This window comes from Cibotium barometz, chromosome 21 (genome assembly GCF_041138505.1).
Source record: "Cibotium barometz isolate CiBa-2024 chromosome 21, ASM4113850v1, whole genome shotgun sequence".
Lineage (NCBI taxonomy): Eukaryota > Viridiplantae > Streptophyta > Polypodiopsida > Cyatheales > Cibotiaceae > Cibotium > Cibotium barometz.
In genome coordinates this window covers 51174690-51246778 of record NC_141066.1, presented here as the reverse complement: position 1 = coordinate 51246778, position 72089 = coordinate 51174690, and the positions used below count along the sequence as shown (strand labels likewise).

The 72089-nt window shown below is 41.8% G+C and overlaps 1 pseudogene; it reads right to left on the bottom strand.

Moving 5' to 3' along the window:
* Positions 1-37810: 37810 nt before the first annotated feature.
* On the bottom strand, positions 37811-38748 carry LOC147627332 (putative HVA22-like protein g pseudogene; annotated as a pseudogene).
* Positions 38749-72089: the final 33341 nt, after the last annotated feature.

Below are 72089 nucleotides of genomic sequence, written 5' to 3'. Positions count from 1 at the left end.
CTCTTAGGCTTTTAAGGGTAGCTGAAAAGCTGGAAGGTAGCTACCAGGTAACTACCACGATTCCATATGTAACTTTTAGGATATTAAGGGTAGCTGACAGGCTTTGAAGGTAGCTACCAAGATTTCAAGGGTTAACACCAGTCTTCAAAGAGTAGCTATCAGCTATCAGCCTTTAAGGGTAGCTGACAGCCTTTCCAAGTAGCTACCAGGAATCTAAGTAGCTCCCAAGCAGCATAAGATAGCTACCTTGCTACCAGAATCAGCTACCATGCTACAGATGACAACTCTAGGTGGTACCATTTATCCACATGCATCTTACCCTCACCCACCTTACAAAAAGGTACACAAAAAAACTAGTAATGAAGACAAGGGTTAGAGAGCATAACGGTATGCTACATACCGTGGGAAAAGCACGATTTGGCAGCAGTGCTTGGAAGCATGGAGGGTACTGTGCTTCGTGACTCCCTTGCATAACCGGGGGCATCAATGTGGCCAAGCATCAGCAAAGACCTTGTAGCAGGCGAGATCATTTGTGTGCATCCCATAGCCATGCAAATCTCTTTGCTTGTAGCAAGGTGAGCAAAACAATAAATAATATGATAAGCATGACCACAAGGAAGCATAAACATGCAAAGACCATCTGCATCATACATGACCAATCCACAAGCAGAACAAATATTGTGCGCATCCGATAAGCCCAGATCTTCATGTGGTAATTTAGGTGTTGGCAAGGATAGGAACACTTTGTTCCTTCTTGCCTGCATGTCTTTCACAAAATCCACCTGAGCACGCACATGCATCTCTATTTGTTTTGCATTTTCTAGAAACTCTTGACTTTCACAGCCTACACTAGTAGGAACAGTACCCATAACAACTCCATCCACAGTTTGGATGGTCAGCGACAATCTGTTCACTTTCATCCTCAGCTCCTGTAACTTCCCAGCATCTGCTGGGTCTGACGCATTTTCAACCTTTTACAACTCACATTGTGCATCTTCCAACTGTCTTTTCAAACTACTAACCAGGAGCTGTGCCCCTTCATCTCGATGTATATCTGCTTTGTACTTCTCAACTTTTCTCGTAGCTTCGTAGAGCTCCGACAGGGCATGAGCATATTTCCTTTCAAGCACCTCAATTATTCCGTCCAACACATCAATTGCCTCTGAGTCCACATGCATATTTTGTACTATCTCCGATTGCTCAAGAGGCTTCACCTGTTCAAACCTGGAGGTATGCGGTGCAGAGGAAGCATGGAAAATAGACCATCGTTGCTTCTTTGCTTGTAGCTTCTTTGCATCCATAGCCGCTATCATGCTCTCAAAAAATAAAGCCCAATCGACTGACCCTTTTGTACACTCATGCAGAAAACCTCTTGCAAATGCCTTGGTCACCTCCATCCCGTAGTTGCTGGTGGGAGGTTCCTGATATACCGAAGTAAAAAGGGTGTAGAACCTGGGCCACAACTCTAGCTTCAAAGTCCTGCATTTTACTTTACTGCCCCTTCTTGGCACCTCATCAAAACATGATAGCCAATCTGCATCTATAAAATTAACCTCACCCAATGTTCGCGCATCCACTCCAGAATCTGAAAGACCGTAGCTTTCTAATTCAATCCATAACATGCTCAAAAATCAATCCCAATGTATGCACTTGTGAAGGTGGGATGAGTCACTGTCAGAACATGCCCATATGAGACTTTGCACAAACATCCCCTCTTATTCTTGTCATAATGTTTCTTTTGTCTCTTTTGATCCTCATGTATGTGTTTCTTGATTTTTGCTGTCATTTGTTCATCCATTTGTTCAAGCATGTCTTTTGAAACTTCAACCTTGTTAGAGAAGTTTAGAGGTGTAGCACAATTATACCCATACATGGCTTCAAAAGGTGTCATTTTAATGGATGCATGCCATGAGCTATTATATGCGAATTTGACAAGTGACAAATAGTCAGTCCAATTAGTTTGTTTCTCATTTACATACATCCTAAGCATGTCCTCTAAAACCCGATTAACCCTTTCAGTTTCACCATCTGTTTGTGGATGAAAAGCAGTACTCATTCGCAATTATGTGCCAATTGCATGAAAGGTTGCTTTCCAAAAGTTAGATGTAAACTTAGAATCCTGGTGAGAAACAATGCTTTTTGGCATACCATGCAAGCGAAAAATTTCCTTCACAAACAATTTTGCTATATGCATTGCGGTGTTAGTCTTTTTCATTGGGAAGAAGTGAGCCATTTTTGTGAGTCTATCAACAACTACAAAGATAGTGTCATACCCACCCCGTGTGATAGGAAATTTTATAATGAAATCCATGGAAATTGATTCCCACTTTTTACCTGGTATATCTAATGGTTGCATTTGACCAGGCATACGTTTATGTTCAAATTTTACTTGTTGACAGTGCAAGCATTCACGCACAAAGGATTGAATGTCATGTTTCATGCTTGACCAAAAGAATGAACTTTTGATTTTGAGGTAGGTTTTGTTAAATCCCGGATGACCAAAGAAAGGAGTGTTGTGGCATTCATGCATGATTTGTTCTTTCAAAGAAGATGTGGAAGGAATACACACACGATTCCCAAAATAAAGATTGCCTTTATACAAATGAAAGTTTCCCTCAAACATTTCATGCGGATGTTCTTTCAAATAAGCAAGGATTTTGGAATAAAAAGGATCACTTTGCACTTGAACCCGAATTTCATCAATCAAATTTGTTCGTACAACACTCAAAATATTACATGAAGGAATTCAACTTAAAGCATCTGACCCATCCTTCTTCTTTTGGAAAGGAACGGCACTTCCCCAAGGAGAGACACTAGGCCTAATGAAGCCCTTCTTAATGAGGTCGTCCAATTGCAATTTGAGTTCTTTTAACTCCTCAATGTTGAACCTATAGGGAGCTCTAGAATAGGGTTCAGATCCTGGTATAACTCAATTGCATGATCTACAGACCTAGGAGGAGGTAATCCTGGCAAATCATGAGGAAAAATATCTTTATACTCCTCCAAAAGTTTGTCCACATATAAAGGATTTTCAGGTTTCTCCTCCACTTTCAACTCATTTGCAAATATTAGAAAAGTCTCACAACCTTGTTTTATACTCCTCAAGAGTTTTATTTGTAGAAATAAGGACTCCCTTGTTATCTTTTTCAAGCCCCTTGATTTTGTGTTGAGTGTTGGTTTTGTGTTTGAATGTCAGAGTTCTATCTTCGCAATCAATCAATGCATGATTACTCACTAGCCAATCCATGCCAATGATTACGTCTCGCTCACCCATGTCTATAACATAAAAGTTTTCTTTGTGTTTAGTTTCAGCCCCCAACGTAAAAGAAAGATTTTCAATGTACCCACTTGTGTAATGTCTTCTCCCATTAGCCAACTCAACCGGGCGTTTTATATCTTGATGAACTTTGAGTTTCAATTTTTCAGACATTTTGGAAGAGATAAAACAATGAGTACTACCCGAGTCTATCAAAAAATGTATCTTTTGAGTCCCAATCTTTCCCGAAATTTTGATAACAAAAATCCTCAAGTGTTCAAGAGAAGAAGAAGTCTTACACTTCATAAGAAAATCAGAACATTTACCTTCTTTGCTTGCATCCTCAATTGTGGTCTCCAAAACCTCATTCATCTTTGCTTGTAGTGGCTTGTCCATAGCTTTGTTTGGACACTTGTAGGTATGATGTCCCTGCTCCCCGCATCTCGAAAGCATAATCCCAACCACTTTTCCCTCTCCAAGAATTCGGGATCATGTTGCCAACGCACAGGTTGTCTCTTCTTACCATTGTTATTACCAGAATTCTGATTTTGTGAAAAACTCCTCGGATTTGGTGTACAGTTGTTGTCATTAGAAAAATTCTGATTCTATCTTGGTCTTTGATTAAAGGGTGCGTATCCCTGAGGACGATGGCCTGTTGATACGATCCTAGAGCCATAAGCTCCAGAGTTTGCTTTCTTTTCATTGAACTTCTCCATCTTCTCATAGTTCTCTGCTCTAGCGAGACAGCATCAAGAGAATCCACACATCCAGATCCCTTGACTTGAAAACGTAGTGTGTCTCGTAGCCCTTCAATAAACTTGCTCTTTAATGCATTGTCGGTCACCTCAGGTGCGTATTTCTGAAGCCATAAAGATTTTTCTTTGTATTCCTCCACCACAGATTATGCTTGTCTTCTTCAAATTGCTTGTTGAAGCCGTAAAACTCCATCTTCTTCTCCATATTGAAGTGAGGGGGGAGCAATACCTTTTCTCAGCTTGAGTTTAAAATTCATCCCACAAAAGGGTGGTTGCAAGATGAGGGTACTCACTTTCGTTCACTCTCTCTAAAATTGGGACATCCATGCATCTCGGGCGGAGTACCTCGATCGTGATAGTGCCACCAATCAAAAGACGACACGTGCCTCCCGAGCCTAAATCGACATATCTCGATCGAGATGCCAACTAATGCCACGCTAGCAGGTTCGGGTTTCCAGGCGTCATCCATGTCACCAATACATGTCACCGCCACCACAATATCTCGATCGAGATATCTATGCCACTCGGATCCACATCAGGGCCACGCTGTATCCCCGTAGGCATATTTGACTAGCACATCTCCATCGTCCACGTATCTCGAACGAGAAATTTACATCCAATAGCGACCATTCATTGTTCGAGGTAATCGGATACAATCTCCACCGTCCCCATATCTCGATCGAGATACTGAGTTCAAATCTCAGCCGTCCAAATATCTCGATCGAGATACAAAGATTCAATCTGCACCGTCCGAATATCTCGATCGAGATACGTAGATGCAATATCCACCGTCCAATTATCTCGATCGAGATACGGAAACACAATCTATACCGTCCATTCACGTACACTGGAAGATGCGATCTCGGCCGTTTAAATATCTCGATCGAGGTATATAATGAATCTTGACCGTCGAGATACCTTGTCGTGGTAATGCCTTTAAATCGTGGCCGTCCATTTACCTCGAACGAGATAGTAATATCAAATCTCAGGCGTCGATCCTTCCCCAACCCTAGAATTAGGTGTGTATCTTGGCCGTATGTTGCACTAACCCTAATATCCAGAGCGTTAATCTTGCAAACCCTAAATCGCATGATGTTTCCGAACCTCGATCGAGGTTATAAAATCGGAAAACTTTTTTTTTTGCCTCATTTTCACAAGTCGTTTTCACTCTCTTGCTCTCTTGATTTGGATTAGTATTAGTGAGCCCATTAGCTTTTTTTTTAGCTTCATTAGTGCTACTTAGCACTAAGCATTAGACCCTTCACATTAGACCCTTCACATTGGACCCTTCACATTTGGCTTAGGTTTTAGCATGGAGGGCCACGAGGAGGGCCACGAGGAGGGCCGCTCATCTATTGCGGACCTCATTGTGGAGATAGACCGCGAGTTAGCGGCTATCCGTAGGAGTGCTAGAGACACTCCGTCTACATTACATATCGTGGCAGACTTGGAGGCGATGCTTGCGTCCCTTCGTAGCCTTCACGATATTGTTTATGTAGATGAGTGGATAGCCCATCTCATCGCGCTGCTCCTGTGTCACATGGCTTGACATATCGTCAGGTCTGTGATCTTGCTCCTATTAGGGATGGGGCTTTCCTAGATCTTTTCCTCGATAGTCGTGGGATGAGGCCCGGGGCGGGCAAGCCCCTCACTATTTCGCGGTGTTCGCATCCTCGTATGGTGGCACATATCTATAGTCGATATGTTGCCGCATATGGGAGGATGCCGAACAACCGCCAGATTCCCATATACTTCGCAAAGCAGTTATATGCGGAGTTTGTCTTAGGGGAGGAGGTCGATTACACCAGCCATCGTCCGGGTGGTGGTGCTGGCCGAGGCCGTCTCCAGGACCAGGGTAGGCGGCCTCCACCAGCCCTTCGTGTAGCACCTACCATGGATCCTTCATTTGTGCCATTGTCGACAGTAGAGGCTCTTGGCACGCAGGTCGGCATTGACGTACGGAGTACCACGGAGAGCATCCAGCACGTGGTGCGCCTATTCTCACGATCTATACCGACGACAGATGTGGAGGTATTTACATATATATTACGTCTTAAGTTTTTTTTGTCATTTATCTTCATGTTTATATGTACTTTTCTATATTTTTACATGAGCAGCATGGTTGATTGTGTCACGCAGGTTCCCACATCTACCACTCAGAGGCTCACTCAGGAGTTGGTAGAGGCGAGAGCGGAGATAGACCGCCTCCGCGCTGCATTACAGATGGCAGAGGCAGCTACTGCAAAGGCACAGCATCTGAGAGAGTCCGACATCCAGCAGGTAGGTTTCTCTTGCACGTTAAAGAGTTATAATTAAGGTCCTAAGTTACAAATTTCTTTAAGTAATACCTAATGAGAGACTAATCAAATATTTTAATGCTTTACTTTTTTGCGTAGGCTCGGACCGAGGTAGAGAGCTCCAGAGCTGAGGCACAGCATCATCAGATTATGGAGCAGATTGCCCAGCACAGGGCAGAGCAGCTGATGCTGCATGTTCGAGAGTATCGTAGATCATCGGACGTGACAGTGCCTTACCTACCGTTATATCCACGGCTTGTCACAAAGGTTTTTCGACGACCTCTCCCGCAGGATGCACCACCCTTCCTACGTGATGCGTGCTACTGTTTATGTATCGAGGACATTGATAGTACAGGAGGATATGCCCTAGGATGTGGACATATTTTCCACTTGTCTTGCATCACCTAGGAGCTCGTCCGGTTCTCAGCATGCCCATCCTGCCGTGCACGCGTCGACTTAGCGACGTACAGGGTATTGGGCATCGATGATCTTCACCCAGGCCTTGTACGAGTAGATGCCAGGACTGGCAGGCCTGTCGACTTTACATCAGCTATGGACTTGGGACTTGACGCCTTCGACGATAGAGCCCAGGAGCCTGAGGTGCCTCCTGAGATAGAGTAGAGCTCACATGAGTTCGACGCTTACCAGAGAGTCCTACATGAGAGCCAGGTGACAGCATATGAGCGCGTGGGTGGTGCTGGCCCTAGTGGCACAGCGGGTGATGGTGCTAGCAGCAGTGCTGCTCCTCATGAGCAGCGTGTCCTTACAGCAGAGGAGCTTACACGAGCAGAGTGGCAGACACGCACCATTGCAGATTATAGATTTTGGGTTTACAGACAGAGGCGTCTTGCATTAGCACGACGTAGAGAGAGAGAGAGGGCCATAGCAGCTTTTGGGACTCGTGAGCTCCCGAGTACACCGGCACCAGTTCACGATCCTTCCTTTGAGGCAGACCTCCCCGCAGACTTTCGACGACCCCCGCAGCCGGCACAGCCTCCTCGACGTGCACAGCAGCCTCGACGCGCACGTCGACCGGCAGTTAGAGATGACGATTTTGATTGGGTTGCTGTTGATAGTGACTAAACTTAGACTAGCTGGGTTAGCTCACTTACATTGTACTTAGATTTTTGGGCAGTGACTAACCTCAGACTAGCTGGGGTAGCTCATTTTCATTCTGATGTACTTATTTGATGTTTATATCATTATGAGTTTTCTCATTATTGAGTATCATTACATTTTAGTTGATGTTCTTGATTTTATTATATTTTTTAACACTTTGGCTATCATATTGTTTGTTGAAAATCTCCATGCCATCGTACCCAAACATGCTCTGATGGGGACCAAACTTTGCAAGCATGGGGAGGGGACCCACCCCCACATGCTTGCAAAGTTTGGTCACAATCAGAACATGTTTGGATTGGCAATTGGCGCCCAGTGCGGGTTTTTCATGTCTCTTGGTGCTTAAGAGGCCATGGAAAATCCGGGCCTTCCCCATACCATCGTACCCAAACATGCTCGGATGGGGACCAAACTTTGCAAGCATGTGGGGGTGGGTCCCCCCCACATGCTTGCAAAGTTTGGTCCCCATCAGAGCATGTTTGGATTGGCAATTGGCGCCCAGTGCGGGTTTTTCAAGTCTCTTGGTGCTTAAGAGGCCATGGAAAATCCGGGCCTTCCCCATACCATCGTACCCAAACATGCTCCGATGGGGACCAAACTTTGCAAGCATGTGGGGGTGGGTCCCCCCCACATGCTTGCAAAGTTTGGTCACAATCAGAGCATGTTTGGATTGGCAATTGGCGCCCAGTGCGGGTTTTTCATGTCTCTTGGTGCTTAAGAGGCCATGGAAAATCCGGGTCTTCCCCATACCATCGTACCCAAACATGCTCCGATGGGGACCAAACTTTGCAAGCATGTGGGGGTGGGTCCCCCCCACATGCTTGCAAAGTTTGGTCACAATCAGAGCATGTTTGGATTGGCAATGAGCGCCCAGTGCGGGTTTTTCAAGTCTCTTGGTGCTTAAGAGGCCATGGAAAATCCGGGCCTTCCCCAAACCATCGTACCCAAACATGCTCCGATGGGGACCAAACTTTGCAAGCATGTGGAGGGGACCCACCCCCACATGCTTGCAAAGTTTGGTCCCCATCAGAGCATGTTTCGATTGGCAATTGGCGCCCAGTGCGGGTTTTTCAAGTCTCTTGGTCCTTAAGAGGCCATGGAAAATCCGGGCCTTCCCCATACCATCGTACCCAAACATGCTCCGATGGGGACCAAACTTTGCAAGCATGTGGGGGTGGGTCCCCCCCACATGCTTGCAAAGTTTGGTCACAATCAGAGCATGTTTGGATTGGCAATTGGCGCCCAGTGCGGGTTTTTCAAGTCTCTTGGTGCTTAAGAGGCCATGGAAAATCCGGGCCTTCCCCAAACCATCGTACCCAAACATGCTCCGATGGGGACCAAACTTTGCAAGCATGTGGAGGGGACCCACCCCCACATGCTTGCAAAGTTTGGTCCCCATCGGAGCATGTTTGGATTGGCAATTGGCGCCCAGTGCGGGTTTTTCAAGTCTCTTGGTGCTTAAAAGGCCATGGAAAATCCGGGCCTTCCCCATACCATCGTACCCAAACATGCTCCGATGGGGACCAAACTTTGCAAGCATGTGGGGGTGGGTCCCCCCCACATGCTTGCAAAGTTTGGTCATAATCAGAGCATGTTTGGATTGGCAATTGGCGCCCAGTGCGGGTTTTTCAAGTCTCTTGGTGCTTAAGAGGCCATGGAAAATCCGGGACTTCCCCATACCATCACATGCTCCGATGGGGACCAAACTTTGCAAGCATGTGGGGGTGAGTCCCCCCCACATGCTTGCAAAGTTTGGTCACAATCAGAGTATGTTTGGATTGGCAATGAGCGCCCAGTGCGGGTTTTTCAAGTCTCTTGGTGCTTAAGAGGCCATGGAAAATCCGGGCCTTCCCCAAACCATCGTACCCAAACATGCTCCGATGGTTTGGGCCTTCCCCAAACCATCGTACCCAAACATGCTCCGATGGGGACCAAACTTTGCAAGCATGTGGAGGGGACCCACCCCCACATGCTTGCAAAGTTTGGTCCCCATCGGAGCATGTTTGGATTGGAAATTGGCGCCCAGTGCGGGTTTTTCAAGTCTCTTGGTGCTTAAGAGGCCATGGAAAATCCGGGCCTTCCCCATACCATCGTACCCAAACATGCTCCGATGGGGACCAAACTTTGCAAGAATGTGGAGGGGACCCACCCCCACATGCTTGCAAAGTTTGGTCCACATCGGAGCATGTTTGGATTGGCAATTGGCGCCCAGTGGGGGTTTTTCAAGTCTCTTGGTGCTTAAGAGGCCATGGAAAATCCGGGCCTTCCCCATACCATCGTACCCAAACATGCTCCGATGGGGACCAAACTTTGCAAGCATGTGGGGGTGGGTCCCCCTCACATGCTTGCAAAGTTTGGTCACAATCAGAGTATGTTTGGATTGGCAATTGGCGCCCAGTGCGGGTTTTTCACGTCTCTTGGTGCTTAAGAGGCCATGGAAAATCCGGGCCTTCCCCATACCATCGTACCCAAACATGCTCCGATGGGGACCAAACTTTGCAAGCATGTGGGGGTGGGTCCCCCCCACATGCTTGCAAAGTTTGGTCACAATCAGAGTATGTTTGGATTGGCAATTAGCGCCCAGTGCGGGTTTTTCAAGTCTCTTGGTGCTTAAGAGGCCATGGAAAATCCAGGCCTTCCCCAAACCATCGTACCCAAACATGCTCCGATGGGGACCAAACTTTGCAAGCATGTGGAGGGGACCCACCCCCACATGCTTGCAAAGTTTGGTCCCCATCGGAGCATGTTTGGGTACGATGGTATGAGGAAGGCCCGGATTTTCCATGGCCTCTTAAGAACCAAGAGACTTGAAAAACCCGCACTGGGCGCTAATTGCCAATCCAAACATGCTCTAATTGTGACCAAACTTTGCAAGCATGTGGGGGTGGGTCCCCTCCCCATGCTTGCAAAGTTTGGTCCCCATCAAAGCATGGTTGGGTACGATGGTATGGGGAAGGCCCGGATTTTCCATGGCCTCTTAAGCACCAAGAGACTTGAAAAACCCGCACTGGGCGCTAATTGCCAATCCAAACATGCTTTGATTGTGACCAAACTTTGCAAGCATGTGGGGGGGACCCACCCCCACATGCTTGCAAAGTTTGGTCCCCATCGGAGCATGTTTGGATACGATGGTATGGGGAAGGCCCGGATTTTCCATGGCCTCTTAAGCACCAAGAGACATGAAAAACCCGCACTGGGCGCCAATTGCCAATCCAAACATGCTCTGATTGTGACCAAACTTTGCAAGCATGTGGGGGGGACCCACCCCCACATGCTTGCAAAGTTTGGTCCCCATCGGAGCATGTTTGGGTACGATGGTATGGGGAAGGCCCGGATTTTCCATGGCCTCTTAAGCACCAAGAGACATGAAAAACCCGCACTGGGCGCCAATTGCCAATCCAAACATGCTCTGATTGTGACCAAACTTTGCAAGCATGTGGGGGGGACCCACCCCCACATGCTTGCAAAGTTTGGTCCCCATCGGAGCATGTTTGGGTACGATGGTATGGGGAAGGCCCGGATTTTCCATGGCCTCTTAAGCACCAAGAGACATGAAAAACCCGCACTGGGCGTTAATTGCCAATCCAAACATGCTTTGATTGTGACCAAACTTTGCAAGCATGTGGGGGGGACCCACCCCCACATGCTTGCAAAGTTTGGTCGCCATCGGAGCATGTTTGGGTACGATGGTATGGGGAAGGCCCGGATTTTCCATGGCCTCTTAAGCACCAAGAGACTTGAAAAACCCACACTGGGCGCTCATTGCCAATCCAAACATGCTCTGATTGTGACCAAACTTTGCAAGCATGTGGGGGGGACCACCCCCACATGCTTGCAAAGTTTGGTCCCCATCGGAGCATGTTTGGGTACGATGGTATAGGGAAGGCCCGGATTTTCCATGGCCTCTTAAGCACCAAGAGACTTGAAAAACCCGTACTGGGCGCCAATTGCCAATCCAAACATGCTCGGATGGGGACCAAACTTTGCAAGCATGTGGGGGGGACCCACCCCCACATGCTTGCAAAGTTTGGTCCCCATCGGAGCATGTTTGGGTACGATGGCATGGAGATTTTCAACAAACAATATGATAGCCAAAGTGTTAAAAAATATAATAAAATCAAGAATATCAACTAAAATGTAATGATACTCAATAATGAGAAAACTCATAATGATATAAACATCAAATAAGTACATCAGAATGAAAATGAGCTACCCCAGCTAGTCTGAGGTTAGTCACTGCCCAAAAATCTAAGTACAATGTAAGTGAGCTAACCCAGCTAGTCTGAGTTTAGTCACTATCAAGATAGAGATCTAGTCAGCAGCACCCTCTCTAGCTCTCAACTGCTCTAGAATGCTCTCATGGTCATCCACTCGAAGCCGAAAACGAGGGTGAGAACTGTGTTTTCGGCTCTGTACTCGAACAAGAGTGAGCCTGGTAGCAACCACTAGATGAGAGAACTGAAATGCCTCTAACTTCCACTTCCACTGCTGGAACTCAAGACTCCCCCGATGAAGTCGAATCTGCTGGTAGAACCGGCCTGCCACAATCATGCTATGGGCGTCATAAGAAAACCCATGATCATCCACTGTATCCTGGTCAAGCATGCACTTTGGCCTAGTGCAACTCATCAGATAGTAGTCTACTCCCTCGCTATTTCCCTCACTAGCAATAACAGCAAATACATCACCCTCCTGTAGCAAATCTGTCAGGTCATCATAACTGACCATGAATGCAGGACCTGTGTGCTCATCAGACACCACTGGATGTGAAGGATGCTCGGGGGAGAGGAATGTCTGTATCCATGCATCTGCCCATCCTCTCGAGGCACAATGTGACCAATCGCCATCCATACATGTTCCACAGAAGCATGCAAACCGTCGTGTGTAAATCGTGGGGGCCGCCATGCACGTGATGGAATGTAAGCCCAAGGTGCCAGGTACTGTGTCACAATCATGGGAGGCTCTACGGTCAATCATGCCACCATCCACATGCCAAAAAAATCTCCTGACAATCCGAGCATCACGTTTGGGGTACGATGATGCTGCACCCCCACACAAATGTTGGGAGCACCACTCGACTACGTGGCCCGCATCTCTGAACCGCTGAGCATCCTGTCGCAGCTGATGACGCCTCAAGGCACGTTTCACACACGCGCCTGCACCATCATGCTCACCCTTCCCGTGACCAGTCTCAAAGAATGACCAAATCACTGGGATACTAGACTGCACATGCCACCTATAAATCCATAAAAGATAGTCTTAGTTATTGTTTTCTTTAAGATGTTCTAGTGAATTTAGTTTAATTGTAAATGTAAGAAAGCCATAAGTACAACCTGTAGAGCCAATAGAATTGACGTGATGACTTGAACTGTGCGCCACAACCATCCGACCAAACCCATCGCTGGACATGTCTGATCCCACAATCTCCTAAAAAATCGTCATGGAGACGAAAACAGTGTTGCACAAAATGTGCATCATGTGAACGATCATCACTGATATAGAAATGATACTCTCGAATAATGACACGGGTCTCGGGGGTACTCGCTATCCCATCTACATGAGCCTCTGCATGTCGATAGCTAATGTGGACCAAAATAGCAACCTGGTGAGGTAAGCATTACATACGTTTAGGACACAAAAAATCAATTAAGTAATGTAGCTCAAACATAAAACAAATATTACAAAATATAACCATTACCTGCTCTGAGAAGTAATACTCAGATTGTATCTCTTAAAAAGGTGTGAAAGTGTAGTTCTCTGCAAAATCAATCACAGAGACGACCACACCAATAGGAAACTCTGCTAGGCATGCTCGGAACTGACGATCCTGCCACTTGGCACAATGACTGTGCCGTATGTAGGGGTAGATCTGCTCCCTAAATGTGGCTGTGAAGTGACAACGTGGTGTATGTTTGTCCACGAGCTGCAACTTCCTGGACTGTCCACCACTCTGGAGCTGGTGTGTCACATACTCATAACGTTGCCATGCCACTATCTCTTGGTCACTTGCATCAAGATCTACCATCTGTAGATGTGCAAGTGAACCACATGATGTGCAATTGCTCTCCACACAAGGCATCCTATGGAGCTGGGCATCCTCCGTGCGTGCACACAAAAGAGAGTGGATGAAATCACGTGGACTACGAGGCAACTCTCTATGCCCACTAAGAGAATGGAACACATCATAAAAAAGTTTGAACTCAACATGGTAGCGACAACAACATGTGTCACGCTAACGTGAGTACCTCACAAACCAAGGCTTACACCCCTCAAATGACCTTTGCCCAATTTTAAGCTCTGGTGGATACGAAGCCACAAACTGAGAATACAACTCAGTTTGGGACATTTCAAGAAAGCAAGCACCGTGCTCAATGAACACTCCTCTTGTCACTCTCTTACGCAAAGCTTTCTTGAAAACTGGCGATGCACGACAATTCTCCTCCCAAAAACTTTCTATCAAGGTTCTAGTGGTTTCATCTAGTAGGCGATCATGCCTAGCTACACGACCACTACTCGCCCACATAGCACCAACCTCATTCGCATCTAAACTTTGTCGCCTAATAGACCCAACTCTAAGTGCGTGTGGTGCTATGGAAAGGATGCGAGATGTGGCACTAACCTTACCCTTCATTTGGGAGCTACTTATGGCTGCCACAATAGCCCGTCGAGCAGCCAAAGCGTCCGTAGAGTTCCTCTTCTTGTTAACTATATAGGAATGACGAACACTTTGTAGCACCGCCATGCCAGCTCTCCTCTCTCTTCGACCTCCAATGTCGGAAAGCGCCCTGCAGTTGGCCATGTTGGGCAGATCAATCAAAGCATCAAGCACACATGCCTGTGATGAAGACGTGAGGTCTTTGAAATAGGATTGGAAGATTGCATGGGCACGACGATGTGCCCCTGACTTTGATAGTTCTTTCCTATCCACACGAAGGGCGCCCAAAGGAGGGGGGGTGGGTTCTTGTAGAAGAGAGGACTCAAGAAGGGCGGGTTCATGTGGATTATCTAAACTAAGGGGTAGTGGGGGGGAAGAGGGCGAAGGGAGAGGAAGTGGAAGAGGAGGAGCAAGGCTTGGATCATCGCCAACGGAAGGTGTTGCTCGTTGACGTGCTCTCCACTCTCTCTTTCTCTCACGAGCTACCCTTCTCCTCTCCTCCTCTTGAACTTGGTGGATGGGGGGGAGTCTAGTCCTATCACGTTTCCGACTCCTACGACTTTGAGAACCCATTCTCAAGGAAGCTAAGAGAGAAAATATTATAAAGGCTCAATGATGGGATAGTACTACAGATAAGTGTGGGATAGTACTAGAGATGTGTATTATATAGGAAAAATAGGTTATCCACTTCAAATCTCACTGGATTTCCTATCTAAGATTGATTGGATAACTAAGATAAACATAAAGATAATTAAAGATAAACTATTATCCACTTAAAAAATAATATTATTTATAATATTTATTAATAAGTCTAAATATTTATCATTACCAGATATATAAATATATCTTTAAAGAAATCTTTTATTTTATAATTATATAACTGCTTTTTTTAAATAAAGTATTTTTTTATATTTTATTCAAAGGTTTATTCTACATAAAAAAATTTCAAGAAATATAAAAATATAAAAATTTATTTTTTTTAAAATTAATAATATGATCTTTAATAATATTTTTATTGATCTAATCCCAAAATATAACCCTTTAAAATTAGTGATTTTAAATTCTTTTATTTAATAAGTTACATATATTTTATTATTTAAATTTCTATATTCTATTTCTCTAAATTACTAAATTAACTTTTCCAAAAATATGTTTTTGAAAAAAGAGGGGAGGTGGGAAGGAGATGCCACGTGTCACAAGCGTGCATGACACGTGGCATTCTCTTGACATGTGGCACTATTATGGTTGATGTGGCAATTCCATGATGTGGCATGCCATGTCACCATGTGCGAGGTGGCATGCAAAGGTGGCAAGATGATGTGGCATTAATGATGACTAGGATGATGAGGTGGGGAGTCAACTAGGTTGACCATGCTGACATGGAGGGTGGAGGTGGCAAGCTGAGGTGGCAAGCTGCTTATGTGGATCCTCTCGATGCTCACGTGGACATAAAGTGGCATGCATATATAAGGTTTGGGCCTACCCAAGCCTCACACATGGAATGAAACCTAAGCTGTGAAGTTTACCAAGCCTAGATTTCCAAACCTAACTAGGATTGGTTTTAGACTTGAAAAGGGGAGAGTGGACACAATATGGGAATTTTCACTTGGGAGGATTGAAAATGGACCTTCCCATACTCAAATCAAGCCAAAATTTTTTTAATAAATTCATGGCACCAAGAGTATTGATCCCTTGGGTTTTTAGATTGAAAGATTCAATATTTAATTTTCTAGAATTAAATTACTATTGATTTAATGGGCCTCTGACAGTCATAATAAATTTTCCAAAGTAAATCTACAAAAATCAAACCGTTAGATTTGTAATTTTATCTTATACCCACATTATACTAATCTTTCCCAATCTAATCATCACTAGATCCATACAATTTGAGCATTTTAAATGGTAAATGTGGTGGGAGGATAAAATAGTATGTTTTTAAACAATTCTAATATCTTTTAAATAATATAGAAAATAGTAGAACACATCAAAAATTACTCGATAAATCAAGTTAAGCTCTATGTTATTTGTATTTGTGATATGCAAAGTGGGAACATCGTATGAGTAATAATGTAAAAGTTATAGGCAATTTACTCACATTCACTATACCTGTCTAAACCTAGGACAGGGCCTGTATACAAACTTGGTTCCCAAAGAAAAGGGGATTTGCAATTATTGGATATTCGATCAGATTATAGTTTTAGGTGCCCAACTTTGCATATGATGTTTCATTAGAAGACCTTGAAGTGAAACTCCTTGGCTAACTATGAGAGATTGGCTATTCTTCTTGAAAAAATGCCTGTTTTTCAGCTAAAGCCAAGGGCGCCCACGACATGAAACTAGATAACCTCATCTTGCAACCACCCAAAATAGGTCCCATAATCGTTCGCGTCTGCATAGAAGACTTCCACTAAAGTTTAGCAACACTTCGAAGCTGCAGAATTACAATTTTGGCCTTTGATTCTTCAAAAAATTCGTGTCGCGCAAAGAAGTCTTTAAGCTCTTCTATCCATGCCTCGAGATCTTCGTCGCCAGTCTTCTTTTCGCCATCAAAATCGTTCAATTTTGCTTTCTTGAAAACCTGCTTAATTGCAGATTCACCAGCATCATCTTCCAAAGATCTCTCTCGTCTTCTAGTTGGCGGTCTTGCATCCCCAACTCCATTGTTCGAAGGTTCACCCATTCCTAAATCCACAAAAATACCTTCAATCAGATTCACAGTCGTCTTCCCTACTTTCTCCCTTCTCAATTCTTCTCGCAAAGACTGAATTAGTGCTTCTTGTTCTCGGAGCCGTTCCTCTAAGCTCGCCATCTTCAAGGATGCAGCCTGCTCTGATACCACTTGTAAAACAAGAATGCTTCAAACACAATACAGAATATTGGTAGACAACAAGACAAGATCAAGTAGATGGAGAGAGAGAGAGATTTTATTATATTGCAAGAGAGGTTACAACGAAAAAAGTACTTCTATACAGAACCTCGACCACCCGACCACCCCCGAGCGTTTGTATGCATAGGGTGCCTTGATCACACTCACACTCCCAATCACACTCTCAATCGCAATCACGCTCTCAATCACATTCACAATCGCAATCACAAGAGGTCTCGCAATCACAAGAGGTCTCACAATATATGTGTCACACACACTTGCGGTATACCGAATATAGAGAGATGCATTCTCCAAACATAGCCAAAAGCGAGATGGTGCTCCAAAAGCACACAGCCCTTTCCTGCAAATTTTGGCAAGTGGTCGATGCTGCAAAACGTGGTAAAAAAACAAAAGACCTTTGCACATTGCAATTTTCTACAGTCTAGCTTAAGCTACTCTTGAGTCAAATGTCTTTTGATAACAACACCTGCACCATCATGTTCACCCTTCCCATGACCAGATCTCGAGAAATGATGTGTCATCTTTAACCCTGTGAGAGTCCCATACCGGGCAACAAAGTAGAAAGGCCTCTTTGCCTTAAACTGCGAGGCTGCCCCGTCTGACCACACCCAATCCTCCTTGAGGGATAAGCCTAGCTCTTTCAACCATCCACGATGGAGCATGAAGCAATGTTGAACAAAAAGAGTATCATGAGTTTTATCATCAGAAATGTAAAAATGATAATACTTTTGAAGACTTCCTACAATCTGCACATATGTGATATGGACAAATATTGTAACTTGGCAAGAAAACCAATGCATTGATTGAATCTCATTTTGTTCTTTGAATGTATAATTTTCAGCAAAGTCTACAACTGAAACAACCACATCGTCAGGAAATACACGTAGACACTCTTTAAATTGCTCAGCTTGCCATCTGTAGATAAAGTTGTGCTCTATGAACTTTTGTAAGTGATCCCTAAAGAGGTCAAATAGTTCCCCAGGTTGCATCTCCTTGTGGGAGAGAACTTTTCTTTTCTTTTTCTTGCCAGAATCTGTTTCACCAACTTGAATGTCTTCAAAAATCTTCACCTTTATTGTGCGTACGCTACTTGATTCCTCCATAGGACATGTCGAAAGCTTCTTTGAGGGTCCACAAGATGGGCACTCTCCCATCAAACACTTCAAAGCAAAGAAGTCTGAATTGCTAGGCTTCAAACACAATACATATTCCCACAAATTTGTAAGGCTTGAGTAAGTTTGTGTGTGAGCTGTGCATTTTTCTCCAACACCACAAATGTTACATTGACATATACACTCTTTTCCATGCACACCTGGACCAGCTTGGCGTAAATGGTTGATAGCATCTTGTAAGAATGACATCTGGACATGTGTGATGCCACAACAACTATACTGATCTCGAAGCTTGCGTATAAAATAAGGCTTCAGCTTTTCAAATGCTCTTTGGTGAATATGTCAGCAAGAGAGGATCAGGTGGCTAACATCTTCATGAAGGCATTGGGCAAAGAGAAGCTCCACAAGTATAAGAGCTTACTTGGAGTGCAGTGTGTGGAGTTGAGCTCGAGGGGGAGTGTTGAGATATCGAGCTCAACTAGTGCTATGGTAAACATTTATGACCAACTTAGGTGATATCTTTCGCATCTACACCACTGGCATGGTTGGTGAGATTATGGGTGATATGCGGCCAATGGGATGAGAGACTGTGTGACAGCCATTTTGGATTACTAAAGACTGGCATAGTTATAGCACCAGCTCATTTAGTCGGGTTCACATTATGGAACGACCCTTGTATGTTGTAGTAGTTGAGTACTAACTCATATAGTGTGTACTCTTATCTTTATGTTATGTTGGTTGAGTAGAGAAGAAGATTATAGAAGAAAATTTAGCTATCCATCTCTCTCTTATGTCTTGCTCTCTCTTGTGTGTGTTTGTTTGCTTGCTAGGGTTTGAAGCTCTCCCTCTCCAACACATTCTCTTTAGAATTGCAATTAGGAGTGTAATTGGATAATTTCAATGTAAATGTTTTTTTTGTAATCCAACTTTTTCCTTTTTGGTCAATAATGTAATGAATGGCATATACTATTTGGATCAAGCCTAAATGATCGCCAATAATTTTGATTTAGATAATTCACTTTTCTCCTTCATGAAATAAACCCACACTTTCCTAGTGTGATCATCAATGAATGTAACATAGTACTTGCAACCTACAATTGTTGCAATCTTGGTCGGTCCCCATACATCTGAATGTATGACATCCCATGGCCTTGCATTGACATGCTTTTCATGTGGGAAAGCATGTTTGTCCTGCTTACCAAGTTGGCATGCTTCACATACCTTATGCATACTGTCAACCTTAAACTTTGGAAATCTTGCAACAATATTTTGGGCCTGCATAGACTTCAGTCACTGTACATTCACATGACCAATGCGCTTGTGTCATATGTGAATATCTGCAATGACACATGTTTCATGCACAAACATGACTTCCTTTATCTCAGGCATGTTCACATCCAAAGTTAACATCCTGCCATTTCTGTTACCCTTTGCAACCAAGCGACACTTATTTTTGAAGTCTTCCACAAAACATCCTTGAGGATTAAATCTCACTTGTAGACTCTCTTCAACCATCTGTTGAATAGAAACCAGGTTCTTTGTAATATTCAGAACATGAAGTATATCAGCCAAGTACATTTTTCATCCTGCATAGACAATGGCACTTTACCAACATGTGCAATGGGATGCGCAGTATCATCACCTATTTCTCCATAACCTAGTTTTTTCATTTTCTTGCATATCTCTAAACCACTTAGCATGACTGGTCATGTGGTTAGAGGCCCCAAAATCCACATACAATATATCTTGAGATCGTGACACATCCCCTGTTATTATGGAACTAATCATGTGTTGCATCACAAACAACTCCTCACTTCTGTTATCACTTCCATGTTTGCTAGATGATACATAGCTTCATTATTGTAACTTCCCACTTATAATGTCATTCTGCTTTTTGTAGAAGTCCTTTGCCATGTGTCTTGGTTTGCCACAGTAATGACACTCTATGATATTTGCATTTTGATTTCTTTGCCAACCACCTCGGCCTCTTTGGATCTCCCTACCTCTAGATTGGCCTCTTCCACCTATGTATGATTGGTGCTATGAAGAATCATTGGACTGTTATTGTCTAGAATTTTGATTTCCTTGTCGGCTACCACCTTGGCCTTGACCACGGCCTCTACCTCTGCCTCTACCAAAATTAGAGTAGAAGGCCTGTTATAATGTGTTCTTGCTTTGTGAAGAAGAATCCTCACCTAAAGACTTTTGTTCTATGATCAGCATAGATATCAAGTCCCGAAAGTTGGGAATATTCTCACTAACTGCAGTGGAAGTCTTGAATGGCTTGTACTCTTTGCCAAGCCCATTCAGACAGACACACTAACTTTAGGGGCTCCTCATTGTCTCCTTCTACATAATCCCAAAACCCTTTACCCACCATTAGGAAATTGGTCATTAGGAACTTCCAGGCATGGAAGTTATTCTTATCCAGCTTCTCACTAACAATCTGATTAATTTCGCAGACCTATTTTCCTACAGCAACACAATCAAATTACCTAGACATAGATAACTTCTGTATGCAACCTATAATACATCAGTATCTCCTATAACTACTACTACTGCAATGGTACTTTAGCATAGTCTATGTCACCAAGTGTGACCAGAGTACATGTACATACACCCAGTATCAACAATACATGTGAAAAACCTGTCTGCACTTCCAAAATGCACTGCTGCACTGCAATAACCAGATTTTGAGTAGAAACAGTTCTCTACAAGAACTTCAAGAAAACTACCCAAAATACCATGTAGTGACAAAACGGGGCTCGTAATGTGCCCAAAACATAAATCTGGTTGAAAAAATGATGTCCAATAAGATAGTATATCAGCCCTGTAGCTCCACTCCCGTCACGAAGACAACTTCTCAATCGGAGATGTGTAGCTCCGAGAGCTACTGAGAGGGTGATGTGCCTAAACCAAGAAGGGGAAAGAGATGATGATGCTCTTACCCGTGTAGTTGTTAAAACCCTAAGATCTCTCTAGATAATTGTTATGCATTAACATGCATAAATTAAGCATAAACTCATCCACTCGCCCAAAGGATGCACACATGAATTATAATGAAGTACATCATACCTTTACCTTGATGTCCCATACCATCAAGAGGTATAACTCCAATCCAATAGCATGTAGTTATAGTGTGAAATGGTAGGTGAGTAGCTATGATCCTCTACACAAGAGTGCATAACATAACCTAGCCTCAAGATAATATCAAGAGACCATAGCCTCAGCCTCAAGATAACATAGTCTTAGCCTCCCTTGAGTGTGCCTCATGCCCCTATTATATAGGAGGGCCCTCAAGTGACTCTTGACTCTCCATTTCCCATGTGTGACCCTTGGATGCCTGACCCTAACCTTAACCCTTAAGGTTAGTCCTAACCCATGCTCCACTAGAGCTTGCTCCCATACTCACAAGCCTAATGAGGGTTAGCCTCCTGGTATATGCACTCATAATGTGCATATAAAATACTTTCCCTCTCTCAAAACATTGCACTCTTGCAATGAAAAGAAGGAAAACTACATTGAATAATATCAACCGACTCCCAAGTCGAATCCTCTATTTCCCTATCTTTCCACCTAATTTTAATCTCAAGGATTAGTCAACTACAAAGTTTCCTTTCCTTAAATTCAAGTACCTTATCAGGTTCATGTGGAACATAGGATAACTCTTTGACTTCAATGAGTTCTTGAGGAGTAACTATGTTATCCTCACCTCCCAGTTTTTTCCCTTTCAATCTATTGATATGAAAGACTAGATGAACTCTAACATGTGGAGGTAGTTTAAGTTCATACGCAACCGTGCTAATCCGATGTATAAATCGAAATGGACCACAATATCAAGGAGATAAATTCGAGCATTTTCCTTTTGACAAAGTCTAAAAATCTTTCGAAACTTTTAAATAAACCAATGCTCTTGGTTCAAAAGACCAAGTTGAGCATCCTCTATTAGCATAGAACTGTGCTCTATCTTGAGCACTCCTGATAGAATCCTGAGCTTCGGTCAACATTTCTTGCATATCACATATAAGCATGAACAGACTAAAACCAATAGCCATATATTTAAAATTGTTATAGGCAAATTCCATCATTGGAAGATATTTTTTCCAATTTGATGCTTTTCCAGAGACTATGCATGAAGCATATCCTCTATAATCTAATTCATATGCTTTGTTTTCCCATCAAACTGCAGATGATCAGAGGAATTCATACTCAAAGTAGTTTCCTCGTAGTAAAGTAGGAAAACATGGCATTATAACAGCAGGAACCAGGTATCCATCGGTGACCTGACATACCCACATCTGCACATGGAATTATCGGCATCTCGAGTTATCTATATCAACATAGAGAGCCATTAATGTCTCGATGAGTCACATATGTTCATCCGTAAACCATCAGGTGGACTGTATAAATCACCTAAAGTACGGAACTCGAGAAACAAATGCCAACAAAAAAAAAATCCAAATTTCCTTAATCCGAACACAACAAGAAAAACTTGTTGAACTCTAAAGAAAGAGATTTCAACAAATGAATATGCCGATGAGATTACACTCATTAATACATGTAGGCTATAAATAAAAGAAGTTTATCTAGAGAATGCCCAAACAACAACTTTAAATGAATTCAGAAAATGAGATTGTCTTTGAATGTGATGTAAGCAAATCAACAATCTTGAGCCCAAATTATCCCATAAGATAATATATGTGAGGGATCGCTACTCTAGCATCCCATACCACATGATACCATCCATACATACCTTATTAATTTGAAACTCCCTAGTATGCCATCTATGAAATATGAATAAAGTCCTATATAAAAGGAATAAGATGGCCTTATCCTAGACTTTCACATACTAAAACTTGTCTCTTTTCGAGTACATCATTAGAAAGGAACTTTGAATTATTGGTGCCTTTCTAATGATAACTATCCAATAAACATACTAAAGCTAGGATAGAAAAATAACTCACCTAGATACATAAGCAACTAGGTATACAAGTTGGAATATGTACAAAAGTACAAGCGATATACTCCAAACTTGAGTGCAAAAAATGAAGGCAAATGCTACCTTCAAAGCACATGATATTATCGAAAAGATCAAAAGATCCTTATAAAACCATGGATAAAAGCATAGAAGCTCTTCAAATCTATGAAAATCATAGTTGATCATAACAATCAATGCATGCCATCTAATGGTCATTAATCATGTTGAAAGAAGCATTAAAACTGGTGGCCAACTAATTAATACGGAGTATATGAACGTGGTGTCGTTCAAGCAAAACTCCAAAGTAAGCAAGTGAAACACATGTGTGTAACACTCAATAAAAAACCCCAGACAAAAGTGATCTAGGCAAAACCTAATGAGTCCATATAAAACTTGCAAAACATTCAATAAAATCCACCAAAACAAACCGATCAACTAACCCATGATAGAATTTGTCTTAGGCTTAGGAAATTAAGTATAGACCACACTTAAAAAAGTATAAAATAAATTATTATGAAAAAGTATCAAAGGTGAGACACACTTTGAACATAGATTCTAGCCATCATTGAAGAAGTTAAGGAACATGTCTAAAAATAATGGCTAAACAAAGGTTAACAATCATGAAAATATCGTTCAAAATTAATCTACACAGAAATATCTACTAATACGATGTATAATTGTATTAATAATATGCGAATAACCTGCATCTATCTAATGTCAGCATGAGAAAACATACTTCAACATTAAATAACCCTTGAAAATATTCAATTCTCGAAAAAAAGAATTATCATGATTTTTATCTAATTTTTTCTAATTTAATAGGACCTCAGAATATGATAATTTTGAATTCCACCAAACCTATCTTATGGCATTCCAAACCTATATTTTTCCAAAAAATTTTCAGCAAATAAATTTGCTAAAATACTATTGATATTTTATAAATACCAATTTTTTAAGATTTCTAAAAATAATTTATAGAAAATTCCTAATTTTTCCAGAGAATCCCATCGTTCACAAAATTTCCAATTTCGCCCGACAATTCTCAAATCCAATGAAAATTTTTAATTTTAATGAATTTTTTAAATTTTTAGGTCAAAAATATATTTTTAAAGGAATTTGACTGGTCACGGGCACCCTAATGGACACACCACATGCCAAACACCAACCCCACATTTTCCAAAAAATTAAAATAACCTTTGTCTAGTTTTTCACTAATTTTCAAGATTTTTTTAAAATTTTTAATTAACCCCGAACGCATAAGAATATGAACAGTCAAAAAATTTTGGAATCCCAACGGTTTTCTCGGAATACGGAAAGCCAACAGTTTCGAGAAAAATGAAAAGACAAAAAAAAAAATTCGAAATGTGAAAGGTCAAAAGTTTTGAGGATTCAAAAGGTCAAAAGATTTTTTGGAATTCGAAAAGCCAATAGATTTCCTGGGAATGCAAAAAGCCGAAAGGTTTCCTGGAATTTAAAAAGCCAAAAGGCACGAGAAGAAAAAATTCCTAGAAATTTTCACTGAATTTTCTTTTCTCAGATTTCAAATTTTCTCATTTTTTGACTATTTTTTCAAGCTTTTTTGGAATTTTAAAAAATTACTTTTTTTAATTAAAAAAAGTTTAAATAAAGCTTTGTAAAAATCTTATAAAATTTATTTCTAAGGGGGGGCATTTTTTGCCCGACCGCTACTACGCAGCCTCCCACCCCCGGATGTGCGGGAATTAGAGAGAGGGAGAGAAGAGGATCTCTCTCTCCACTCTCCTCTCTCCTTCTTCTCCAATAAACTCCTCTCTCTCCACCCCATCTCTTCTCTACTAATCAGAGGATTAATACTTGTTTAATCTTTTGATAAAAGAATTTAATAATTGTGCCTTAAGAGGCGTTCTCACGGGCGGTCAGGAGGAAAATAGAAGAGAAATTCAGATTTGAGAGACGAAGAGGATCCCACGCACTGGGAGAGCATTCCATGCATCAACATGCTGCCCCCTACTACATTTCAGTAGAAAATCGACAGAAATTTAATAGCATACCCGTGGAAAAACCCGCAGAAATGTATAAAAAATACAATTTTAACCATAAAAATACTCAAACAATTTCTAAAAAATTAGGAAACATTTCCTTAAAATTGTAGAAAATCAGGGAATTCATTCTACCAAAAATATCCATAGTAAAATATGTGGTATTTTGGTAAAAATTTCCATTAATGCTTATTTTAAACCAAAAAAAATAGAAAAAAATAGCATTAAACTCACAAAATTTTTCCGCAATGTCAATTCGTCAATTAAATAGTAGTAACATGCATTCCACTGTCATATTGACGATCCACATGCAAAGCATCGACACAAATCAACAGAATAACATTTTTATTTAGTAAATATTAAAATTTACTTCAAAAAATGCTAAAAATTACAATAAGAAAGAAAAATTAACAACAATTAGCTAGAGATTGCTCTGATACCATTGTTAAAACCCTAAGATCTCTCTAGATAATTGTTATTCATTAACATGGATAAATCAGGCATAAACTCATCCACCCGCCCACCCCTGAGCCCAAGGGATGCACACATGAATTATAATGAAGTACATCATACCTTTACCTTGATGTCCCATACCATCAAGAGGTATAACTCCAATCCAATAGCATGTAGCTATAGTGTGAAATGGTAGGTGACCCTCAAGTGACTCTTGAGTCTCCATTGCCCATGTGTGACCCAAGGATGCCTGACCCTAACCTTAACCCTTAAGGTTAGTCCTAACCCATGCTCCACTAGAGCTTGTTCCCATGCTCCCACGCTCACAAGCCTAATGAGGGTTAGCCTCCTAGTATATGCACTCATAATGTGCATATAACAGTAGTACCACTTCCTTCCTTTCTTATTCTTGCCTCCTTAGCTCTCACACAAACCAGGCTCTGATACCAAAAAGAGAATGTGGGGGAGAGGGAGAGCGTCAAACCCTAGCAAGCAAACACACACACACAAGACAGAGCAAGACACAAGAGAGAGATGGATAGTTGAATTTTCTTCTATATTTTTCTTCTCTACTCAACCAACCTAGAATAAAGATAAGAGTACACACTATATGGGTTAGTACCAACTACTATAACATACAAGGGTCGGTCCATAATGTGAACCCGACTAAATGAGCTAGCGCTATAACTATGCCAGTCTGTAGTAATCGAAACTGGCTATCACACGTCCTGTTATCCCACTGGCCACATATCACCCATAATCTCACCAACCATGCTAGTGGTGTAGATGCAGAAGATATCACCCAGGTGGGTCATTAATGGCCACCCCGTAGCACTAGTTGAGCTCGATATCTCAACTTTTTGCTATGGATCTCAACATTCATTCTCATGTTAATTAAACAAGACTCCTATGATGAGGTTGAGGACGATGATGTTGCCCTGGCCGAATTAGTTAAGGGTAAGGAGGTAGATCCAAAGCCTAAGCTCCTTAATCAAGTGGCGGAGCAAGCTTTGACCTTGGTTCTTCTTCAACAACAACATGAAGAGGCAGAAATAGCTGAAATTACTAGCTCACGAGCCAATGGAGAAGGGTCATCAACAATGGTGGCTATGGATGCACCCACGAATGAGGCCGATGAGATAGGGATGCACCAGATATGTCCGAGTTAGCACTAAATATGCTTAGCTCCATAGTGGTAGATGGAGAGGAGTTTCTTTTCTTCTTGCAGGACTTAGAAAAAATGTTTAAAGTAAAGCAAGAGAAGTGCTTGTATCTCCTTGCCATTGGGCTAGATTTTCCACTTGACAACATATCCTCTCAAAACATGACAGAGCAACTTGTACTAGTTGATGGTACGATATCAGAGAGTGTCTAATTTGTTCAAGGGAAAATACTAGAAACCCTATTTTTAGTGTCTCTTTTATCCGCATTTTTCAAATTTGGGGAGGAAGAGAGAAGTGTAGGACCACATAAAAAATGTAAGTGGTCCAAGGAATTTCACACATAAAAATTTCCAAAATGAGAATGAACTCTAGAAATAGTGTTAACGATTCTAAAAAGTGAGTGGACCCTAGAGTAAGAATAGGAGAGGATCTAGGAGTTACTAGTCTATAAAGGGACCCAAAAGTAGGGTATTCATTAGAGCTTGTCCCCTACTATGGAGCCAAGTTGAGCATTCTAAATTAAAAAAAAATAGCAACTTAAGCTAATCCTTACAAGGCCCTTTTTGTAGTTCATATTTCCCCTAATGGGCAGCCCTCTCTACTTATCTTCACCATCGACACCACTCAGGATGACAACCCTCTCTGCTCCTCACCACCCCTTAGATATTGCAGCACCCTTGTCACCAAAGCTTGCACCACTCGGGATGTCATCCCTCTCTGCTCTTCATCACCATTTAGGTACCATAGCACCCTTTTACAAGAGTTTATGCCATCAGCATTTCCAACCATTCGATAACAATCCACTCTCTTCTACTATTCAACATATCATCATTTTATCATCAGTACATATCTTCAGATAGCAACCCATTCTCTGCTCTGACACATCATCGTTTTTCTTCTACAATTTACCTCAAGATAGCCACCCTCTCTTGTCACCTGCATGCCCGTGCCGTGGCTTAACATTCAGCATGTGTACTGGTCTAGAACTCTAAGCATACTTAAGAATATTCATGCTAATTACTTATGTGATTGAGAGAGAAGAAGATAGAGATTAGTGCTTAAGGTTTTCTAGTATAACTATGTTACAAAAAGGTAACTTATGCTTTTACATGAATGAGTCTTGTGGTCAGCCCATAGGGGTTAGCCCTAGCCCTTTTACATTTATTCCACTCTTGCTCTGACTGAATCCAGGGATTTTATATTCACGTGATCACAAAATTTTTCTTGTTAATAACATGTGTGAACATGTTATTAACATGTTCACATGTTAACATGTTCACAAAAAAGCCGGTGGCAAGCGACCTGGTAACCGGGAAAAATCCCGCTGGGCTTTTGATATACCCCGGCGGGCCCGCCGGGCTTATGCTTTACCCGGCGGGTCCCGGCGGGGTCGTCACATATCCCGGCGGGGTACATTTTTCTATATATATGGGCCCGGGGGGCCCTTTGGGATTTCATTGCTGACAGCATACACAGGTAATAAAAACTTGTGTGTGTGTGTGTGTGTGTGTGTGTGTGTGTGTTTGTGTATGTGGGTGTGTTCATGCGGGCAGCCGCCCACTGTCGCAATGCGCGGCAAGATGTGGGTGGTCCGCCACACGAGGGATGTGTGTGTGGGTGAGTTCGTGCGGGCAGCCGCCCATTGTCGCAATGCGCGGCAGGATTTGGGTGGCCCGCCACACGACTGGTGTGTGTGTGTAAGGCCATTCTTCGGAATGGTGCTTACCCTGGGGCACTTAGTCGGTAACGCGGCTAGTCTGTGTCCTATGGTAAGTATGGCACGCCGTAGCGGTACTAGTCGGTAACGCGGCAAGCATAGTATCGTTATGGCGATGTCACCTTCCCTTCCCTTCCCTTTGTCAAATGCGGACATATGGTCGGTAACGCGGCCAGTGTATGTTCGTATCCTATTGGTATTCCCATAGAATCGGGCGGCATTTTGTCGTTAACACGGCAAGTTGGTGTCGTCCGCTAGTGCATAAAATGTTTTTTGCATATTGCGGCATTTGATCGTTAACGCGGTCGAAAAAGTGTCGTAAATTTGCTTGTGTATTTCGGCATATGATCGTTAACGCGGTCGAATAAATGTCGTAAATTTGTTTGATTTGACTTGTATTGTTTTTATTGTGTTTGATCCATGCGATACTTGGTTGCTAACGCGGCATTAGTATTTCATGGATCAAAGTTTACATCATATTGTCTAACCGTTTTATTTTATAATATCGTGATTCGTAACTCGAAAAATATGAATCTCTCTCTTCTTACCCCCCTCTCTCTCATGATACACTTCACAACTCTTTCTCTATCTCTCTCATGATTCACTTCACAACACGATAGATGTGTAGATAATGATTTTTTTTCTCTCTTAAAATATACATACTTCTTAATAATTTCTTTTTTCTCCCTCTATTTACTTAAAAATTAAAACAATACATTATTTTTCTCTTTAGGAACTCCCAAAAACATTAAAAATGTGATTTAATGTTTCTTCTCTCTATCTGTCACAACTCTCTCTTCCTCTCCTCTCTCTCTCTCTCTCTCATGATACACTTCACAATTCTCTCTCTCTCTCTCGCAATGATACACTTCACAACTCTTTCTCTCTCTCTCTCATGATACACTTCACATCTCTCTCTATCACGATAGGTATGTAGATGAGGAGTGCTTTAGGATTACAAAACATTATTTTTCTCTCTTTAGGAACTCACAAAACTATAAAAAATATCATTTAATGTTTCCTCTCTCTATCTGTCACACCTCTCTCTTTTCCTCCCCCCCTCTCTCTCTCTCTCATTCGATAATGTATACACTTCGTAAGTAATAATGCGCTTGTTGCGGTTGTCTCACGTTCGATAATGTATTGCATGATGTTGAGTTCAGTAATGTTTGATATATTCTGTTTTTGTTTGTTCATTGATAAGTAATGATACACTTATTGCTGTTTTCTCACGTTTGATGATGTATTGGATGATATTGAGTTCATTAAAATTATTTGATATTCCGTTTTTGTATGAACATTGACGATATTGATATACTTGTTGCTGTTCTCTCACGTCTGCTTGATGTTTATTTCAGTAATGTTTGATATTTTGTTTTTTTATGTTTAGTGTTATTTGCTAGATTTACGAAGACGATCAACATGCTTACTCCCGAAGAGCGCAAAATTGTTCTGCGAGCAATTCGCGTTGAAGCGGTCATCACAGTATCACAATGTACTGATGATGTCGTCAAGAAGATCAACGAGTCTGAGATACTCATGCGAGATCTCATAGACCAAATATGGGAAAATGCACAGCGGCGGCTTCGAAGCGGAGGCAACGCTGAGCTGCTGGATAGACAGAAGATAGCAGATTTCAACCATCAGCACATAACACGAACCATTTTGGGGAGCATGCGAGTAGCGTGCAGTGATCTTCAAGATGCTGCCCCGCCTGAAGCCAACATGCAACGTCTACAGTTATGGGACGTTGTATGGAGCGAGCAAAGGGCCAAGAGCAAGCGCATGAAGGCGTTGGATGCAGAGTCCCTCCCCAAAAGAGTGCGAATTGCCCAAGACGTCGCTGCAACGTCCAGTCAGGCAGATGCAAGTGGTACAGGTGTCATTAATCGTACCATCTACAATTCTATGTGCACACATCTTATTGGCATCCCGCACGAAGCTCTTCACGAAGGACGAACAATAGGCTCCGGTGTGTTTGGAACAGTAAAAGAGTATGCAATTAAAGGCATATCATTTTTACCGGAGAACATCACTTTTTGCGGAAAGCACTACAAAGGAGAAGGCAGCGCGAAGTTCGAGAGCTTCCAGGCAGAGCAGGGTATGCAAGTGCTACATCCATCGATTGTCCGATGCATTGCCTTTACAAAAGAGGCTCCTTGGATCACAATTTTCCCGTACTTTAATGGCGGCGCTCTTGGTGATACTCTACTGAAGGTTCCCTTCAGATTCAGTGAGTTCACCAGAGCCATTTTTCGTTTGGATCGAGGATGGAGACAACCGCCGCCTGATAATATCCCTTTAGGTCATCTAGAACTTTCAAAAATAAAAGAGGTAGTAATAAACATGCCACATATTATGCATGCCCTGGTGCAGCGCATATGGCAGGTATTGTACATACCGACCTACATCCTTTTAATGTAGTGTTGGATTATACAAAAGAGCTAAAGCCACGCATAGGTATTATCGATTGGGGATTGCTGCTGAGAGCGCCCAAAAAATGGGTGTCTCTCAATTTTGTTTATGAAGCAGACAAGAACCCCGAGAAGGTGGCACAGGCAGTCTCCCACGCAGACAGAGAGCGAAATAAACGGCCGTGGATAGCCCCAGAGCTTTATGATCCATTTTTGGCAGATGCATACACTCCTGCATCTGATGTTTTTGCCTTGGGATATTTATTACAAACTTTATATGACTTTTGGAAGAAAGTGCAAGAGTTGTGGATGGATAATAGTTCCCATGACAAAGTTACCATGGATACTATTATTCATAGAGTCAAAAATTGGATGTTTCTGCCTAATCGCGATGAGCGAAAATCAATTTTGCAAGTAGTTGAATTTTTTAGGTCACTAAATACTGACCCTACGAGGGCACAACGTCCTCTTGTAGAGCTATCGGTGGCATTCACCCCGACTTTGTAATGATACAGTATCAAGAGATGAAGTTTCAGGAATTTGAGAATTTGATGTGTCCAATGTTTCAAAATTTTGTTTCTCTTCAAAATTTGATGTGTCCAATGTTTCAAAATTTTGTTTCTCTCTTCATTGGGTCTTTGCAATATCTCTCTCCTCTTCTGGTGTTTAAGTTTATGTTTTCTCTTTAAAATTTGATGTGCGAGCATTGTTTGAAGTGTTTTTGGAGTCAAGTGGATATTTCTCATCGAGTCTTTGCAATACATATCTCCTCTCGTTGTGTTTGACTTCAAGATTTTGAGAGCAATGGTCAATTTATCTTACGTTGATCTTTACAGTTCATTAAAATCCTAATGTCGTTTACGTTCATGCAGATATGGAGCAAGCGCAAGCGAACGAGCATCAGGAGTTAGCCAAGAAGGCATACGAGAGAATGAAGGCCCTTGCACATGGCCTGACAGCCCGCGAAGCTACAAGAACAGCGTGCAGATTATCGAAATGGACAAATCCAACATATGCCCAATGGAAAGACATAAACAAACGGGTAACCACAGAGATGATAAAGGCAATATGGCCATGTCCAGATGGCGAGATAAAGAAGGGAAGATGGAAGATTTCTCGTTGCACTCACAATGATATCAAAACTAATGCCGAGCGTATTTTCTTGGAGGTGTACGGTCGTCCTCTCCATAACGCCGACGCTCCACTGTATTTTGCTAAAATGCTATATGCTCACTTTGTACTGGAAACTCCAGTGGACTTCGCCTCGAGAGAGGCCACTGTCAACACCCACGACATACGTGAAGAGACAGTTACATTCACAAGAGAAGAACTTGCTCTTATGGTGGAGGGCGCCGGACTGGAGTTAAACCAGGTCAAAGAAAGCTTAGGGGCACAGCTAGCAGAGAAGGAGAAAGAAGCTGACCGATTAACTCAAGCGTCAACTCCTCCCCCGGCCAATAGAGGAATTCAAGAGCAGCTAACAAAGATCAGCCAAGACGTGCAGAGCATCTCTTCACGTATTGCTCCTGTGCGCCAAGGAAACCACATCTCTCATTTTTTGATACATCCTGATCTTGTGGGAGTTTCTGCTGAGGCTACAAGTTCCTCCACCCCCCAATGTCCTGTATGTTACAAAGTATTCGATGGGTGGAGCGGCCAGTATATACTACCATGTGGACACTACTACCACTTAATATGTTTAGTGAGACAAATGCAAAATACTTCCACATGTGCATTGTGCAGTGTCCCAATAAATCAAGGTATTTATACAGTGTTCGGCATGGCTAGCGAATATAAACCACCAGGACCTTTAGATGCAACTCCTAGTGCAATTCGCAATTTATTTCAAGATGAGAGCTAAGAAAAACAAATTCTACTTTTGTATTGATAATTTCTCCAAATATGATCATTTGTACAAGTACTTTTTATTAAATTAATGAAGTGACTTCTTCCTCTATGTCAGTATCTTGCTCCAAAATTCTTTCACCGTTTACTCTCTCGTCTGCTAAATTAAGCTCATCTAAGTCAATGTCTAAATTGTCTTCTATCTCAAGGGTGGTGCACAACGTACGTCCAACATCAAAGTTCTCGTCTACATCTTCACAATTGTACATCCATCTGGGCATATCTTCTTCATACTCTTCGCTTTCGATGTCTCGCAAGATCTTTTCATTGCAGTACATGTAAACAAGTTTATCTGCTCGATCTGCAAGAAGTCGATTGCGAATAGTACTATGAATATATTTATACATGCTCCAGTTTCTTTCTGAGCCTGAGTTTGAACAGCACTGACTTAGAACCTTCATCGCAAGGTTGCGCAATAAAGCATAATGCTCACCACCATTCATCATCCACCACTTCCATGCAGGTTGCTCTTTAGCCATTTGTTGAACAAGGGAGTTGGAAAATAAACCCTCTTTCAACCGAAATGAGGTCATCTCCTTTATGCACTGTACACGATCATCATCATTATTATAGAAAGTGTTTACCACTTTATAAAAATCTTGCACCACCTCAACGTTGGACATCAAATCCATATTCCAATATTCAGGATCTAACATGTAAGCAGCACTGTGCAGTGGTGAATGCGCTCCAATCCATCTAGCATGAAAGTACTTCAACAAAACTTTTCTTTGTCTACTAGAGAATGGTACACGCCATTGCTTCTCCACCACTGAATGCTCTAATTTCTCAGGACACTCCAAACTCCGTTGGACAGTCCACCATTGCATCCATGCTTTTTCGAGATTAGGCGCTCTTTGATCAAGGCTTCGTACAGCATACATAACAGGCATCATTACATGGTATGCATCCATCACACTGTTCCACCAACTTCTTCTCGTAAGCGCTGCCTTCAAGACTTTGATTTTCTCTTTCACTTTTTCAAGTTGAGTGCTCTCCCAGTCATGAAATGCCATGCATGTAAATGTTTCACAAACTGCATCTTTATTTCTAAGAAGAGACTCAAAAGTGTAAAAGTGAGTGCAAAACCTAGTCTCCACTGGAAGCTTTAACATAACTGACATGCGAGGTCGAAACATATCCAAAACTCTCTGTCTCTTGAGCATGAATTTCACAAGCTGGCGAGCAGTGTCGACGATTGAGGCAAACCATTTGGTATCATCAGATTTATACCAATCTTTTAATACAAGATTCAAACTATGAGTATTACAGCCTACCGGAAAAATATGTGGATATTGTCGCTGTAGGATTCTGGATGCATTTTTACAATTTTTTGCATTGTCCATGACGACTTGGACTACATTTTTGGCACCCACTTCCTCTATCACAGTGCTAATAACTTGAGCAATGTAAGCCCCAGTTTTGATTGAACCAGCTGAATCCACGGCACGGATGAAAGTCTCACCTCTAGGTGAAATAACCATTACATTAATTAATGGTTTTCTTTGCACATTAGACCATCCATCACTTACTATACTACATCCAGAAAGCTCTATATTGCTAAGAATTATTCTTTGTACACGTTCTTTTACCTGCGCATAACATTTCTCTAATAGATCATTTCGCATAGCATGGTACGTAGGCGGCGAAAACCCTGGTCCAAACTCACCAATTTTCTTCCATGCTCTCTTCCAATGCTCACTGTCCACCATCATCATAGCACTCCCAGAAAAGTAAATCGCTTCAGCAAGGACGAGTTGTGCATCATCGAGTCGACCTTGACGTAGGCTTTCTTGCAATGAAGTTTGACGCATGGGTATATTTCCTACGTCAAAGTTTTGCTTGCAAGAAGATGCACTGGGTAGATTACTTTCTGGCTGCATATTGCCGTTCGGGGTACAAGTAGGCGATGTAGCGGGAGTTTGATGATTAGAAGAACAGTGTTCTTGCTGCCTTGATACATTAACGAGAGGAGTGTCATGTTTTCTTGAATCTTTCTTTTGAATTTCTTCTCTTATGCGTTTGGCCACTATAGGTGCAGAGGGGTGGGTACATGAAACACATTAGTAAAAAAATGCATACCTGCTCACATTGTTGTGGCAATATGAGCCTATCTTTCTTTGTTTACCAAAACTTTGTAGAGTCAATAGTTACATAGCCACTTGCATGGCGTTTTATCATTGCATTAGGCCCTTTTTCCACCACGTTCGTTTGCCATTTGACATCCACAAAGAAGCGACGAAAGTCAAGCCTAAATATGTCTTGGATTGTGCCACAATAATCATCCATTTTTCCATTAGCTTCCTCAAAGCTACTAATGATACCGCAATCTTGTGTATTCCTCTTTTCATCAATTCTTTGTGTTCGAAAATGCTTGCCTTCACACCATATAGCATTGAACATAGTGCACTGGACCAAAATAGGAGCAATATTTGTTTAAGCAATGTGAATAAATATTAAAAGCAAATCACTTACAACTAATGTAAAACATTAGTTCTATGTACCTTTAACATGCATCCTCGTGCATACTCCCATTCTTCCACCGTGATATGCAGCCCCTCGCCGCTCTCTGCTCTCTCCATTTCCTCATGCAACCAATCAACATGGATATCATTCGGAAGTGTTGCTAGATGCTTAGGGTACGCCTTACGAGAGCCATGTTGCCTTCGAAAGAGATCTCTTTCTGCTTGCCTTTTTGTCTTTGCATCCTCATATCTTGTAACCCATCTACTCATCACATCACTATTAAGGATGCAAGTGAAATTGAGATCATCATTCAATGTTCTGTCAAGTACTTTACTCTATCCTTTTCCTTGAGGCACAATAGAGGTCATCCTCAAGTCCTCTTCATTGCTTCATAGTTGTGGCAAAGAGCTGTCCACCTGACCAAGAAATTCTGAAATATATACAAGAGACTCTTGTATCAACCAACCCTCAGCCATGCTTCCTTTGGGTCTTGCACTTTGCCTCACAAAGTCTTTTAAGGTACCCTTCTTTGCTTTGAGGCCTTTGCATAGAAGCCTGCCCTAATGGTAGCCCCTTTTCTTCAATCCTGGACATCTTCAATTTTAGGTCTCGCATGCCCTTAATAAGTTCTTCTATCGGCCCTTCTACCTTTGGGATTGCAGCAGCTGGTTTTGGTAGATTCTCAGGGGTAACAGCAATTATAGGAGTTGCCAAGCTCATCACCATTTTATCTCTCCTTCGCTGCCGCTTTGCTAGCATGGTAACCGCATCCTCGACATCATTCCAATCATTCTTTAGCCCCTGCTCTGTATCCTTATCCTCAAGGAGAATTTCCAATTTTTCTTGGAGATCTTTCCCAGCTGCTTGTAAGAAGAGCTCTGTTTTTTCCCTGTCCAAGGTTGTGCGCTCAATCCTTGACAGCTGGGCATAGCGCTTCTCAAACTCTCTTAGCAACTCTGTGGCAGAAATTCCCATTTTGGGTTTTGTGACCCATTCCAAAAAAGTTCGCTTGGTCACCCGCTCAGAATCCTCCATGAAATAATCATCCTTAAAAGCAAACTTGAACTCCTCCCAATTTCTACCACCATGTGCTGCCTGTAATCCTCTTATGCGCTCTCTTATTTCAGGAACACATACCAGCTCAAAGCTTCGAACCATATCCTCCTCAGTTACCCTGTTTAGCTCCATTTCCTTTGTGTAATTGCGCAGGTACTTTGTGATGTCCTTACCATCAAATTGATCCACCTTTTTCACAATTGACTGCAGTGCTTTAGTCGTGGAAATTTACCCCCTCTCAGCAGCTTGCTGCTGTTGCATATACATAGTAAACATCTGAAACATTTGCATAACCCCCGGGTCAAAATGAACCCCCTGTCCCTCAGGATTCTCAGCCATAGCTTGCACTGTGTATTTCACCACACTCTCACCCCAGCAGTCTTACGTCGGGTACACCAAAGCTGTCGTAACGTGGGCGGTGTCGCTGGGAAAGTGTGAGACTTCTGGATGTGAGAGTAGCTTCAAATCCCAGCAAGGAAACAGAATATATAACTCTTCAAGGGGAACCACCAGCAGAAGCTATCAGCTGAACCCGGGGCTTCACTCTCTCACGCCTCTGTAGACTCATGAACCTTCCTTTATCCAAACTAAAGTAACCACTCACCATGTACATAGAAAAAAAAGCACCTCCCCTTGTAAGGCAAGGGACCTAATACAACCCATAAGAGCATCAATGGAGCAATTGCCAAACTGTTGATACATATGTTTATTGGGTAGCATCATGCTTGATTAACAACTTTAATCCATCAATGCATCATAGATCCTACTCATTAAGTCCCAACAAGTGATCTCCTCAAGGATTGTCAGTCTCCTCCTTTATACATTGATGTTATAGGTTATGTACATCCGAAGATAGAACAAATTTACTTTGTATTTGTATCCATGGATAAGGACGGTCTCCCAGCTAGCATGCATCAGCCTCCACAATATCCATAGCACCAACACTTCTAAAGTAAATCTCCAAAACCATTCTAGAATTTTCTGATGTGCCTCTTATGGGCTATTTCTGCCGCCAAAATTGCCAAAGGATTCTTTACCTCTTTAATATCACCAATAGTGACAAAAGAAGGATGGCGAAAAACTGCAGCTTTTAGACAATCATCCTTTGCCAAGTCCACGACCACCTAAGCTCCTCTGATTGTTGCAAGTGACTCCTCGGCTTCAGTCGACGTCAGCAGCAGCTTAATATCACAAACGACAGCCTCAGCTTCTACACGATTACCCAGGCATGTCTCCAAGGCTTTAGTTCTTCGTCCTTTGCATGAAATCGGCAGCACATCACTTCATTTTTTGAATTTTTCAGCAAGTATATCACTGGACAGAGCTTCAATTCTTCTCTAATTCAAACCCCTACAAGGCTTGAATAGAAGTTATCCTCACTAATTGAAATATTCTCCAAAATTCAATCTCTGGTTTTTTCTCCTCTCTCGTTTCTGCATACTCCCCCCCTCCTTTCTGCGTTTCTGGTTTTTTCCCATTTCTTTCCCGCAAGAGAATCGGGCTCCTTCGCCTTTTGCAGCTAAAATTTCGAATTTCCCCAGTTTGAAATACACTGCGCCTCCTTATTTCTTGCTTAATATTCGGAAATTTCCTTTAAAAAAAAAAACTCCTTCGCATGCCACGCAAGTCGCCACCTTGCGTCTGCGCTGGTGCCCGTGAGACCTTTGCCTCCTTGTCATGTAGCTGTTTGTTGAATCCGGAAGCACGCTAACAGCCTGAGACACTGGCTCGGACTCCTCCACGTTCATCGTTTCATAAGGTGCTTCTTGTTCCTGTCTAAGGTAGGGTGGCTGAGGATATCCCGGTGCTTGTTGCTGCGAGTAACCTTGTTGGGGTGGCTGTGCTTGGTAACGATAGCCAGCACCAACTATTGGGTCGCCCTGAGAGTGGTTTTCCATCGGCAGTACAGGCACAGATGTGTAGTTTGTTACTGGTGATGGTGATTGGTGGCCTGATGGTGGCTGTTGGAAGCCAAGGGGCGGCTGAATTTGAGAGACATCCGAGCCTTGTTCAGGTCTTGAAGAAGGCGCCTGTGATGCCACATATTGAATAAATTCCATGATCCGAGACTAGGCATATACTGAACCCCTCTGCCAATAATGAGATACTAGATCACCTATTCTTGTTGTCAGCTCATTCAAGTTGCGGTCAATGTCCCCCACATGGGTGACCACCAAAGGCCTCAAAAACATTGAATAAACATAAGTAGTTCCCATTGTCTTTGGATACCACAGATAAACAATAAACGCAAGTCTGGCCTCACTATACAAAGGTAGCCATGATACAAAGGTAGCCATGATACAAAGGCATCCCCCAGTCTCTCCAGGACAGTGACAATTGCCATAATCATCCAATATTGACACCAAAACCAGAGTTGCTCCACATCAGGCCTGTTCATCTCCACGCATTTGAAGCATTTGTATGCTGGATAGACGTAGCCCACAACCATAATCAGAGCTTGGGTGAAGAGAGAGCCCATCATTTTGGCTGCGAAAAAAAAGCCTCCCTGTTCTCTGCTCATTCCGAGTAAGAACAGAAATCATGGCATTCCAAGACACGATATCTTGAAAAGGCATTCTTTCAAAACCAATCCTTGCATCATACATGCTCTCACATTTCCCATACATGTTGAGAGGAGTGTTCCCTACTACAAGGTCTACCATAAGCATAAAAACTCCATGATTCACACCATACTTATGTACAGAGGCTTCGAGACCTGGCTCAGCCTCAGGTTGTCTTATTGAACCTCATTTACAATATGAACATATGTACTTAGGCATCATATAATGACTCAAATCATGGCACTTAATCCATGCATCTGGATTTACATTTAATGGCCTCTTATGCATGGTTTCACACCATAGACGTGCCATGGCACGACAATGCGTGGAGCTTTAGAATCGATTTTCTCAAGGTATTCACAAATGCATTCTTCAAGCATCCATCCCTCCGCCATAGAACCCTTTGGTCTTGCTTTTTGACGTACATAACCTTTCAATACTCCCATAAATCTCTCAACCCAAAACATCCATGGAGTGCTCACAACACCAGCGAGCTCTATCTCGTCCACTAGATGGATTAGAAGATGAACCTGGATATCAAAAAAGGAGGTTGGAAATTCCTTTTTCATTAAACAAAGAAGCTCTATACATTCATGCTTCTTTTGTGGAATCGACCCTTTGGCAATCTCTTTAGATGTAATCCATCTATCAGTAAAAGAAAGAAGATATTAGAGATAATTTTGTGAATTAAGAAGATATCAAATAAAATTTTATACTAAAAATTAATGACCGATAAATACCTTGCAAGCGATCCAAGGTGATATATTATATCTCGGACTCCTCTTGTAGTACATCCATCAATAACAAGGGGTAGAACATGCTGCATACATGATTAATCCAATCAACAAAACATGCAAGAAAATAAATACTTACAAAGATCTGGATAGATTTACCTTCACAAAATTGTGCCAATCATGTGTTTTTAAACCAGACAAGCTCTTGTCATCTAGAGTGAACATGTTTCGACAAGATGCTCCATATCCTGTAGGCATACAAATCGTCTGAATCTTCCTATTGATAGTCTCTAGCTCTTCTGTCTTGAGCACCCATGAGGCAGGCTCGTAGGTTGTCTCACGTCGAGTTTCATCATAAAGTGGCCATAGATTGGGCTTTGAGTTTTGATCCTTTAAGTCATTTCTTGCTGCCACTGTGTCTTTCAAGCCAACGAGGTGTTGCCATAACGAATGACCAACGTTCTTGAATATGTGCATAGGATCAAGAAGATGACATATCCTCAGATCCTTCCAATATTCCAAAGTATACCATATCGAAGGACTTTGAGCTAGAGCACGTTTTCCTCTCGCTCGCTTCTTTACAGCGTCATCATCATCGTCGCTTATGATCTCCGACTCCGGATCGATAGCGGGTCCAACAGTCCACTTTAGATCCCAATCCTTCGGTGTCATTGGTATTGGACATCTCCCTTCTTCTACCTTTCCATTAAAATGTATGGCTTGCCTTTTGTCTAGTAGATAATGATCTTCACATAAAAATCGTCTATGTTGAAGATATATATTTTTGTTGAGGTTTTTGCTATAAGTAGATCTCAACCAATCACCACAAATTGGACAAGCTTTATAACCCTTGGTACATATCCCTGCATGGAAAACATAACAAAGATGATTAGCGCAATGAACATCGTACAAACGTATGAGACAATATATATATTTAAACCATTTACTTGAGCAAAAACCATATCCTAGAAAGTCGTGATAGTCCATGCTAAAATTCCACGAACAATGAACTGTCTTTGACCGATGCTTCTCGACATATCCATGACATCAATCCCTCTCCACAAATCTTGAATATCGTCGATGAGAGGGGCCAAATAAACATTCACATCTTTAACTTGTCGTTTTCTCGGAATTAAGAGTGAGAGCATTAAATGCTCTTTCTTAATGTTGAGATACGGGGGTTCTTTTGCAAAATTTGGCCATCGCAAATCAATATGCTCAAATGCAGGACTATCTGATGGAATTCGCATTACTCCATCTTTGCTCTTGTGCTTCGTTCCCCATGTCATAAGCTTAGCTAATTCAGGACTTTGGAACATATGTTTTATACGTGGAGCCAGGAGAAAATGTCTCAATACCTTTCTAGGGACCTTACCTTTCTCCTCTTTATAACGAGGCATTTGACATTTTGGACACGTCACACCATCCTCGTACTGACCTCTATATAAAATACATCGTTGGGACATGCATGTATAGAAGAATAGTCAAGTCCAAGACTACTTGTCATCTTCTTCACCTCATCATGTGATGCAAGAAGGGCATTGCTTGTCGGCAAGAACTTCTGAGAGAGTAGCCTGCAAGTTCATTAAAAATATGATCAATAAGAAGCAACCATGTTTAGAATGTAACAAAAAAATATGTTAGATTGTTACATACTTCAAAAGTGCTGAAATGGATAGATTACTCCATCTAAAATGGTTTTGAAGATTAAGAATAAGTAAGCTTGCACTGAGTCATGTGAGTTGGCTTCCTGCGTAGATACGCTTTAGAGCTTCTTCTCGAAGATACTTCTCGTTGTTATTAGGAATATCGCTCGCACCTCAATAAAATTAGACATGCCATCGTCGTTATCAAAGATATCATCACGCCCATTAAAGTCCTGAGAATATTATTTCTTTAGTCTTGCATACGCATTAGGATCACTCCTGTGTAGGATCCTCATGCACTCTATTGACATGTGAGATACGTCATGTGCACGTTGATTTGTGATATTGTCGATGTCATGATCCGAAATCTACATATTTGAAGGCAAAGAAGATTGTATCAATGGCATGCTTCTATATAAAAGGAAAGAGAGATGTGCATGGAATTCAATAATTATCACAGATACAAAATAGTTAGAGGAGACAATAAAAGATGATTATCAAATTAAATTAGAGACAGTAGTAGAGAACGTGGTGCAAATTAAAGTGTAGAATTAGGGTACAAGAGGTCAAAATAACATTAGGAATTGTATACAATGAGCACCCTCATCTATTAAGGGTGCTCATGGAGGTCTACGGCATCCATAATTGATCAGCAATTCATCACCAGCACGTAATGATCAAATAGCATTGACAACTATGTATCTTTCTACATCCCTACTCAAATGTCCTCGTTCATGACTATTCTCACACTCCACAAACGTGCAATTGGTTCTTGAACTTATCCCATTGATTAAACGTGCTATGTTTCCTTGAGAGTAAGGTCTTCCATCGACATAGAGTCTTTGTCGTTCTGCATGTGTAATCTCTCTATCAAAAAGAGAGGCTGCATTGAGACATAACCCATAAGTACTCATGCTCTGAATGTAGCGAGTAAGCTGATGCCATGGACCCCATCTATATATAGGTCCACAAAAAGACATAAGGGTGACCTCTGAACGAGGGGGCACATGCAAATCCTGTGCAATAAAGAGGTCTCGTCCTGCTCCACTGATGGTAGACGGAGCAATCATGTAGCAATTGCTCCAGAAGCTAAAAACCACTCCATCTAAAGGAAGTGATCCTCTCTGCCATCCTCCGTATCATCTTTGATCATACGTCTGTACTAGAGAATTCAAACGAGTAGGCAACGGATGATCTCCACCCGTCTTAGCCTCCAAAGCAGGAGGTAGAGGATGTTGAGAAACCTTGAGCTGCAAAACTGACAAATGACCTGTCCGTGCCATGTGCGAGGGACATGTGCACCACTGATAGTGAAGTCATCCTCGTCATCGAGTGAATATACCTACATATATAATATGGCTGCATTATATATGAGCCTTTGATTTATAAAATAACCAATAATAAAACTAAGGGAGAACAATCACATACCATAGATCGATGTCGCTTCTCAGGTGGTGGTGCTCGCTCAAAAGTACCATGAGGAGTCATCTCATGTGAAAAGCACTCCCATCGTGGCCTCCGATATGTGCCACGACAACGAGCCCACCAGCATATAATAGACTCATCGTAGTAGAAATCATCGTAAATGGGTTCATGTGTAGTATTGGAACTCTATGCATCCTAACCACCACCAGTAGGAGGTGGTGGTGTACCCTCTGATTGGTCCGAATCTAATTTTCAAGTACCATAAAAACATGAGTCATTTATCAAATGATCGAAGTTAAAAAATCAATAAAAGAAACAAAACATTGAAATCTAACAAGTTCTATGATATATTCTAATGCTTATTGTGATATGAAAAATAAATAGACGCTACTGTATGGTGGAGACAAACAAGAGGAGGGCTAATATGTGCATGGAGACATGGCAATACTTCAGCAAGGAGAGACGCCTACGCATCACTTTTCCTCAGCAGAAGGTGTGTGCCTTTGCTAATGTATATTAGAATTAATATGAACTTTGCTAGATTGATTCTAACTATTCTCTAATCTATGTTATTTTGTTTAATCAAATTTATTTAGATGGTAGCACGAAAGAGACTGCAAGTTGGTCACACATCTAGACTAGGCCGGATGGGACAAGATGGATTTGTGGCCACATTTGCGAGTATAGACCGTTCAATTTTTAACTTTCAAAAGGTAATATTATTGAATGAACAAACCAATAAGTCTTTGGTTCTGTCTTGATGCAGACCAAAGACTATGGTCATGCACCTACGCATAAGAGATGGAGTACGCCACATACTACGGCTACCGCGCTTTGCAGGCAACACTTGCTGACAGGCCAAATCCACTTGTGGGTATCACTGTTTTGTTTTGTAGTTTATTTTCATGTTAACTGTAATATGTTCTTATTTGATTTCACTAACTAATGCAGGAGCAATATGGCGAGGACGACATAACAGAGGTGGCTCGATAGGAGGCCGAGGGGTGATATCGAGAGGCTGAGAGGAGCGGCGGCGTGATCGCAGGTGGGGGCATGGGTGGTGGCGCTGGTTATGGTGGTGTTGCAGGTGTGGGCACGGGTGGTGGAAGTGGTGATGGTGATGGTGATCACGAGTTCGATACTAGCAACTCGTATAGTGATGGCTCATGTAGTGATCATACTTAGGGATCTGTTTTGTATATGTGAGGATTGATCACCACACACTCTAGACACATGTACATATATTTGCTGATGATATATATTGACGTATGTTCGTTGCATCACTGAATTTGTCTATTGTCAAACAATTAATTATTTGTCGGTAAGTTAATTAGCCTAAGTATCTGCAAGAACGTTATTTATTTATCTTTACATTTAAAAAAAACAAACCCTAAACAAGGAAAGAGGCGAGGCCATGTGTTGTAACACATCGAAAGAAGCAAAAGATTGGCAAGCATCAACAATTTCTAAAAAGCTCTTGGAAAGCTAGATAGAGACAAATCAAAATCTTTATCGCAGTTCCAGTGATTGTTTTTCTATGTTAGGCTCTAATAAACAAGCTTTTGATTTTCATATTTTTTTGCAGAGGTCCTAGATTCTACGCTACGTATCAACTCAAGCTAACTTTAAAGCTTCATAATTTCGAAGGGGGTCCCTCCCCTCACAGCTCCTAATAACGAAGAGAGAGAGTGTGCACTGTGCATGTGTGTATGATATATATATATATATATATATATATATATGTCCATATGTGTGTCGGGGAGAGAGAGTGTGAGTAACAGGTGTATAGAGTCTAATTTTCATTTAATTTAAAGTTTTAATTTTAAAAATTAACAATAAAAGAGAGCTAGATAGTGCTGTTTAACATAATTCATGTTCGTTTATGCCCGGTCTGACTAATCTCCGCAAAAACAATGACAGCACCGAGTACAATCACAATTGCAAGGAAGCAAGTGGCAAAGAGAGAGAGCAATACTAGATAGAGCTAGAGAAAGAGAGAGAGAGGCGCTTATAAGAGTATGTATATATATATTCCCATCGATATAAATCTGTTTTTTCCCGTTGCACGGGCGTCGCATAAGCGACGAATCGCTTATGCGACGACGTCGCATAAGCGACCATTTCGTTGCTTATGCGATGACTCAGATTTTTTAAAAAAATTTGATGCTTGTGTGACGTAAGGAGTCACTACAATATTCGCTAATAGCGTCGTATAAACGACGTACCACAGCGACGCCAGTAGCGACTCTAAATAGCATCGCTTAAGCAACGAGAAAGAGTCGCTACTGGCATTGCTGTGCACCCAATGGCTAGTAGTGAAAGGAAAACCAGCAATATGCTACACAAAAAGTACTACATCTATTTAAACAATTTACATATGCTCAATGACAAAGTGTTATAGAGCACTATATCCATGACAACAAAAGTATTCAGTGACTAAGTGTTGTAGAGCACTACATCCATGTACAACAAAAGTTTAAGCCGATATAGGGCTAGAGCTGACTTTACATGGCACTTGTTCTGCCACATTATCACCCTCTAACAACTCCCTTATGCATCCACTCTCCATAGGATAATATGTGAGCTCCAAAGCATAAGCGTTCTTCTATGTATTGCATCGCTCGGAGCTGAGGCTATGATCTTGCATTGAAAACATCCTCTTCTGCAAGAGCCCTATACTCAGTTGACTCCACCCACCTGTGCAAAAAATCCAAAACATCCCTGTTGAAATATACAAGTGAATAGGGTGTGTGCGAGAACAAGCCCTTCGCTAGAGGCTGTAAAAGAGAATAAGTAAATGTGAGAGAAGTTGTGAAAAGGTGAGGAGAATCTACTCGGAGAGAATAAAGGGTAGCATGAGAAGATTTAGGAAGTGTGGAGATATTATGGGAAAAGTGAAGAGGTGGAGAGAATCAAGCAAAAGAGGTGGAGATATCTAGCAGAGGTGGAGTGAATCAAGGAGAAATCAGTGGGATTTGATGCTTGGATGTAAACTCTATAAATTGAGGCATTGGCCTAATGAGAATTTGCTGGTTTTTGACTATCCATCCCTACATTAAGCTATTTGCTAATTAATTACTCACTAATTATATCTTAATTAATCATTAATTACATCTTAATTAATTACTAATCACTTGTGCTAATTACATCTTAATTAATTACTAATCACTTATTAATCATATTGATTCTAGTATTTGATCCACCATAGCTCATCACATTGCTCTAATTTCAACATGGTATCAGAGCCATGCCTAGAATACATCAGGTTTATGAGCCTATTATCTAATTAATCAAGATTAGTAGATAATTAGAAATTAATCAAATTTTTAGTTATTTTTCAACTCACCTCTATACCCCCAGGTGGTGGAGGAGCTCTAGCTCCTTGCACACTCAACATTAGGCCAAACCCTTTTAACCCTAGCTAGCCATAAGCCTTTGCTCCAGCGAGTTGAAACAACGCAGCAAACCACCGTCGGATTTTTTCTGAGAAGATTGCAGATCTTGTCTCCATCCAATCAAATTGCTCTGATTCCTCATAGCTCCAGGGGTTTTCAAGCATGCTCTACAAGCTAGTGAAGTTAGAATTCAATTTCATCAAGTCTATAGTGAGATCCAAGCTCTTCATCAAATCTGAGGGTGACTGGTAAAACAGAGATTAAGATTTCAATATTTGGTCAAATCTTGTGTTTCTTGGCTTAATCCTCTACTAGAATCATTGCTATTGATGGCTTTCAAAGCATTTGAGCTCATTTGAAGTCTAAGGCCACAGATCTGGACTCCCCACATACTCTGTTTTTTGCACATAAAATAGTGGATTAATTTACTAATCAATGATTAATCAGTACTAATCACTGTATTTTGGTGCAATTGAGGTTTCAAATTAACCATTAGGTATCTGATACAGATCCCTACTATAACTTTAGATTGCAATTCGGAGTTGGTTTGATACTCCAACCATTCCGTACAAATTGGTTACCCTTGATTTAATGATGTAATTTCTGGTAAAATTGTGCTGATAAATTTGTGATAATCATCATTTTTCATTTAACCCTTGGTTAATGCCTATAAATCTCACTCAAATTCAAGATTATTCACAGCCAGAGTTGCATTTGGGAATGTTCATAAGAATGAATGCTTTATGCATTATGTATTGGGCACATTACATCAGTGTAAAAATGGGGTCAGACACTGCCCTTGTCCAGAATAAGGCAAGAGGTAAGACCTCCTGTATAAATTTGGGTTTGCATTACATAATGATACAAGATAAACATCAAAATCCCAAAAGAACTGTCAGTAAAACATTTACACATGTTGCTCACATGGAGCAAGAAGACCTGACGGACAAGCTCATGGCCCTAGCCATGGAAGAAGAAGAACATCTCCTTCCACGAAGAGGATCCACACCGAGAAGAAAAGCTAGAGGAAGCATTGAAGGAAGACATGGACACGAGAAGAGAAGCTACCCCAAGAAGACTGAAAGAAGAGGACGACATGGACGCGTGGAGAGAAGCTGCCCACGACAAGAAGACTGAAGACAAGGGAAGATGTGAGGCTCCAAAGAGTGAGGAGCCATGTGAAAATCTCCGAGAGAGAGAGAGAGAGAGAGAGAGAGAGAGAGAGAGAGAGAGAGAGAGACCCCACAACCCAAAATGTAATGTGCCCCAACAAAGTAAAACCACCTCTAAGCCACCGATGATGTAGGCCACGTGGTAGATAGATGTATGTGTGAGCACTTTAGTCAAGGTCGCAGGCAACTATAGTAAGCCTTGGACACATAGAGAGAGAGTGTCAAGGACTATGAGTTCAGGGACTTGAGGCACTGGTCGTGGGCTATCAAGTAAGAGAGAAACTTGGTACAGGGTCCAGGTGTGCTAAGTTAACTTGAGGGGAGGTGTGCTAGACAAGTCGCGGACTATCAAGTAAGAGGGAAACTTGGTATAGGGTCCAAGTGTGCTAGAGAGTATTCACTTGAGGGAAGGTGTTGAACTATACAAGTGAATAGGGTGTGTGCGGGAACAAGCCCTTGGCTAGAGGCTTTAAAAGATAATGAGTAAATGTGAGAGAACCTGTGAAAAGGTTTGAAGAATCTACTAGGAGAAAATAAAGGGTAGCATGAGAAGATTTAGGAAGTGTGGAGATATTCTGGGAAAAGTGAAGAGGTGGAGAGAATCAAGCAAAAGAGGTGGAGATATTCTGGGAGAGGTGGAGTGAATCAAGGAGAAATCAGTGGGATTTGATGCTTGGATGTAAACTCTATAAATTGAGGCATTGGCCTAATGAGAATTTGCTAGTTTTTGATTATCCATGCCTACATTAAGCTATTTGCTAATTACTCACTAATTACATCTTAATTATTTGCTAATCACTTGTTAATGATGTTGATTCTAGTATTTGATCCACCATAGCTCATCACATTGCTCTAATTTCAACAATCCCTTCCCACAAAGTTCATCCACTATGACTCTGTCTGCTTCTCAAGAGTCGATAGGATAACATATGTTCCATCCTAGTTTGTATAGCACTTGTAGTGGCTATTATCCAACAGCAATGTGTTCTTATTACTGTACTCTGGTAACAGAGCCCGGAATCTCCTTAAGGTCTTGAAAAAAATAGGTTTTCCCTTGTACTCAAAGGAACCAACCCCACATATTTCTTGGCCAGCCTGTCCTTTGTAGCTGGAAAACACAAATCAATCCTTCTTTTTTGCAAGTTTTCTACCTTGTAGCAACTCCATATGAACACCTTTCCGATTTGGCTCACAACAACCAAGAAGAAGAATGTGGCATCCTCCCTCACATAGTGAGCCACATTGGAATCCTTCCTCACACAACATTGAAATCGATATATGATAAGTCGAGAGACTCTTTTCTTTTACAAATGTCATGGGTGACCATTACAACACCGTTCAAATCTAAGATCAATGCAGGTGGATCTAGCTTTCCTACATTTCCTACAAGGTTCTTAGGCTGAGGTTTAGGTAGAATCCTTTCGATATGCACATGTTCCTGGATGGGTGGGTTAGGTTTGCTACCAATCATTTGAATTTTAACTACAACAACAAAGGCACTTGGTCAAATGGCTTGAAAAAAACATTACAATCATAAATAGTATATAGCAAGGGTTTGCCAAATGGCGTACAAAATGTCTAGAAATAAAGTTTCATATTCATGCATAAAGTGTTACAACAGAAGCTTCATTCCAACCAAGAGTACATTATGCAAGGAGCTTAAAGCTTCTTGCATGCAAGCTCGTTGTGTAGTTCCATGTACGTAGAAAATCTTGGGGGGCGCACTACTAAGAAACCCTATGTATCACGTGCGTTCACACGGGGTATTTAAAAAACCCCTTACCTTTAAATATTTCATGAATAAAATGACTCCTTTTTCTTTATGGACTTACAGGTTTTTTTTCCCAAAATTACTTTTGAAAAAAACCCTTCTATAAATTTACCTTAAAATTTTGATTTAAAAAACCCCTTCATTTGAACTCACGTGGTATACTTAGATATTTTTAGGTGAACCCCGCGAGCAGAAAATAATCCTACAGTGTGCACCCACATGTCTTCCTTCTTTTGTAGTTCACCTTTGACCTAAGCAAGCTTTTCTTTCTTTGCATCCGCCCCGGCATTGACTTTTTTGCCAATCCCTCTACCAACTCCATGTAGAGGGGGTTGTTAGTCCCATTGTAGGGCCTTGTCATTGTTGCTGACATTGTATGTACAGACGTTGCACCATCCAAGAGTGATGGTTCTCCGCATGGCCCGTAGTCCGCTCAAAATTTGTTTAGATTTTGTTGAAGCCCTCATTTCTATGTTTTGCAATTCTCAAAGATGTTATCGCCAAATTTATCCCACGCATTGCGGTGCTTGGTTGGATTAGCTGAAGCTGCTGCACATTTCTCATAGGCAAAGCCCTGTGCAAATTTTGTTGTGAGCATACCATTAGAAGGGGATGCTTGATAAACCTTTTGGTAGAGGAGTTAGCATGCATCAACTAGTTCTAACTTGACCATGTTAACGTATATCTTCATATTCTTTTGGTAGTGAGTTCTGAAAACTGACAACCACTCTTCGTTAAGGAGGTTGTCATCGATCACTAAGCCCATACTCTACATGGAGCTCCTCCACCGAATGAAAAAACTTTGTTAACTTTGGATATGCACGATCATGAACATGAGCTCGCAAGACAAATGCAATTTGCCACTTTAGTGAACATCTTAATCCATATAATAGGAGGGCACAGAGAACCAGAAATTTAAAGGGTGCTCACCTTTGATGGAAGATTTTGTTGTGAAAGGTGGTGGTTTTGTTTCTGAAGATGCTCTTGGTTCTCTTGCCAACAGACTTTCGAGGGAGAGTGTTCCCAGGTGAATTTTGGTCTTCTCTAGTCTTGGCCACAGACTTACAAGGAGTCATCTTCATCCTACTCTGGTTGTGTGTTGTGGCGAAGGTGGTGGTTTTGTTTTCGCACACTTGGTTCTCCTCCCACGGACTTCTGAGGGGGGGTCTTCCCAGCCACAGTGTCGCTTTCTCCAATCTTGGCCACAGACTTTCGAGGAGTCGTCTTCATCTTGGTGTGGGCTGTGTGTTAAGGGGAGGAAGGTGGTAAACCAGCCAGAAGGATGCCTATGCTTCGGTTGGAAGAGGCAATGTGGCAGCAAGGAATGTGAGGAGAGGAAGGAATGTGAGGGAGCTCTCAGCTCGTTTTCCTCTTCGACTGCTCTAAACCGCAAAATGGGGTGAGCCACGAATCGTTTCTACAAGTCCGCACGCATGAAGACCCCCGCTCCGAGTCATAATTGTCCCGACTCCTCGTCACACCATCATGCACACTTAAATGTGTCCTTATTTATTGACATTTGAAAAACCAAATGCACTTGAAATTTCCTCCAAATTTGCACAAGGGGTACCACCAAAAAGGGGAAATAGTGGTACCCCTTGTGCAAATTTGACCCTACGTTCTTTGACCCTATAATTGCATTTCACTTAGGATAGAGAGATGACCATAGGTGGGCTGTTCTAGCTGGTCTAGCAAGTCCAATCATCTTTAACAAAGTTGACCTTTTACTGGGGTCACTCCTTCTTTCTCCTCTGCTTTTTTGTCACTTGATCCATCATCACCTGCTACAAGGAGTGCTTTCTTCACTTTGTTTCTGAAGAAACAATATTTCTCTTCATCCCTTGTTTTTCCACAGCAATTGCAAGAGAAAGATCTCTTGGATGTGTGCCTTTACAGGGAGCTTTTGAACCAAACTTCTTAAATCTACCTTTGTTGAAAAATGCTCCTTCTGAAATGCTCTAATTCTTGTCCTTAATCTTGTTAGACTCTTCCAATAGAGATGCTTCAACATCCATCAATGTAGGTACATGTAATTTGGTAAGAGTAGTAACAATGTTAGTATATTTTTCATGAGGGAGGCTTTTTAAAAGAACTGCTATGATAACATCTTCCTCAATGTGCTTCTTGATACCTACCTAGGTTAAGATACTCTTAATATAATTCAAATGAGTTGCAAGGGATTCTTTTGGATTCATGTTAAACTCAAAGAATTTAATAAGTAAATTGATTTTTGAGTTTTTAGATTGAGCTCCAAATAAAGTGTCAAGCGTATTCCACACATCTTCAGAAGTTTCTTTTCCATCTATATGATGAATGTAAGAGTTACTTAGACCTAAGGCAATGATCGCCAGTGCCTTTTCATCCTTGCTAGCCCAAATGCTCTCTCCTTCTCTAGTGGTAGGTATTCTCTCTTTTCCATTTGTAATACCTCAAAATCCTTTCTTGACTAGCATAAAGTTAATTTTGGTTTGCCATGTATGGAAACCATTACAATCAAACATTTTAGAATTGGATGAATTTGACATGATGTGGACTGGTCTTACCACTTGAAAAATTGGTCCAAGGGCAGTATCTAAAACCCTTACAAAGAGATTAAAGAAAGTTAGAAGCCACCTTCTCCATACAAATGCTTGTGAGCAACAAGAAGTTCCGAGAAGCCCATCTTCTTTGTATTTGAATAATAATAAGGTTTGTCTTTGGTTTTAGTTTTGATCTTTTTGCTTTGCTTGAAATACCTTGTATTCTAAGATTCACAAGATGAGGGCATGATTGATACCTTACTGATTATACACAGACATTAGTGTCTTAATCAATCATTATTCACTATGATTAGTGAAAGATTGACATTTATGGGGCAGAAAATATCACCACTTTGATGCTTTCGATTGGAACCCTTCTTCATGATCTCTTCAAGAGAGGTTCAAGGCAGTGAAATAGCACCCTATGTGCTTGAGTTTGAAGCCCATAACTCTTTGATTAACTAAAGTAATAAACAATTAATCAAGTTTTGAAAAAGATGCTTACTGTGATGCACACAGAGTCGTGGCGGCTGCTACAATAGATTATTTGAGAAACGAACACAACAGCCGGATTCGCAGCACCAAAAAACTAACGGAGACGAACGCAATTAGATTGAAATGCTCCCAGTAACTCGCCATTGCGTTTTCCCAAAAAACGCAGGTTCGTTTTAATCATCCTGGCGACGGAGATGGCGTTTCCTCCACATTGAGTAGCATAGCGGCTCCCCCTAGGGGCTGGGCAAACGACTGAATATGTCGAAGGAGCAATGATGAGGCGCGCTATCGTGGTAGAAAATGCCTCTAACGCTCTCCAGAAGACCAAGCGGAACACCATGGTTCACCACCTGGAAGAACCCCCACTCCTGGCAAGCCCGCTGCAGCTCATCCAAGCAAGCCTGTCTTCTGTCTTCGTTGTCTAGATCGGACAAGTCGAGGATGGGCACATCGTTCTGATGCTGGTGGTTGTCCTTTGTTATCGCATCACAACTGAGGGTCTCTCAGATTTCGGTCTGACGTACAGAGAAGGGACGATTTTAAGGCAGCTGCCCTCTCTGCACTGCCTCACGCCAATTTATATCGTTGCTGGAACTCGTCTCGAGAACAAGCTCAGAAACCCATGTCTACACGCGCACGGAGAACACACGCAGGGTGTGAGCAAATCTAAGGTTGCTTTAACAATTAAGGCTTTCGCATGGCCGCGGCAACTTAAGAACACACCATGTGAGACAAACAACTTAAGAAGCCAGAGCGCGGGACCCCACATCCACGACTTTGAGAGTTTTCGTGTCCGAGAAGGCTAAAGAGGACTTCCTTCACATGCACAGTGCACCTTTACCACCGGCTCGGGTCCTTCGGAGGACTTTTAACATTGTGGTCATTTTGTACCACAATAGCGTGCTCTATTTGAAGGACTGGGTCAGGTCTTTTGTGCTTCAAAATAATATTAATAGATGAAGAAGAACTGTACATGAAGAGCCAAATATCAATACATTATACTGAACATGAAGAGCCAAATATCAATACATTATACTGTACAGGAGGTAATTTTGTACACACCTACATGCATGTCAATCTCTACACTTTGAAGTACCTCAAGTTCCATCTCTTCTCTATATTATCTTAAGGAAGAGCTTCACAAAGCTGCCACATGGCACGAATTTGGAGGTTTGGGAAGAGAAGGAGGAGTTTCAAGAAAGTTGGGATAGAATTTGAATTTTGGAGGTTAAAGACATGCGGAGCACAGGTTAGCCAACTAGTATTAAAAAAGGCAAAAACTCACTAAAGCAGTGCAAGCATTCTAAAACAACCCTATTGAAGTATTTGTGAAAAAAGTTCAAGGCCAAACTCCAAACTTGTCATGACTTCGTAGCATGCTTCTCATTTATTACGGTGGAATTTTTGAGCTCTAAAGACATGTTCCCAAGTACCTCTAACCACGTCAACTTCACTAATTACATTTATTGCACCTTTATTATACCTACTAAAGACATGCGGAGCACGGGTTAGCCAACTAGTATTAAAAAAGGCAAAAACTCACTAAAGCAATGCAAGCATTCTAAAACAACCCTATTGAAGTATTTGTGAAAAAAGTTCAAGGCCAAACTCCAAACTTGTCATGACTTCGTAGCATGCTTCTCATTTATTACGGTGGAATTTTTGAGCTCTAAAGACATGTTCCCAAGTACCTCTAACCACGTCAACTTCACTAATTACATTTATTGCACCTTTATTATACCTATTAAATGTTATGGCTAAGTTTCAATTAAATTATTTAGGAAAGGGATAGACCACATGCCAATACAAAAAAAAAAAGTTTCAATTAAATTGTGTGATTTTGGAGTTGAATTTGCAACAATGTGAGTTGAATTAACTGGGGCTGACAGATGAGGGGTGAATGTAAAAGGCAAGTGAAGTGCGTGGCAAGGGTGAAGTGCCTAGAAAGGGAGTCTGTTGAGCTGTGGTGGACGGAACTGATGGTAAAGGGGTGCATGCTGCATAGGCTGCCAACTACTCGGGGTGGAAGTATAGCCAAAGATTCTCTCTACCTCCCTAGCAAACCTTCATTGAGACTCGATGAGAGCCTCAACCTGTGGGTCTATGGGACGAGAGGACGAGGACTCAGGCCACATCTATATAAACAAAGAAAATATTATTAAATGAAGACTTCTCAACTCTTTAAGTCAATTCACCCCTGGAATCATCTCATTTTTCAAAGCACAAAAAATAAACAAATATTATGAAATGAATACTTCCCGGCTCTTTAAGTCAATTGACCCCAGGAATCATCTCATTCTCCCCTATGTAAGCATTATGTTTAAAGCACTATGCATAAGCTATGCAAGCTGCTTGATAGCTATGCAAGCCGCTACACTGATATGGTTATTCAATATCACAAATATATTTCATTTGGTGTTGGTTATAAGGTATACAATGCCATGTGGTCCAAAGGAAGGCATTTTTGCAGTCAATGTAAAGATAGAAAGAGAAATACCCAAGATTGTGGGGTTATGGCAAACTTTGAGTAAGAAAGTGGAGCAATGCTTGATTATTATGACATGATTCAAAACATCCTGAAGGATAAATTTAGTGCATTCCAAATTTTTATATTGGATGTGAAGTGGTTCAAAGATGTATGTCGAGTTGCTCAAGGAACCGTGAAAAGGCATCCAAATGGATTTAGGGCGATTGATTCCACAAGATTTTGGAAAACAGAGAGGGACACATTTGTGCTACCTCACCATTATGAACAAGTAAATTCTAGCCATAAGCTTTATTATATCCTACTTATGCATGTTTAATTTTGGCAACAAACAGAGAGGGCCACATTTGTGCTACCTCACCACATTTTATTATATCATACTTATGCATGTTTAATTTACACTCGATGTGTTTCTTCTTACAAGGTTGTGTTTCACGCGGGTATAAATGACAAGAAATGGTGGTATATCATACAATTCACTCCTCGTACAAAGAGTATTTTTCAAGATAGGGATATTGAAGAGCTCATGGATGAAAAGGCAGTACAAAATGAACATGTGGAGGATCAAGTAGAAGATAAAGAACCAAAGATACCACCAATTAATCAAGATGAAGGTGATTTTATCCAAGATAATGAGAAAGGAATTGAACCAGAGCATGATGATGATGATGATGATGATGACGATGTTGAGTCCATTACTAGTGGGATAGATCTTCTTGTTGATCTTATAATGGGACATATGGATCTTGAGATAAACGAATTATCATGTATGGATTTGATGGAAGATGTAACAGATGTTGGGCCAAGCTCACCCTAATTCATTTAACAATTGCTCAATTTACTAGTATTGATTTAGTCCATATTTGATTGTGTTACAATAGATTTGGTGCTTCTTCTTTTGTGATATTGGGATATTTTTAGCTCTCGAGAATGCTCTCAGGAATGTCTGGATTTTTTCGTAGTACGTAACTAAGAGTAGAGATATATATCTTTTGATTATTTTGATGTTATGCATTTTTTTGCATAATGTAAACTCATATGAAGCACTGTAATTGGATTTCATGGTACGATGCATAATAATTATTTGGTGGGATCATCTTGCATATTATCATACGGTGGACTATTGTCTCTAGGAGGCCCCATGCTTGTCTGGAAGCCCATGGAGTGAGATATGTTACCATTGCGAGGAGTGTCTTAGGCAATTTTATTGTGAGACTCACTAGCAGTATGATGCATTTAGGGATCTTTGAACCCTTGTCACTTATGTTACTGTTGTTGTGATTCATTTGCTTGTTGTTATTGCTGACAATTTTTTTAATAACCTGTTTGGCCACCATTTTGGCCACGTGTTGCCACCACAGATGATGATGATAAGGTGGAGGTATGTTTGTGTGCCCTCGGGCCACAATACAAACAGTTCAAGACTTCTATACAGACAAAAAAGAACATTCCAAACTTTCAAGATTTGTGTTTCATGCTAATTGTGGAAGAGAAGAATTTGATAGGTGATGATACGTCTTCACAGCCTACAAGTAATTCAGAACAACAAGCCTTCTACACCAATTCAGGTAGATGTAGAGGGTCTCAAAGCTCTTTTATTGAGCATCACCTCATTGAAAGGACTTTCCTTTTCCTTTTAATTGGTCCGTCATAGGACATGCAATCTTGGCATAATGATGAACATAATGGCAATAGGGCCGTGCTATCCCTAGAAAAATCTGTAACTCATCTATGTTGAGGCCATCAAATAATAGACTTGACCTTAGCCGGATGCATCTGAATCCCATTGCTAGACACAATATGCCCAAGATAGTGGACCTTTTTCATAAAATAAAATAAAATCACACTTGCTTTTCTTAGTATACACTCTATCGATAGAAGTATGGCTAACTAAGTAGATGAACTTGTCAATTAAAATAGCCCAATCTTGTATCCCTTGCAAAACAAGTTCGTCGTCACTATGAAACATGGCTGATGGTGGGAATAAGGCTCCGGCTGAAAATAAGGCTTTCTTTTTAAAGCCTTTAAATAAAACTTTTAATAAAAGCTTGTAAAAAAAGCTGATGATGGATTAAATAGTGTGCGCCTGTGCATATGAAGATGTTGTGTGTGGTAGAGGGTGAGTTGGGGCATGAATTGCATGCACATAGTCCTTAGCCCAAGGCACCAACTCCTGGAAGTAGAGAGAAGTGAAACTGCTCCTTCCCTTCCTTGCATCCAAGAGTGGTTTCTCACGCAGAAAATAGGCTCCTCAAAATCCTATTTTGAGGTCATGTCACTACAAGAAAATGTGGTTATTAGGGGAGCCAAAAAATCCCCTAGAAGAGTATCTTTAGGGGAGTTTTTATGGTCCCCGTAACGCCACCGCCTGAAATTTTAAGGGAGACTTAGATAAACTCCCTTTTATAAGAAAATGAGAAATAAAGGGGAGTTTTTATGGTTTCCCTAACGCTACCGCCTTAAATTTTAAGGGAGACTTAGATAAACTTCCGTTTATAAGAAAATGAGAGATACATAGGTGGAAGAGGTCAAGCCAGAGGTAGGGGGAAATTTTCAGAGGCAACAAAGTGATGGAAGAACATGTTACTATTGTGGAAGGTCTGGGCATGTGCAAGTTGATTGCTTTTGGAAAAAAAAATGACATGAGAAATGGGAGAGTAGCATGTCATCGACATAGAGAGAAATGATTAGATGTACATTATCCGATAAGTGCAAGTAGTTCTTACCCCATTTACTTATGAATAGATTCATGAAAAAAGTAGAGAGCACAAAATGCAAACCATTCAAAAAGATGTGGCCTCATGAGGTACTTCCATTTGTACAAAACCTAAGAAAAGGATGAAAAATAAGCTTTCTCATAAAAAAACATTTTGGCAAGTTGAAGAACTAGAAAAATGCTTCACCTTGCTGATTCACCAAAGATATGTCTACTTGCGGTACTACAACATTGAACCATGGCTATTTGAGCCAATCTCAAAAGCATGGAAGACAAATTTAGGAATTTTGGAAATTATTCAAGTCCCATTTCTTATAGGATTGGTTGGAAACTCGGTATTCTTGTGTAGTTTGAGCTAACATCTATTTGTTGGTGCACTCTTTGTGCCAATAGATTATATCTTGACACAACTATTTGGCGTATTTGTTTGTAGTTGTATAGATACATACGTGACACTAAACTTAATTGAGATTATACAACACCTTTCATATGAAGAAGATAATGTTAAATACTATCTCCACTTTGAGACATTGAAGTAAAAACATGGGGTTTATTTAATTTGCCAAAAGAATTCTAAATATCATTATAAAAAGGAACCTTAAAAATGAGAGATCTCTAAAGGGTGTGGTGTTAGAAACAACAAAACAAAAAGTAAATCTCAATGACAGTAACAATATGCTAAGTTTACGATTGATCCACAGATAAAAACCCATCTTAGACACTATATCAAGATTATAAATCATGATATATATGCTCAAATTTGAGGGACATTGAAGTAAAAACATGGGATGATAATGCCAAAGAACACTTGTTACATTCAATGAGATTGTTACATTCAAGTTTACAATTTATCCGAAGACAAAAATCCTTCGTCAAGATAATAATTGAGTACAAATTGTATCTCAAACATAGCGTTTTCTCATGTATTGCTCCAATACATACAAAGTTTCTCTATCATAAGCTGCTTCATTTACTAAAGTGTTGCAAGTATACTCCCGTTTGTTCTTTGCATAAATCCAACCAAGTAACCATGCGCTGATTGTTGTCTCCAAAAAACTTTGAAGCTCCTCTATATTTTGATTCCACATCTTTGGAAAAATCAAGTAGGTTCCGGGCATATTCCACATTACATTGTAGAGGGTATCATCAAAAATTAGTGTGTTATTTCCATCCAGGTCATGAAAAATTCTCCATGCTACATCTAAGTTTTTGTGGTATACAAATCGATATCCAATAAGAAGATCCGTCTTTTGACATGCTGCATGCCCTGCTACGACCTTAAACTTTTGATGGTGCCGAGGAAAGCACAACTCAAGAATGCGTCGAGTCCTTTGTAGTCTATTAGTACTCCAGATCCATACCTCAAACCATTGCATACAAAAATCAAGGAAAGTGAATGCATCTTTGCGAATCAAATGCCAAACACTTGTATTCTCTTCCACAAGATGCATATGTTTGGCCCAGTCTGGACATACATCACCATGTTGCATCTCAATGGTCTTAAGTAAAACACCATTGAGTTCAAGTATCAATACTCTTCTTTGTTTCCTTATTGTATCTGGGGGTGGTGGAACTCTTTTGCCTCTAGGTACATAAGTCACCAATGATTGGTGCCACCTCAATAGTAAGTTTTCTGTACACTTGAAATCAAAGCTATATGCTTCAACATATCCTGTTGAAAACAAAATGTTTGGTTAATGTACATTCAAAATTTTGAATAAATATTATGTGCCAACAACATAAATTCATCCATGATATGGATGGTCTTAAACCTTCATAGACAAATGCTCCAATACCTCATTAGTTCAACCAAAAAAATAAAAGAGCGAGTATATTGTCAATGCTAAATTTCATCAAATTTATTGAATATGATGTATAAAAAATTTTCACTATTGAGATAATTGAGTCTATCCAAATTAAATTATTATGATATTCATAGCCTTACACCTTGACAAGGCAATATATTCAATAAAAAACAAACACATCTTTATTGCAATCGAATTGCAAATATTGACAAAAGAGATAATCAAATGACAGTAAGTTTGAAGGCATTTGATTTCTTGATACAATAGTGTAAAGATTTGGCTCGTACAATCCAAAAACTAAACCCATCTAAGTACATTGTTTTGGCCAAAGCTTAAGTCTATCTTATGGGCTTTTAGGTACAAAATGGCTCCAAACATTCTGCACCCAACAAGTCTTGATATTTGTACAGATCTCATACTTCAAACTGCACGTTTAGACCTCAGAAATGGTTTCCTTCGACCTGCACAGCAATAACTAGTTTGGGTTAGGTTGGAATCTGATTATACTGTCACTCAATGTTTAATGAAACCAGACATTATCCTACCCATAAGCTCAAGTAAGCCTTTTGTAGCCTTGATATGTATGCTTTTGCTGCAACTCCACTTATGAGATGACCACGATCATATCCCAAGCGAGTAGCATAAGCAATAGCGTGTTGATCACTCAAAATCCTTCTTTTGTAACACACTTTTAACAAGCTTAGCTGGTCTTTGGATAGTAATGGTACTCCAGCTTTGGATGCCAACATTGCTAGATCCTTGCTTATAGATTCTACTTCTCTTTTTTCCCCTCTTGATTGGACATACTTTAGCTTATCACCATATAATGGTAAGTGTGAAGATGCAGAAGATGAGTTTTCCACTTCTTCTCGCAAAAATAGGGAGGTGAATTGAAGCCATTCTTCCAGTACATCTTGAAAATCGATAAATAAATTATGGCCATGTGTGATAGGAGATTGACCTAGCCGATTAAGCAAAATAATAGACCTAATGTCATTTGTATTATTTAGATTTAAAAGGTAGGGTAGAAGGTCATTGCACAGTACGTAGTCGTGCCCTCCTTGAAAACTTTCAGGGAAGAGACAGTTGTCTTTTGGATTAACACATCCCTTGAAAGGGCTATCATCAATAAGCAATGTATTCTTCTTATTGCAAATATCTTGGAACTGATTCCAAACCTTGAGTAAAGGTTTAAACATAGCCTCAACAGTAGGCTTATCTGGCCTATACACTTTTCGAAGATTATGGATATAACATTCTTCTTGTCCCCACACCATAAAGAAATGATATTTCTTATGTGCATACTGTTCAAGAGTGTTTACATAGGCACAAACATTCTTGTGTAGCATGGTGGACCAAATACCAACATGAAAGTACTGGCAAATCTCATCCAAAAATTCAAAACACCCGGGGCGAATAACAACTGTGGTGCGACCAATATCAATTCGAATACAATTTGTTTGTGGATGCCTCTTCTCTTCCTTGTTGAGTAAAACTCCATTAAGATCAAGTATAAGTGCATGTTTCTTTATGGTGATTGCACGAGGAATATTTTCTGCATACAATACAGAAGAATGATAACACTTTAATGTGTTTACATACTTAACAATATTAAAACAAGTGATCCTATATTATCAATGAGAGCTAATTACAACAAAACATCCACAAGTTTACTTTCGTTTCATGCTCCCATATTCATCTATGACGATGGCTCCTAGACGTGATTGCATTTCCCTATTGATTGGTGAAGATTGAAATACTAATCTATCTCCATCTCTCTCAAAAGAATATAAACTTCCTAGAGGCCTACTCTTTTGTGTATCGGAACGTAGCTCCTCAACACGTTGCTCTATTTCTTGCGTACTTAACTTGTGATTGTTAGAAGCAGCTATACCTGCAAAAACAACTCTCGCTGAGAAACATACTTTTTAACACACAAAATTGCTGAATAAATCATCTTAAATAACATCCTATTGAAAAAGATATACCTTTAGTTTTCTTGGCACCCTCTGCCACCACAGAGTCCTTGATTTCAACTATTCTCTCTTTATTCGTAGCATATGTAGCCTCATCAATTTCTTCAACACCCTCTGCCACCACAGAGTCCTTGATTTCAACTATTTTCCCTTTATTTGTAGCATATGTAGCCTCATCCATTTGTTCAACAATCTCTTCTTGTCTCTCCTTGGTTGCAGAAGTGTCTTGAAGCTCTTCATTGACTTTATCTTTATTCTGACTAACCTCAACATTAACTTTCAAATTAGGAATGTCCTTAGTCTCTTTAGTCCTATCACTTGAAGGCCTTGAAGATGTTTGCAAAGCTGAATCATTGATGTGATCTACCTCCACCATGTTGTCTTCATTATTTCTAGCATTTAAATCATGAGAGTTGATCTCTCTAGTAGGGCTTTCATGATGATGTTCTAGTTGAGCAATGTTATCTTCGTCTTTCCCTTCTTTGTATATATCTGTAAGATTAAAATAAAATGCTATTACTTTTAGGATTTAAATAATACAACAAGGCTAATACAATACTAGTCATTTTTATATCTACACATATACTTTGTATCCAAACTTAGATTACTAAACTTCGACTGATGTACCATAATGAATTAGGAACCATAACATAAGAGTCAAACTTGACTTTGAGCCTCACTTACAAGGGCAACGTAAAGATTGCTCAACTTGAGATTGTGCCTTGTGTTGGAAGACATCCCCAAGGTTGGACATAAGTGGAGGTACGGTTGAAACTTAAGTTTGAGACTCACCGCTACACTAGGATATGGAGTAAGTGTAATTTCTTAATAGTAAGTGTGCGTCATCATTTGTATTAGGCTCAAACTTAATTTTGAGCCTCACTGCTACACTAGGATATGGAGAAATTTCTTAATAGTAAGTGTGCATCATCATTTGTACTAGACGTTGGCATGAAATAAAGGATAAATAGAATAGAAATATTCACTTTAATAGAAAAATGTTAAAAGTGAATCCAAAAAAGCCAATGTATTAATCAAAAGACAAATTATTATTTCAACAAATCCACACTTTGAACAAAACCTTTGCTAATATTAGTTGTTGATAAGCTCCTTTCAATGATTCGTTGTACATTCATAATAAGCACTATCAATGCACTTTTCTACCTTTCTTTGGTTGAGAGCTTGATGGGCTATGAGCATGGAAAGCCTTGTTGACATCTGTATCCCCAATCTTCTCAACGGCCATAGCAACCCCAACATTTGTAGCTTCCATGGCTTTTGCAGAATCCAATATATCATCACCATTCCCACCTTCATCATCATTTTCATGCCTTCCAATATCTTCAAAATTGTCTTCGGCATCCTCATTGAATAGAGCATCATTCCCTTGGTCCTCTTCATTCCTTTGCCTTGCATCTTCAAAGTCTATAGCATCCCCAACTTCTTTATCATCATCTGTGTCATTTTTGTTGTCAATATCATCACCTTCCTCTTCGTCCTCTGTACTTGGTGGGTCATCAATGTGAAGATTTTGAAGGTTCTCTTTTTCTGCATCATCTAGTGTTTGCTTTTTTGTGCCGCCACTTGCACCACACCACTCTTGCAAGGACGGGTGACCATCTAAAAGAGCAGAGCACTTTGATTCTAATGCCATCGCTTCCAAATCATCTTTGCATAAAGCAATACATCGTCTCTTCTTTAGCAAGCTCTCCTCTAGCACAACTCCACCACAATATATCTCTACAACATAGCTCTGTTCAGGACAAAACCCTGTGATGAGACCATCAATAAAGCCTTTGTCGATGAATTCTCTATTTTGGCCACTAGATCCTGAGATGAATACCTTTTTTGTGAGAACCTTATCAATGGCCTCAAACTTGTCAACCTTGCTGATGAAAAGAATAACAGTTGCAATCTCAACTGTTCCAGATGTCCAGGCATCATCTTTTTGTGTGTGGATCACACCAAATTCATAGTGCACCTTTGTTGACTGGCTAGAAATCCCTTCGATAAGCATTCCAATGGTGATGAAATCAACAAAACACACAAGAATATATTCATATTGTGAGTTTAGTGTGTTCAAAGCAAGTGCCAACTTGGAGAAAAATTCTGACGAGAGCTGCTCCTTTGTACCATGTAGGTCCATGATTGCCAGCTGAAATGGTACATGCTCTTCACTACAGAAGGCTATAATCTTTGTCATATCAAAACCCACCCCCCTAATTTTCCAAGGAATAGACTCTTGTTGAGATACAATACCCATAGATGCTCTATATAGGTGATTCAGTAAAGTTACTACACTTTTTGAAAGTGAAGGATTTTTTTTTGAAGGATTGAGAGCATCCCTAACAAAGGACTGGCTGTAGCTCCTCAATTGATTATACTCATACTCCCCTAGCTTATATGTCTCACACACCTGTTCCCAAGTCATCTTTTCCCTTGTCAGATCAAAATAGAAGGCGGTTATTGCATCTTTGAGAACTCGATCTGTTTTTAGCTTCCAAGCCATCTCCTCCATATCCATTCTTTGATGGGTTTGCTTTCCCTTTTTAAGCAGTATTCTCTTGTCAAGAAGTGATGTTTGAATGTCCAAAACTTCACTCTTCTGAAGGCCTAAAATGCACCTAAACAGCGTTGGGCCTAGTTGGACTGTTCCTGGTGCCTGCTGAATTTGCCCACTCTTCAAAGTTGGAAGTCTGGGATTTTGATCAAGACCTTTAGTTGGAGTTTCGCCCTTTGTATTTGGTAGCAAGCCTTTTGCATAAAGCCTCATGATCTTAACCCAGTTCTGCCATACATCATCATCACATAGAAGCAAGTGTAAATCATTTTTGACAAAGTTCTTATGTAATGTGTGCTCCGTGGTCTCCACAAAGGCCTGCAAAGTTGCAAAGTAAGAAGTTAGCCCCCTCACTATAGATATCACAAAATATTAGGAGAAATTATGCATCTATGGGTTTTCAATCATTTGGAGCTTATGCTCAAACTTGAGTTTGAGCCTCACTTGCAGTGCTAAACTAGTATATAATCGTGATGCTCGATCTTAGATTTGAGCATCACCTCCGTATGCAAATCTAGCACTTGCAAGTGAGGCTCCAACTTAAGTTCGAGCCATAATTAGATATGCAAGTGCTACACCATCACAGAGAGGTGAGGCTTGAAGTTCAATTTCAAACCAAACTATTAAGTTTATGTAGTTTGAGAAGAAGCCTTACATGCATCTTTCTTATGCTACTGCTATACTTAAAACTATAGATTTATGAAGAAGTAAAGAAGAAGTAATGTAGGTCTATGATTTACCAAGATATAGCAAAGAATCAAAAGAGTACCTTCCAAGACTCGTCCATCTTGGGTTGATTGACACCAGGCAAAGGTTTACTAGGACGACCGTTTGCATGCCATTGTGCTCGAGCTTGTAGAAGTTGATCGAGGAATGGCTCCTTTTGCATTGACTTTGCAACAGATAAATTCGCATCCTTGGAAATGTCACGAGAAATCTTGGGCGGGCAATTTACAATTATCTTACATCTCCTGAACCTGAATTGCTGACGCAGTGGAGGGGTCACTTTAGCCATATTTAGAGCTTGCAAGCTTTTTGCAGCACTAATGGAGTGTTGACCAGAGATAATCCAATATTCAACTTTATGAATATCTTCTTTTGCGAGTTTATCAAGGGGTTGTTTTGTAGCACGATTACAGGGCATCAAAATTGCAAGTATCTCCTCTTGCTTTGGGTCCTCAATAAAGTCTTGGGTCAAAATACGAACCCAATCCTTATTTAACCTTCTATACACATAGTTTGAAGGAGCAGGATAACATTTCATCACATCAATGCTGAAGACCTCATTTAGACCAAAGGGATAATATCCCTTCTTTATTTCTAATGAGATAATTGCATTGCTGCCCTTGTTTAGAGTCTCAACCTCCATTAGCTCGTCCTCGGACGCATCTATCTCCTTTGAACCACTTGCTGGTTTTGTCCTTTGCCTCTTTAAAGAGATTTCCTGAACCTTTGTGGAGTGCTTTGCCTTTCTCTTCTTTGCAAGGGCTTGCTCCTCTTCTTGCACCTGAGAGCATGCCATGTCTTCAGCTGCTATTGTGCTTACATCAAGGACTTTTATTTTGTCACCCTCCTTTTTATGTTTTGAAGAAGTTGCACCAGCATTTGTAGATGCTTCAAGTGCACTCTTCACTATGGCCCTGCCTTTTTTCTCCACAATTTTCCTGACTTGAGTGGTTGTTGTCTCCTTTTCAGGTATGGACTTTTTTCGTGAATCCAAAGCCTTCTTTGCATGCCTCACTGCTTTCACCAGGTCCTCCACATTATCCACCCCTGAGTCTTCTTGATTGGAAAAGTCAATGATCTTCAATCCTAACTTTACAATACAATTGTCCTTTCCTAGTTTACTGCCAGTCATGTCTGCTGGGTGAAAAGTTTCCAATGATAAGCAAAACTTATTTGCTTTTGTAGTTTCTCCTTCTGGCAATACAGTGCATGTGAAGCATGGATTTGCTCTTGCATCCACATCATCCTTAGCGCCTACCACAATCCCCATATCTCCATATGATGTATCACCTTGAGACAAAAACAAATGGAGGACTCCTTTGAAGTTTGCACTAGCATCGTAGCTATCCACAAACCATTTTACTCCTTCTTTGTTACTCAATTCGAAGGTTTTATCCACCTTAATTCTAGGAGTGACACTTTTAGCTTGAGTTGTTGTTTCGAGAGCATCCAGAGTAAAGATTGGTGCACCATGTGGTTGCGAGGTAGCGGGCGCTCTGCTAGCTTCCATTCCTGTGAAGCAAAAAAAAAAGTTTCAAAACCTTAGAAAAAAATGGATTTAAATGCTACATATCAAATCAAAACCTATCAAACTTAAAAAACTTAATGCATGCTACAAAAAGTTATCTTGAATAGCAAGAGCTTCACTTGCATTTACTTAATCTATACAGAAGCTCGACTTGGAGCCTAGATCCAAGTTGTGTACTCATATGCTAGGGGTACGCTAGCATAGAGAGACAAGGCTCAAACTCAAGTTTGAGCCTTAAGGCGAAGTTCCATGTATGGGAGACTTGAACTTAAGTTGGAGTCTTAAGAGGCCAGAGTACAGTAGCATGGAGAACAAAGGCTCAATCTGAAGTTCGAGCCTTAAGGCCAGTGTACACTAGCATCGAGAGCCAAGGCTCCAACTCTAGTTCGAGCCTTAAAGCCGGTGTACACTAGCATGGAGAACAAAGGCTCCAACTCAAGTTCGAGCCTTAAGGCCGAGGTGCACTAGCATGAAGAGCAAAGGCTCAAACTTAAGTTCAAGCCTTAAGGGGCCGGGGTGCATTAGCATGGAGAGCAAAGGCTCAATCTGAAGTTCGAGCCTTAAGGAGCCGCGGTGCACTAGCATGGAGATCAAAGGCTCAATCTGAAGTTCGAGCCTTAAGGGACCGGGATGCACTAGCATGGAGAGCAAAGGCTCAAACTGGAGTTCGAGCCTTAAGGGACCGGGATGCACTAGCATGGAGAGCAAAGGCTCAATCTGAAGTTCGAGCCTTAAGGAGCCGGGGTGCACTAGCATGGAGAGCAAAGACTCAAACTCAAGTTCGAGCCTTAAAGCCAGAGTACACTAGCATGGAGAACAAAGGCTCAATCTGAAGTTCAAGCCTTAAGGGACCGGGGTGCACTAGCATGGAGAGCAAAGGCTCAAACTCAAGTTCGAGCCTTAAAGCCAGAGTACACTAGCATGGAGAACAAAGGCTCAATCTGAAGTTCGAGGCTTAAGGCCAAGTGTACACTAGCATCGAGAGCCAAGGCTCCAACTCAAGTTCGAGCCTTAAGGCCGGTGTACACTAGCATCGAGAGCCAAGGCTCCAACTCAAGTTCGAGCCTTAAGGCTGGCGAGAGCCAAGGCTCCAACTCAAGTTCGAGCCTTAAGGCCGGTGTACACTAGCATCGAGAGCCAAGGCTCCAACTCAAGTTCGAGCCTTAAGGCTGGGGAGAGCCAAGGCTCCAACTCAAGTTCGAGCCTTAAGGCTGGCGAGAGCCAAGGCTCCAACTCAAGTTCGAGCCTTAAGGCCGGTGTACACTAGCATCGAGAGCCAAGGCTCCAACTCAAGTTCGAGCCTTAAGGCTGGGGAGAGCCAAGGCTCCAACTCAAGTTCGAGCCTTAAGCACACTAGCATCGAGAGCCAAGGCTCCAACTCAAGTTCGAGCCTTAAGGCTGGGGAGAGCCAAGGCTCCAACTCAAGTTCGAGCCTTAAGGCTGGCGAGAGCCAAGGCTCCAACTCAAGTTCGAGCCTTAAGCACACTAGCATCAAGAGCCAAGGCTCCAACTCAAGTTCGAGCCTTAAGGCCGGTGTACACTAGCATCGAGAGCCAAGGCTCCAACTCAAGTTCGAGCCTTAAGGCTGGGGAGAGCCAAGGCTCCAACTCAAGTTCGAGCCTTAAGCACACTAGCATCGAGAGCCAAGGCTCCAACTCAAGTTCGAGCCTTAAGGCTGGGGAGAGCCAAGGCTCCAACTCAAGTTCGAGCCTTAAGCACACTAGCATCGAGAGCCAAGGCTCCAACTCAAGTTCGAGCCTTAAGGCCGGTGTACACTAGCATCGAGAGCCAAGGCTCCAACTCAAGTTCGAGCCTTAAGGCTGGGGGAGCCAAGGCTCCAACTCAAGTTCGAGCCTTAAGCACACTAGCATCGAGAGCCAAGGCTCCAACTCAAGTTCGAGCCTTAAGGCCGGTGTACACTAGCATCGAGAGCCAAGGCTCCAACTCAAGTTCGAGCCTTAAGGCTGGGGGAGCCAAGGCTCCAACTCAAGTTCGAGCCTTAAGGCTGGGGAGAGCCAAGGCTCCAACTCAAGTTCGAGCCTTAAGCACACTAGCATCGAGAGCCAAGGCTCCAACTCAAGTTCGAGCCTTAAGGCCGGTGTACACTAGCATCGAGAGCCAAGGCTCCAACTCAAGTTCGAGCCTTAAGGCTGGGGGAGCCAAGGCTCCAACTCAAGTTCGAGCCTTAAGGCTGGCGAGAGCCAAGGCTCCAACTCAAGTTCGAGCCTTAAGGCCGGTGTACACTAGCATCGAGAGCCAAGGCTCCAACTCAAGTTCGAGCCTTAAGGCTGGGGAGAGCCAAGGCTCCAACTCAAGTTCGAGCCTTAAGGCTGGCGAGAGCCAAGGCTCCAACTCAAGTTCGAGCCTTAAGGCCGGTGTACACTAGCATCGAGAGCCAAGGCTCCAACTCAAGTTCGAGCCTTAAGGCTGGGGAGAGCCAAGGCTCCAACTCAAGTTCGAGCCTTAAGGCTGGCGAGAGCCAAGGCTCCAACTCAAGTTCGAGCCTTAAGGCCGGTGTACACTAGCATCGAGAGCCAAGGCTCCAACTCAAGTTCGAGCCTTAAGGCTGGGGAGAGCCAAGGCTCCAACTCAAGTTCGAGCCTTAAGCACACTAGCATCGAGAGCCAAGGCTCCAACTCAAGTTCGAGCATTAAGGCTGGGGAGAGCCAAGGCTCCAACTCAAGTTCGAGCCTTAAGCACACTAGCATCAAGAGCCAAGGCTCCAACTCAAGTTCGAGCCTTAAGGCCGGTGTACACTAGCATCGAGAGCCAAGGCTCCAACTCAAGTTCGAGCCTTAAGGCTGGGGAGAGCCAAGGCTCCAACTCAAGTTCGAGCCTTAAGCACACTAGCATCGAGAGCCAAGGCTCCAACTCAAGTTCGAGCCTTAAGGCTGGGGAGAGCCAAGGCTCCAACTCAAGTTCGAGCCTTAAGCACACTAGCATCGAGAGCCAAGGCTCCAACTCAAGTTCGAGCCTTAAGGCCGGTGTACACTAGCATCGAGAGCCAAGGCTCCAACTCAAGTTCGAGCCTTAAGGCTGGGGGAGCCAAGGCTCCAACTCAAGTTCGAGCCTTAAGGCTGGGGAGAGCCAAGGCTCCAACTCAAGTTCGAGCCTTAAGCACACTAGCATCGAGAGCCAAGGCTCCAACTCAAGTTCGAGCCTTAAGGCCGGTGTACACTAGCATCGAGAACCAAGGCTCCAACTCAAGTTCGAGCCTTAAGGCTGGGGGAGCCAAGGCTCCAACTCAAGTTCGAGCCTTAAGGCTGGCGAGAGCCAAGGCTCCAACTCAAGTTCGAGCCTTAAGGCCGGTGTACACTAGCATCGAGAGCCAAGGCTCCAACTCAAGTTCGAGCCTTAAGGCTGGGGAGAGCCAAGGCTCCAACTCAAGTTCGAGCCTTAAGGCTGGCGAGAGCCAAGGCTCCAACTCAAGTTCGAGCCTTAAGGCCGGTGTACACTAGCATCGAGAGCCAAGGCTCCAACTCAAGTTCGAGCCTTAAGGCTGGGGAGAGCCAAGGCTCCAACTCAAGTTCGAGCCTTAAGGCCGGTGTACACTAGATTGGAGAACAAAGGCTCCAACTCAAGTTCGAGCCTTAAGGCTGGGGCGGGGTACACTAGCATGGAGAGCAAAGGCTCAAACTCAAGTTCGAGCCTTAAGGCCGGTGCACTAGTATGGAGAACAAAGTCTCAATCTAGGTCGAGCATTAACACATAAGTTCTATGTAGAGGAGGCTCGAGCTTAAGGTGGAGTCTATATCCAAGTTGTGGAGTCTATCTTGGATCAGTTTTACAGGTTCTTGACATATGTGAAGATACAAAAGAGAGCAGCAAGAGGTGGAAACCATCTACGACGAGCAACGATCGACAAATGACACACTTAGCGTGCAATCAAGTAAGCGTTTATATTAGTGTAGACAATCAATTAAAGAAGGACTTACTTGCTCAAGTCTCCTATGTTGCACAGTCTTGATCTTGACGGATGCTTGAGGTATCCGTGGAAAAGAAACCGCTAGAAACGTAGGGCTGCAGAGATTATTGCTGCGAGAGGTCTGCTCCGGGGTGCGCTTGAAACGCAGGGCTGGATCTGCTCCAAGGTGCGCAGGGCTGCAGAGGGCGCGCTTGAAACGCAGCGCTGCAGAGACAGAAGGAGCGGAGAGTATTGCTGCGAGAGATTTGGTCGAGGGTGCGCAAGGTTTTTGTATGGGCGGAACGCCGCGTCGGCCGTTTTTCCTTTCTGCGAGCGAAGGCGGGTGCGCAGGTTTAGTCCGCGAGGTCGGTCGAAATCTGTGAGAAGGCGAAAAAAGTTTGCGAGGTCGGTCGAATCTGTGAGAAGGCGAAAAAAGTTTAGGGGTCGGCAGGGAATTTCGGGGTGCGGGCGGAAATCCGTTGGGGGGAATTTCGAATTTGAATCTGGGGGAATTTTGAATTCGAATTCGAATTCGGCGGTTTTGATTTTGGGGGGAATTTTTGAATTTGAATTCGGCGGTCGGGGGGAGACTTTTTGAATTTTGAATTTGGGCGGCGCGGGGGCCGACGTCGGGAGAGGAGGAGGGGGCGGGGCTGTGCGCCGGAGGAAGTTTGGGCGGCGCGGGGGCCGACGCCGGGAGAGGAGGAGGGGGCGGGCCTGTGCGCCGGAGGAAGGGGGGGGGCGGGGCGACGCCGGGAGAGGAGGGGGCGGGGCCTGTGCGCCGGAGGAAGGGGGGCGACGCCGGGAGAGGAGGAGGGGGCGGGGCGGGCTGTGCGCCGACGCCGGGAGAGGAGGGGGCGGGGCCTGTGCTGCGCCGAGAGAGGAGGGCCGACGCGGAAGGGGGGCGGGTCTGTGCGCCGACGCCGGGAGAGGAGGAGGACGTCGACGGAGGAGCGCCGGGACGGCCCGGCAGAAAGGTATTTCGGTTTCGGTTTCATTGCCCAAGCCCAAGCCCAAGCCCAGGCCCCGGCCCCAGGTCCCAGGTCTTTTGATAATAGTCACTATCACTTTTGGTTATATACTCATCTTCATCCACACCCCACTTGCTCTATGGGATTAGGCTAGTTTCCCTCTCTATTCCTACTTGCTTGTGTAATAGACAAGGCTCCAACTCAAGTTCGAGCCTTGAGCTTGAGATTTCTTGTTTTCTTTCCTATTTTTCCCATACACCCCACTTATTCTATTGGATTATTCTAGCTTCCCTCTCTATTCTTACTTACTTGTGTAATAGACAAGGCTCCAACTCAAGTTCGAGCCTTGAACTTGACCTTGAACTTGAGATTTTTTGTTTTCTTTCCTATTTTTCTCATACACACAAATATACTTATAAACTATGCGATTAAAAATTCAACTAAAATCTATATAATGCACAATGGCTCATTCCCCAAGCCCAAGCCCAGGCCCAGGTCCCAGGTCTTTTGATTATAGTTACTTTCACTTTTGGTTATATACCCATCTTCACCCACACCCCACTTGTTCTATTGGATTATCTTAGCTTCCCTCTCTATTCTTACTTACATGTGTAATAGACAAGGCTCCAACTCAAGTTCGAGCCTTGAACTTGACCTTGACCTTGAGATTTTTTGTTTTCTTTCCTATTTTTCTCATACACCCAAATATACTTATAAACTATGCGATTAAAAATTCAACTAAAATCTATATAATGCACAATGGCTCATTCCCCAAGCCCAAGCCCAAGCCCAGGTCCCAGGTCTTTTGATTATAGTTACTTTCACTTTTGGTTAGTTACCCATCTTCACCCACACCCCACTTGTTCTATTGGATTATCCTAGCTTCCCTCTCTATTCTTACTTACTTGTGTAATAGACAAGGCTCCAACTCAAGTTCGAGCCTTGAACTTGACCTTGACCTTGAGATTTTTTGTTTTCTTTCCTATTTTTCTCATACACCCAAATATACTTATAAACTATGCGATTAAAAATTCAACTAAAATCTATATAATGCACAATGGCTCATTCCCCAAGCCCAGGTCCCAGGTCCCATGAGTATAGTTACTTTCACTTTTGGTTATATACCCATCTTCACCCACACCCCACTTGTTCTATTGGATTATCCTAGCTTCCCTCTCTATTCTTACTTACTTGTGTAATAGACAAGGCTCCAACTCAAGTTCGAGCCTTGAACTTGACCTTGAACTTGAGATTTTTTATTTTCTTTCCTATTTTTCTCATACACCCAAATATACTTATAAACTATGCGATTAAAAATTCAACTAAAATCTATATAATGCACAATGGCTCATTCCCCAAGCCCAAGCCCACAGGCCCAGGTCCCAGGTCTTTTGATTATAGTTACTTTCACTTTTGGTTATATACCCATCTTCACCCACACCCCACTTGTTC